Source organism: Vigna umbellata, chromosome 5 (genome assembly GCF_029865625.1).
Source record: "Vigna umbellata cultivar VRB3 chromosome 5, Vumbellata_1.0, whole genome shotgun sequence".
Taxonomy (NCBI): domain Eukaryota; kingdom Viridiplantae; phylum Streptophyta; class Magnoliopsida; order Fabales; family Fabaceae; genus Vigna; species Vigna umbellata.
Genome location: NC_142169.1, coordinates 53,172,575 through 53,244,663, shown reverse-complemented (window position 1 = coordinate 53,244,663; position 72,089 = coordinate 53,172,575). Strand labels below are relative to the sequence as shown.

At 34.4% G+C, this 72,089-nt stretch overlaps 5 protein-coding genes and 1 pseudogene across 11 annotated transcripts; 4 read left to right on the top strand and 2 right to left on the bottom strand.

Moving 5' to 3' along the window:
• The first annotated feature begins 8,989 nt into the window (after positions 1 to 8,989).
• LOC124824552 (uncharacterized) lies at positions 8,990 to 9,370 on the top strand. Its single transcript, XM_047296986.2, has one exon. It carries the CDS (start codon positions 8,990 to 8,992, stop codon positions 9,368 to 9,370), a length of 381 nt encoding a protein of 126 aa, XP_047152942.2.
• Positions 9,371 to 15,413: 6,043 nt separating this feature from the next.
• On the top strand, positions 15,414 to 21,201 carry LOC124837457 (ABC transporter C family member 3-like). The gene is made up of 10 exons (XM_088116203.1): positions 15,414 to 17,436; positions 17,747 to 17,833; positions 17,933 to 18,583; positions 18,758 to 18,922; positions 19,132 to 19,426; positions 19,529 to 19,743; positions 19,869 to 20,174; positions 20,260 to 20,323; positions 20,422 to 20,661; positions 20,832 to 21,201. Exons 1-10 carry the CDS (start codon positions 15,655 to 15,657, stop codon positions 20,942 to 20,944), a joined length of 3,918 nt encoding a protein of 1,305 aa, XP_087972329.1. The 5' UTR covers positions 15,414 to 15,654; the 3' UTR covers positions 20,945 to 21,201.
• A 5,812-nt stretch (positions 21,202 to 27,013) lies between these two features.
• LOC124837476 (ARM repeat superfamily protein) lies at positions 27,014 to 33,382 on the bottom strand. 7 transcript variants are annotated; one of them, XM_047312846.2, is made up of 5 exons: positions 33,266 to 33,382; positions 31,459 to 33,071; positions 28,177 to 28,244; positions 27,554 to 27,594; positions 27,014 to 27,299 (listed from the first exon to the last, which is right to left on the bottom strand). In XM_047312846.2, the coding sequence occupies exon 2, from the start codon at positions 33,023 to 33,025 to the stop codon at positions 31,640 to 31,642; it is 1,386 nt and encodes a 461-aa protein (XP_047168802.1). In that variant the 5' UTR covers positions 33,026 to 33,071; positions 33,266 to 33,382; the 3' UTR covers positions 27,014 to 27,299; positions 27,554 to 27,594; positions 28,177 to 28,244; positions 31,459 to 31,639. The 7 variants fall into 7 exon arrangements, with proteins under 7 accessions (XP_047168802.1, XP_047168810.1, XP_087947942.1 ...); XM_047312854.2 differs by having other exon boundaries at positions 31,459 to 33,119; positions 33,266 to 33,358; XM_088091816.1 differs by lacking the exon at positions 33,266 to 33,382 and adding an exon at positions 27,693 to 27,820 and having other exon boundaries at positions 31,459 to 33,259.
• On the top strand, positions 33,298 to 34,761 carry LOC124837448 (uncharacterized; annotated as a pseudogene).
• A 13,543-nt stretch (positions 34,762 to 48,304) lies between these two features.
• On the bottom strand, positions 48,305 to 57,486 carry LOC124837466 (uncharacterized). Its single transcript, XM_047312835.1, has 9 exons — positions 57,175 to 57,486; positions 56,756 to 56,941; positions 55,217 to 55,343; positions 54,973 to 55,059; positions 54,652 to 54,845; positions 49,654 to 49,749; positions 49,440 to 49,533; positions 49,160 to 49,279; positions 48,305 to 48,617 (listed from the first exon to the last, which is right to left on the bottom strand). The coding sequence occupies exons 1-9, from the start codon at positions 57,325 to 57,327 to the stop codon at positions 48,514 to 48,516; spliced, it is 1,161 nt and encodes a 386-aa protein (XP_047168791.1). The 5' UTR covers positions 57,328 to 57,486; the 3' UTR covers positions 48,305 to 48,513.
• Positions 57,487 to 61,910: 4,424 nt separating this feature from the next.
• LOC148198601 (uncharacterized protein P8A3.02c-like) lies at positions 61,911 to 62,252 on the top strand. The gene has a single exon (XM_088115873.1). The coding sequence runs from the start codon at positions 61,911 to 61,913 to the stop codon at positions 62,250 to 62,252; it is 342 nt and encodes a 113-aa protein (XP_087971999.1).
• Positions 62,253 to 72,089: the final 9,837 nt, after the last annotated feature.

The window sequence follows — 72,089 nt, the reverse complement described above, 5'->3', positions numbered from 1 at the left end:
TACAAAGAATTGGTTATTTTAGATTTTGAATCTTGAGGGCAAAATGATATAGGATTCATTACTAGAACTATTAATTCTTATATATGAATTTCCAATTTAAAATGTCTAATCTTCTTTAACAAGTAAATTTTATTTAATTATGATGTCAGTTAAAATGGATTAGAATTTCTTCAGTTCAGATCTGCTTCAGATTTTCTGAAAATTTTCAAAAACAATATTACTCGGAATTAATTGTTTATCACCAGAACCTGTCACATTATTTTTAAGAACTTATTACAATTTTAATTCCACAATAAAGTCTTATATAGACATTTTCATTGCAACGTCATGTATTCTTAAGAGTACTATAACGCAGAAAACCCACAAAAATTAAATTAGCCTACAACTCAGTTTAACAATTTTTTTTTAAATTTTCTATTTGATTGTCAGTATAAAAGAATACTTTTATGAGGAACGGTATTTTTTTAATTTATTTTTATTAATATAAGTTTTATTGGAGACCAAAGTCTTAGCCTAGGGGCTTTTCCTTGGCATAAGGTGAGTGATAACGGCCTAATCTTGTGTGGTAGCTTGGGATGGGCTAGTTGTTTCACCACGACAAGTGCACGAATTGTCGTAGCTACATATTCATACTAATCTGGATTGTCAAGTCAAGTGTGGGTTAAATGCAAAGTTACTTTGGTTTGATATGGTTGTGTTGATCTACTTGAAATTGTTAATTGTATTTATATATTATTACTTGTTTTTCTTCTAGCGTACCCTTCTACCTATGTTTGTGTTGTATGTTTTCTTAGTTTTCTCTCTTTGCGATGATCATCTTGTGGGTATGAGCAGAGGGAGATGAGGTGTCTTTGGAGCAGACTCTTGATGGAGGTGATATTGTAGAGTAATTATCTTCATAGTTGTAGTTTGTAAATAGTTTTGGTGTAGGATGTTTGCATAAAAAGTTTAAATTTTATAGTATATTTTGGGATGACTGTAGGGTTTTACTTTTCCATATAGTTAGTAATTGTTTTATCATATCCTTATTATGATGACTCTTTCATATAGTATTAATACTATATTTTGGGATGTTACATTAATGATATCAAAGCAGTTCTTTCCTTAAGAATCCTGTAGGATTATGAGTGTGCTATGTTTGTGCCTGTGTACTCATAGTTAGGTCTTGTTGGTATCCTTGTCTCTTTGAGTACGACTGATGGCTTTTCTCTCTGTGTAAGCAAAAGATGGCACCTAAGTCTCCTTCTCCCCTACCCACTAATCCTGAGAGATGATGCGGATGATGGAGTATGTGATCGCTGCAATGCAACAATAGAATGCGGCGTTAGTTCAACATAATAATGTGGCGTTGCAGCAACTGGATGCTACCAGAGTGTTAGCCGAGGCCTCTCAGAGGCAATATGTGGATCTTTTGAGTAGTGGTAGGGCTATAGTTGGACCTTCATCATCTTCTTCCGCTCAACCTCAAGTGTGGAGTCTTGAGAGTTTCTTGCAGCACCATCCAGCCAACTTCAATGGAAAGTGTAGTCCAGATAAAGTTTACTAGTGGTTCAGGGATATGGAAAGGATTTATAATGCCAAAAGGTGTCCAGATGTGAATAGGTTGGCTTTCTCAGAGTACTTATTATCTGGGGAAGCTAGCCATTGGTGGAGTAGTACCAGATCTTTGTTGGAGAGGAGTGGTACTCCGATTTCATGGGAGGTATTTAAGAAGAAGTTTTATACGAAATATTTTCCTGATAGTGTGCAGTTTGCAAAAGAGGTAGTATTCCTTCAGTTGGTGCAGGGAAATATTTTTGTATAGGAGTATGTTGACAAGTTCAAGCATTTGATCCGTTTTCACACTTTGGTCATGGGTGAGGAGTGGCAGTGGAGAAAATTTGAGAATGGTTTAAGGGGTGATGCGAAACAGACGGTAGATGGTCTTGGTATTAAGGATTTCCCAGTGTTGGTGGAAAGGACTAAAGTGTTGGAGAAGACTATTAAGATATCGGCAAGTGTACCGAATCATATCAAGTAATAATAAGTGGTAAGACCAAGTATCATTTCCCAAGAGACTCACGACACTAAACAGTTGTGTAATTTCTTAACTAATTAAGAAAAACAATTTTTGGGTTTTTGAATGCAAAACAAGAAAGTAAATATGAATGTAAATTGATCAATTGAGGCTAAACACTAGAATGAATGGATGAAGTTGAAAATATGAGATGAATATGTTGTTGGGGTTTAGAATTCACCTAATTTACTCCCATGCATATATGAATTCGTGTTCTTCATTCAATTGTAAACGTCACTCTCTAAATTACTTAAAACCCGATCCCTCGGCGAAGAAAGTCTATCCTTAATTACTAGACCACAATCCCTTGCATCCCTAATAATTAATTATGCATTACGATTAGGAGCTTAAGACGACCAAAACTCATATCCCCATCCCTGAGCAATACTACTTTTGGGAGGAATTCTCCAGAACATGAAATGTAAGATACCTCCCGATACTCATGGAAATCATACATCATGCCATGAATGAGTTAAACATAACAAGCATTGAGCGAAGAAGAAATACTCTAACAATTAATGAAAGAAGCATATGTAAATCATAATGAATTCAAAATACATGAGAGTTTAAGAGGTTACATCTTTCCCAACAACAAATAAGGTTTAGTTCTCCATTATCATGGAAAAACTAGATGAACAATGGAATGAAAGAATGGAAGAGAGAGAAAAACCCTAGAAAGAGAATAGGAGAGTTGTCACATCCCCAAATCTACCCCTAAGGGGTGAAATGTGTGTTTCTGTGGTCAAGCCATCAAAAGATACAATCCCTAGGATGTCCAAGTCCTTAAATAGAACATAAAAATAACAGAAAACAGGTCCAAGCCCACTTAGCTAGCGTTCAGTGCCCCACTTAGGGCGCCCAGGCGGTGTATCAGAAAAAGCTGGTGCTTAGGCGCCCTAGGTACAAAGCTGGTGCTTAGGTGCCCTGCACTACACAAACTGACGCTCATCCCCGCTCAAAGGCGCCCAACCCTGGCGGTAGCATTCCAAAACTCACTTTTTTCGCTGTTTTGCTTGCTTTTATGGTTGATTCAGCTCCATACAGCTCTATATATTGTTGGAGATTCTTCTAGGCACATTATTAGCTAAAAAATAAAGGGAATTTAGTGATAAAATCATAAAGTATATCACATTATTCACAAAACTAAAGTAAAAACATGAGTTCAAGCAAGTTTCTAAGTCAAAAAGGGTGTGTTTAGTATCAAAATTATATCACAGATAACGGTATTTTCAACCGTTATCACAACCCCAAACTTGAAATTTTCCTTGTCCTCAAGCAAAATGTAACTTGGCTTAAACAAAATAATCACACTACAATGGTCAAGAATATCAAAAAGCATTTTCTTTTTAGACAAGTAAATCACTCATGAATGCTCATCATAGAAAGATTAGTAAAGATATAATGATGCTTTAGCCAATCAAGCTTCAACTATGTGCTCACATAATCAAGACATACACAACATATGCAATATTATGAGTAATCAACAACCAAGAAAGAATGTCATCATAAAGTTCATGGAACAATTCCTCACCAAAGACAGTGTTTCACTCAAGCACTCAAAAGTGTTTCACTCAAACTCAAAGGTTTATAGTGAGGTGACACTCTTACAATCTACCATCACAATGCCACATGAATCAACTTTGCCTTTCATTTAACCACCTATCAAACACACTTACAAGCAAGTTAGCATCACAAGGACTTTTTCAAGGCTTGTAACATGGCCGGGCTAAGAAGAAAATTGGTTTTTCTAGACAACAAAATCCTTGAGTTAAGAGAGTGCACAATTCATTTATTCACATTAACAATCAACTCTCTTTCTTCTTTTATGTGAGAAACCAATCTTGAACTTATTCCCAACTTTACTTTCATTGAGCTTAACCTTTTCTTTACTTTCTTTTCTTATCTTTTCTTTTTCTTTTGCTCAATGCTCTTTAATGAACTTCACAAAGTTCTTTTCGGTTTCTCATCACCCCAAACTTGAACCATTCTCCATTACCACCAAAACATAGTCTACTTAACTCAAGGTAAGAATTTCAAAAAGGGTTTTTCCACTTTCAACTTTAAGCTCAAGGTTCAACAGGTTAAGAGAAACATTGTTCTTGGTTGGGTTCACCTATTGGCATTAGCTCTAAGGGAGAAGAAAACATGGCCTTGATCATATGTAACAAGCAAGAAAGTGGTTCAATCATAGAAAATTAGGCAAATTCAATCATGCTTCCAAAGCAATAGCATTCAATCAATCAAAGACTTTGGAGTCCAACCTGTCACAGGTTAAATCAAGTTCCACAATTTGATAAACATCCTGCCTAGCATATTAATCATAATTGATACTATGCATCTGTTTTTAACAATTATGAGCAACCACCATTCATTAACTCAACATGCATCATAGAACAATAGAGCAAACAAAAGAATAGTACTCATCACAAACAACAGTTTATCACATCATACCAAACCACTGCAGCACAATTCATTAAACCAAGTACATAAGCAAGCTAACATAAAAACAAAATAAACAAAATTCAAATAAGCATAAAAATAAATAAAAACATAAAAATCCTGATCCAGCAGAATCCATCAGTAGATGCTTTCATCTGAATCTTTCAGTATCCATCAGTAGATGCAAATCCTTCACATCAACATTCATCAGTAGATGCTCTCAGTAACATTCATCAGTAGATGTCTAGTCTTTCTGATCAGCATCCATTAGTAAATGCTGATCTTTCTCATCTTCATTGGCATCCATCAGTAGATGTCATCAATAGCATCCATCAGTAGACGCTTAATCACATAGCATCCATCAGTAGATGCTTAATCTAGTAGCATCCATCAGTAGATGCTCTCATTTGAATCTTCATCATCATAGCATCCATTAGTAGATGCTTTAATCTAGTAGCATCCATTAATAGATGTTCCTCTTCATAGCAGCATCCAGCAGTAGATGCTCTCATCTAAATCATCCTACCATCCATCAGTAGATGTTATCATCTGAGTCCTCCTAGCATCCTTCAATAGATGTTGTCCAGCATCCATTAGTAGATGTTATCATTACTGCAAAGCAAAATCCAATCCAAACCACACAAATAATCAATTAAACAGAAAAACTCAGAAATTGGGTTGCCTCCCAATAAGCGCTTGTTTAACATCACGAGCCTGACACCATTAACCACAATCCACATCTTTGATGTTGGTGTTCCTTTTGGTTTCATCACACCAACTTATTTGCAGCATCTTCCTGTTCACCATCTTTACCCTCCTTAAATAAGGAGCCTCAATCTCAATAACTCCATTCCCTTTGATATCTTTAACCACTTCACGCACTGAGTTTTGGTGAACTAGTTTCTCTTCATTATCTGCCTTCTTCATCTACAAAGATTTTGATGCTAGCGCTCAGCGCCCTTAATGGGGCGCCCAGGCGATGATGTGTGACATCCTGCGCTGAGGGCCCTTAAAGGGGCAGCCAGGCGTCCTGCGACCTTCTTCAACCTTCTTCTCTTGATGATCTTGTGCTCCTAGTAGAGATTTTCGGATTTTATCCTTGTTAACCCTCGGCAAGTGTACCGAATCGTATCAAGTAATCATAAAATGGTGAGACCAAGTATTGTTTCCCAAAAGACTCACGACCTAAACAGTTATGTGATTTGTTGATTATCTTAGACTTGTAACCGAAAATATTGTTGTTGAACTATGAAAAATAAACATGAATGCAAAGTTTTGATCAATGGACTTGAAAGATGCAAAAATGGTTGATGTATAATATGAATGATTATGTTGTTGGGGTTTCTGATTCATCTTATCCACTCTCATGTATTCAAGAATTCATCTTTCTTCATTAATGTTAATGCCACTTTCTAATTTACCTTAAACCCGATGTCTCGGTGAAGAAAGCCTACTCCTAATCACTAGTTTAAAATGTCTTGTCTCCCTTGCAATTATTCATGCATTACATTTGCACGAAAACTTAAAGGCAACCAATCCTCCTATCCCTATGTCTAGGCAATATTGCTCTTGGGAGAATTTCTTCAGTTCTAGATTTACTTATATGTGTCCATACAAATAACATCAATGATCATGCAATTGAATGAGTTAAACAAAGCATGCATAGAGTATAGAAGAAAAACCCTAACAATTAATGAAAGAAAGCATATAGCATATAGAACCAATTCAATACATGAGAGTTTCAAAGGATTACATCGGTTCCCCAACAACAATGAAGGTTTAGTGCACCATAGACATGGTGAAACTAGATGAAAAACAATGAAAGAGTGAAAGATAGAACCCTAGAAGTTTAAGAATACAGCTTGAGCATCCAAAATCCTCCTCCAAGGAGTGAAGAAAGTGCGATTTCGCCTCTTTTTGTCCAAAGATGATCACCCTAATTCGGCTAAAACCTTATATAGATTCCTAAAAATTACAGAAAATAGGCCTAAGCCCAAACTAAATGGCGTTCGGCGGTAATTAGCGTTCAGCGGTAAGTGTGGTTCTTCTATTTTGACGCTTAGCTGAAGTTTTGCCCCTCAGCGTTGACTACGAGACTTCAGAGTGCCTCTCAGTGGTAAAAGTGGCATTGAGCGGTGATTGCGACTCTTCTTTTGAGCACTTTCACTTCCTTTCTTATGTCCAGCTCCATACTACTTCAACTTCTTTCCTCTAATTCATCTCAATTCCTACAAAACAAGGAAAACCAAGCATAAAACCCATCCAACTCTCTTATTTCCAAAATATAAGCAAAAGCATGATTCCAAGCTAGTTTCTAAGTCATAAAGGTTGTTTTTGATGTCAAAATTAAGTATAAAAATAACAGTTTTTCAACTGTTATCAATCCTGCAGACACTAAAGAACACTGCACTAGAGCACCCAATTAGCACTAAAAGATAAAAAGATAAAAAGATAAAAAGATAAAAAGATAAAAAGATAAAAAGATAAAAAGATAAAAAGATAAAAAGATAAAAAGATAAAAAGATAAAAAGATAAAAAGATAAAAAGATAAAAAGATAAAAAGATAAAAAGATAAAAAGATAAAAAGATAAAAAGATAAAAATTAAAGATAAAGTCTAATCGGTTAAGAATCACACAAAAGTATAGTTTAAACCACAAGTCCCCGGCAACGGCGCCAAAAACTTGTTAAGATATCGACAAGTGTACCGAATCGTATCAAGTAATAATAAGTGGTAAGACCAAGTATCGTTTACCAAGAGACTCACGACACTAAACAATTCTATAATTGCTTAACTAATTAAGACTTAAGAAGAACAAATTTTGGGTTTTTGAATGCAAATTGATCAATTGAAGCTAAACACTAGAATGAATGGATGAAGTTGAAAATATGAGATGAATATCTTGTTGGGGTTTAGATTTCACCTAGTTTACTCCCATGCATATATGAATTCGTCTTCTTCATTCAATTATTAAGATCACTCTCTAAATTACTTAAAACCCGATCCCTCGGCGAAGAAAGCCTATTCTTAATTACTATACCATAATCCCTTGCATCCCTAATAATTAATTCTGCATTACGATTAGGAGCTTAAGACGACCAAAACTCATATCCCCATCCCTGAGCAATACTGCTTTTGGGAGCAATTCTCCAGAACATGAATTGTAAGATACCTCTTGGTACTCATACAAATCATACATCATGCCATGAATGAGTTAAACATAACAGGCATTGAGCGAAGAAGAATTACTCTAACAATTAATGAAAGAAGCATATGTAAATCATAATTAATTCAAAATACATGAGAGTTTAAGAGGTTACATCTTTCCCAACAACAAATAAGGTTTAGTTCTCCATTATCATGGAAAAACTAGATGAACAATGGAATGAAAGAATGGAAGAGATAGAAAAACCCTAGAAAGAGAAGAGGAGAGTTGTTACATCCTCAAATCTACCTCTAAGGGGTTAAAAGTGTGTTTTTGTGCTCAAGCCATCGAAAGACATAATCCCTAGGACGTCCAAATCCTTAAATAGAACATAAAAATTAGAGAAAGCAGGTCCAAGCCCACTTTGCTAGCGCTCAACGCCCCACTTAAGGCGCCCAGGCGGTGTACGGGAAAAAGATTGCTCCCAGGCGCCCTGCACTACACAAACTAGCGCTCAGCCCCGCTTAGGGGCGCTCAGCCATTGTGGTAGCATTCCAAAACTCACTTTTTTTTTGTTGTTTTGCTTGCTTTTATGGCTGATTCAGCTCTATAAAGCTCTATATATTGTTGGAGATTCTTCCAAGCACATTATTAGCTACAAAATAAAGGGAATTTAGTGATAAAATCATAAAGTATAACATCTACTCACTTATTCACAAAACTAAAGCAAAAACATGAGTTCAAGCAAGTTTCTAAGTCAAAAAGGGTGCGTTTAGTATCAAAATTATATCATAGATAACGATATTTTCAACCGTTATCAAAGACCAAGAGAAAAGTGGATAGCAATAAGAGTCAACCACTGAGTCCAAGGGCAATTTTGGTGTCAAGAGGACTCCTTATTCTAGACCCCGCTCTCATAGGCCTAGGAGTTTTTCTTCTCAATCATCTGGTTCCTCTGGTCATTTTTGGCAGAAGGAGTTTGTAAGTTGTTTTACCTGTGGAGGACCACACCTAAGGTCAGCTTGTCCTCAGATGGTGGGTTACAAGAGATGTAACAAATGTCATAGAGAAGGGCATTATGACAGGGACTACCCTATGGCTGTGAGAGTCGGTTCACAAGTATCTCAAGTAGGGAGATTTCAGCAGAGAGGTGGTGCTACACCTTAGGCAACGGGTCGTTTTTATGCTTTGACGGGATCAGAGGCGGCTAGCTCAGGTCATCATTGGTTCTTGCCAATTGTTTGGAGAATCTTGTTGTGTGTTATTAATTTGGGGGCAACACATTCCTTTATTTCTGAGGAGTGTGTTGGGAAGTTGGGGTTGACTGTGGGAGAACTACAATTTTACATGATGGTGTTTACACCAGCAGCCGAGTTGGTTAGAACATCTATGATAGGTGCTAGATGTCCAGTTGTGGTTGAGGGATGTCAGTTTAGAGTCAACCTGATTTGCTTACCTCTACAAGGGTTGGAGGTGATTTTAGGGATGAACTCACTATCTGCCGATCGCATTCTTATAGATTGTGGTGAGAAGAAGCTTTTGTTTCCTGAGGTTGAGGATATATCATTGTTGTCTTCGAGTCAGGTACGACAAGAGTTGTCAGAGGGGTCAGTTTGTTTTCTAGTGTTGACTCATATGGAAGTGGATCAGAGTGCTCGAGTCTTCGATCACTCCGTGGTGGGTGATTTTCTTGATGTGTTTCCTGAGAAAGTGTCGGGGTTGCCTCCTTAGAGGGAAGTTGAATTTTCTATTGATCTGGTACCAGGTGTAGGGCCAGTATCAATAGCTCCTTATAAGATGGCTCTAGTAGAGTTAGCGGAGCTTAAGAAGCAGGTTGAAGATTTGCTTGAGAAGCAGTTTATACGGCCGAGTGTTTCACGGTAGGGTGCTCTTGTTTTGCTTGTAAAGAAGAAGGATGGTAGCTTCAAGTTGTGTGTGGATTACAGGCAGTTGAACAAGTTAACCATCAATAATAATTATTTGTTGCCTAGGATTGATGATTTGAGATTAGTTGCATGGAGCTACAATGTTCTCAAAGATAGACCTGAGGTCAGGTTATCATCAGATTCTAGTTAAGACAGGTGATGTGCAGAAGACTGCCTTCAGGTCCAGATATGGCCACTATGAGTATGTAGTTATGCCTTTTGGTGTGACAAATGCTCCAACCATTTTCAAGGACTATATGAACAGAATCTTCAGGTCCTTTCTAGATAAGTTTGTTGTTGTCTTCACAGATGACATACTTATCTACTCCAAGACTCGAGAGGAACATGTGGATCATCTTAGGACAATGCTTAGGGTGTTGAGAGAGAAGAAGTTGTATGTCAAGTTGTCTAAGTGTGAGTTTTGGTTGGAAGAGGTGTAGTTTCTAGGGCATGTGATTTCAGCTAGTGGTATTTCTATGGATCGAGCTAAGGTGAAGGCAATGCTTCAGTGGGAGAGACCTAAGTCTGCCACTAAGATCAGGAGTTTTGTTGGGTTAGTGGGATACTATCGTTGCTTCATTGAGGGTTTTTCTAAGATTGTAGCGCCATTAACTTAGTTAACGAGGAAGGATCATCCTTTTGCTTGGACAAACAAGTGTGAGTCTAGCTTCCAAGAGCTAAAGCAAAGGTTGACTAGTGCTCCAGTGTTAGTGATCCTTGATACAAGTAAACCTTTTGAGGTTTTCTGTGATACTTATTATTAGGGATTGAGTTATGTATTGATGCAAGAGAGAAAGGTGGTTGCTTATGCTTCACAAAAACTGAAGGTTCATGAGAAGAATTATCCCACTCATGACTTGGAGTTAGCAGCAGTAGTGTTTACCTTGAAGATTTGGAGGCAGTATCTTTATGGTGCACAGTTCCAGGTGTTCAGTGATCATAAGAGTTTGAAGTATCTCTTTGATCAGAAAGAACTAAACATGAGGCAGAGGATGTGGATAGAGTTCCTGAAGGATTATGAGTTTGATCTACTTTACCATCCAGGGAAGGCTAATGTGGTAGCAGATGCACTGAGTAGGAAGACGGTGCATGTGTCTGCATTGATGGTCAGAGATTTGGAATTGGTGGAAAGCTTTAGAGATTTGAGGCTGAAGGTGGATTTGGATTCAGATAGTATTAGGTGCAGCAGTCTTGTGGTGTCGAGCGATCTGTTAGGGCGTATTAGAGAAAAACAGTTAGCAGACGTCGAGCTACAGAGATTAGTGGGTTTAATTGGTACTAAGCAGGGTATAGATTTTTTTTTTTGGGATGATGGTATATTGAGGTTCAGAGGCAGGATTTGTGTCCCTGGTGATTTGGAGCTGAGGAGATTGATCCTTGAGGAAGGTCAACAGAGTCATTTTAGCATGCATCCTAGAATGACTAAAATCTATTAGGACCTCAAAGAGTCTTTCTGGTGATCGAGGATGAAGGGAGATGTAGCATGATTTGTTGCTTCTTGTTTGACCTATCAAAAAGCTAAAGTAGAGCATCAGAAACCTGGTCGTTTGTTGTAGCAGTTGGAGATTCCTGAGTGGAAATGGGATAGCATAGCTATGAATTTTGTTACCCATTTGCCACAAACGGTTAGAGGTCATGATGCCATATGAGTTTTTGTAGACAGGTTGACTAACAGCGCTAATTTCCTTGCATTGAATTTGAGGATGTCAATGGCAAAGCTTGCTCAGTTGTACATCAGAGAAGTGGTGAGGCTGCATGGGGTGCCTTCTAGCATCATATCAAATAGAGATCCACGGTTCCCTTCTAGATTCTGGCATTCGTTGCAAAGTGAGTTAGGTAGTTGTCTAGAGATGAGTTCAGCTTATCATCCCCAGACTGATGGCCAGTCAGAGAGGACAATCCAATCACTCAAGGATTTGCTGAGGACGTGTATTGGATCACTTGGGAGTCTGGGATGAGGTGTTGTTGTTGGTGGAGTTTACCTACAACAACATTGGTATGGCGCCGTTTGAGGCATTGTATGGAAGACGTTGTAGGATGCCTCTATGTTGGTTTCAGGAGGGCGAGTCTATTTTGACCAGGCCAGATTTGATTTAGCAGAAGACTGAGAAAGTAAAGCAGATACAAGAGAGGATGAGAGCATCTCAAAGTAGGTAGAAGTCCTATACTGACCAGAGACGGAGACCCTTGGAGTTTGCGGTTGGGGACCATGTTTTCCTTATAGTGACTCCTACTACTAGTGTAGGAAGAGCCATTCGTGCTAGGAAGTTATCTCCTAGGTTCATTGGTCCTTACTAGATCTTGAGACGAGTAGGGCTAGTGGTGTATGAGATAGTCATGCCACCCCAGCTGGCGAATTTTCATTTAGTATTCCATGTCTCACAACTTAGGAGGTGCAGCCTATCAGGATTGTGGAGAGCCAGACGAAGCAACTTAGAGGAAAAATCATTAGTCTAGTCAAAGTTGTCTAGGATAGTAAAACAGGTGATTCTAGTTGGAAGTTAGAGGGACTCGAGAGAGTCATATCCTCACCTGTTTTCTAGTAAGTTTAATTTTTGAGGTCGAAAATTGTTGTTGTTGGGGACAATGTAAGAACCTAGAAAATAGAGTATTAGAGTAGATAGGTGTATTAAAATAATGAGACCGAGTATTTTATTTTAAAATAATCTTATAATATAAATAGAATTTTCTAAAACTCGGTTCATTATCTAAATCATCTCTATCTCTCTAGAACACTATTCTCCTTGAGTTCTCTCACTTCTCTCTACTCTTTCTCACTCCTTGATCCATTATTTGAAGATCAGGATGTACCTAGGGGATCACGACGTCAAAGTCTACATATCTGCCCAATCAATTTCTCGATTTGAGCAAGTAAGTTTCGTTCCTCTTTCCTAGGTTTCCCCTAATTATGTGATCACATAGAATTTATGCTCTTGCATGTGTTTGGATTCTCCTTCTCTTGATTCTTAATTCCATTTAAGTTTTAAAAGTAGTTTCCTATCACCAATTGGTGATTTGTATGTGCTTCTAGAAATTTGCTTGTGGTGCAAGGCAAGGTTGGACTAATTCTTCAGCAGTGCAAGTTTGATTGAGGTAAGGGAAGCTAGATTTACTTTAAATTGTTATTTTGTTTGTATGTGTGATGGATTTATGAGCATGGTGTTATTTGAATGGAAATTAGGTTTTGAGTAGACGTGTTATGATTAAATTGATTGTCTTTGAGTGTGGTTTAATGAATGATGTTTATGAATGGAATTGAATAATGTTTGTACTGTGATGGAATGTATTGTATGTTGGAAATATGTGATGAGAAGGTTTAGTGAAGAGAGGGCATTGTTCATATTTGACTTTTGGTGAGTTTTGAGGAAGTGGAGTAGTGAAATTTTGATTTAGAGGTTGGGCACTCAAATGGTCAGATATAATAGTTTAGATAAGTTATTTAGAGCTTTCTAGAGTCCCTAAGTTGTTCAAAACTGTGCCAAGAATAGTAGAATGAAATTTGGGTCCCTAGGTTGATGAATTGTGTGTTTTGAAGGGGTAATTGGTTAATGATTACTTTAGAATGAGGTTAGAAAGGTTGAGACACACTTAAGTAAAATTGGGTACATAACACAATTTATGAGGGTTAGAAGTTGGGGGAAATAGTTGGAATTGGTAAATTTGGAGTAAGTTGCATAATTCTGCAGACGTTGTGCTACAGATTATGCAGACTCGCTGAGCGAGTGAAGTAGCTCAGCAAGTGGTTGTAGAGGTTGGCTCACTGTCTAAGGATTCGTACAGCGAGAAGGTGCGCTGAGCGAATGGTTGAAGTCTGGAAGCATTGTGAGTTTTATTTGATCAGTGAATGGGGGCTCTCAACGAGAGAGTTGGGTGTCTGGACCACTGTTTGGACTTTCGCATAACGAGTTGGGGCGCTAAGCAAAGGGGTTGGGGCCTGGTACCACTGGTAGTCTAATTCGCACAGCGAGTTGGGTCGTTGAGCGAGTGTTGCAGAGGTTGGCTCACTGTCGGTGGATTTCCATAGCGAACTGGGTCGTTGTGCGAGTAAAGTTTGTGGTCACTCAGCGAGTGCATGCGCTGAGCGATTGTCGGAGGTTATCACGCATTCTTCTCTCCTTTGTTCTTTATTGGTTGGAGTAATGAAATTGATTTATTTGTGGATAATGTATGATTATGTATGAGTATTATATGAGTATGAAAGCAAGGTTTATGGTTTCAAATGGTGTTGAAGAGAATTCCAAGGAGGAATTTCTCAGTGGTGAATTTCAAGTTTGTAAGTATGAATATGGGAAGCTCAGTGTTGGAGTTCATCCTGACTTTCTAATGGTCACCTATTCTCAAGTAGAGAAGGGTGAGGCATGTCGTGAGAATAGCAGGAGGTTTTAGCCTAGGGGATTTTCCTTGGCCTAAGGTGAGTGATAACGAACTAACCATGTGTGGTAGCTTGGGGTGGGCCAGCTGTTTCACCACGACAAGTGCACGAACTGTCATAGCTACATGTTCATACTAATCCGGATTGTCAAGTGGGTTAAATGCAAAGTTACTTTGGGTTGATATAGTTGTGTTGATCTACTTGAAATTGTTAATTGTATTTATATATTATTACTTGGTTTTCTTCTAGCTTACCCTTCTACCTGTGTCTGTGTTGTATGTTTTCTTAGTTTTCTCTCTTTGCGATGATCATCCTGTGGGTGTGAGCAGAGGAAGATGAGGTGTCTTTGGAGCAGACTTTTGATGGAGGTGATACCGCAGAGTAATTATCTTCATAGCTGTAGTTTGTAAATAGTTTTGGTGTAGGATGTTTGCATAAAAAGTTTAAATTTTATAGTATATTTTGGGATGACGATAAGGTTTTACTTTTCATATAGTTAATAATTGTTTTATCATATCCTTATTGTGATGACTCTTTGATGTAATATTAATACTATATTTTGGGATATTACATATTTAATATTTTTACTCTTTTATAATATTTGACATTCTAATATGATATTTATGTAATTATAATTTATTTATTGATATTTAATATTAAAAAATTATATCATTTTAATATTGAATCTATATAATATCATTTTTATTTTATTACCAGAGGTGTACTCTTTTATAAAAATAAATTATGAAATTATTACATAAAAAAAGGAATAGTATATATGAAAATAAAATAAAATTTTGATAACATTTGAATACTACATTTTAAATAAGAATGAATTTTTTTATTAATGGAAATCTAGAATGTTTTGTAATCCATGTAAGGAAGTGGTCCTATTTTTTCAAAACAAAATAAATTAGCTTGAGTACTGAATGCCCTGGGAATAGTTTCGCTCATGCATAGATTTTATATTGCTTTTCATGATATCCCCAAATGTATCTTGGCACAACATTCTCGACTACTTTAAAAAGAAATGTTGACTTTAAATAACAAGTCTCTACCTTCTTTTAACTTTAAATAACAAATTCGCCATAATTTAATATCAATCTTTCCTTTAAATACTTTTTAAATGATAAAATGATGTAAATAGTCTTCGTAAGTGTTGAAATTTTATTTTCAAACTAGTCTGTCATGATTTAATAAAATACAATCCAGCAGCTAAATTGATAAATAATTAAATCTTTAAAAATTAATTTGTATAAAGTTTTCTCAATGAGGGAAGCTTCTTGCTTGCTTGGTTCTGTTTCTTAAATGGAAAAAGCTATTTTGTGATGCACCATCCAACTCAATTTTTCCTCTGCTTCACTCTACCCAGTCTAGTTATTCGTGTTTCGCGACCACAGAGAAAAGACTGCAAGAAGTTGAATTCAAAGTTCTGGTCTTTTCTATACAAAAACACTCTTGTTTGAATCTTTGTTATTTTTGTGTTCAACCTTTTGTTATGCTTACTTAGGGAGTTTTACTTGTATAAACATGATGATTCAGAGGAGTTCGCCACACTTTCTGATTTGACCTTGAAAATACATCAGAACGCCCATGTTTGTTCAGAATTTTGTGCTGCTTGTGTTTACTTCTTCTTGTCTTTTTATTGCCTTGTTTCTGACGTAGGTTCCACTATTACGGCTTTATTTCTATGTTATATTGGATGTTCTGTTAGCAATATGGCCAAGCTTGCCCCTCTTGAAGACCCTCTTTTGGATGGTGACTCTACTTCAATCAACAATTCTGATCCTATTAAGACCAGAGGAAATGAAAATTTGACCCGATATTCAAATGCTGGATTTTTCAGTATTCTTTCTTTCTCATGGATCACTCCATTAATAACACTGGGAAATGACAAGACTTTAAACCATGAAGACCTCCCACTTCTTGCTACTGCTGACAGTGCCTATGGGGTTTATCCAACTTTTAGAAGAAAACTCGAGTCAGAGTGTGGTAGTGTTAAAAATGTGACCACACTTAAGCTGGTGAAGGTATTATTCTTGTCGACATGGCAAGGGATCTTTTTATCAGGTTTATTTGCATTCCTCTATGCCTGTGCTTCTTACGTTGGACCCTTTCTTATTGACATCCTTGTTCGATACCTCAACGGAGAATACATGTTTAAAAATGAAGGCTATGTTTTGGCTGCGACTTTTGTTGCTGCAAAGCTTGTGGAGTGTCTTTCACAGAGGCACTGGATGTTTAGGTTTCAGCAGGTTGGGGTTAGAATGCAATCCATGTTGGTGGAAATGATCTATGCTAAAGGTTTGACTCTTTCGTGTCAATCAAAGGACCTTCGTAGTACTGGGGAAATCATCAACTTAATGACTGTCGATGCTGAAAGAATTGGCGAATTCTGTTGGTACATGCATGATCCATGGATGTGTGTTTTGCAGCTTGCTTTGGCCCTGTTAATTCTCTATAAAAGTGTGGGTGTTGCTTCGTTAGCTGCTCTTGCTGCCACTGTAATTGTGATGTTGCTAAACCATCCTGTTGCATCATTGCAAGAAAAGTTCCAAGGCAAGATAATGGAATTCAAAGATAAAAGAATGAAGGCTACGTCTGAGATACTTAAGAATATGAGGATTCTAAAACTGCAAGCATGGGAGATGAAGTTCTTATCAAAGATTATTCAGATTAGAAAGAGTGAAGAGACATGGCTAAGGAAATTTCTTGCTGGCACAGCAACTATTCGATTCTTCTTCCACAACGCCCCAACTTTTATTGCAGTTGTTACGTTTGGTGCTTGTGTTCTTGTGGGGATACCACTTGAATCAGGGAAGGTCTTGTCTGCACTTGCAACATTCAGAATTCTTCAAATGCCCATCTACAGTCTTCCTGACACAATTTCTACGATTGCACAAACTAAAGTTTCTCTGGATAGGATTGCATCATTTCTTAGACTAGATGAGTTGCAGACTGATATAGTACAGAAGCTTCCGTGGGGTAGTTCTGACAAGGCAATTGAATTAGTGGATGGAAACTTCTCGTGGGATTTATGTTCTCCTAATGCAACATTGAAAAACATAAATCTCAATGTTTATCATGGTATGAGAGTAGCTGTATGTGGTACTGTTGGATCAGGCAAGTCTAGTTTACTTTCTTGTATTATAGGGGAAGTACCAAAGATATCTGGGACATTGAAAATATGTGGAACAAAGGCTTATGTTTCTCAATCGCCATGGATACAGAGTGGAAAGATAGAAGACAACATACTATTTGGTAAAGAGATGGACATTGAAAAGTATGAGAAGGTGCTAGAAGCATGTTCCTTGACAAAAGACCTTGAGGTTCTACCATTCGGTGATCACACCATTATTGGGGAGAAAGGAATCAATTTGAGTGGTGGTCAGAAGCAAAGAGTGCAAATAGCTCGTGCTCTATATCAAGATGCTGATATATATCTTTTTGATGATCCCTTCAGTGCCGTTGATGCTCATACAGGATCCCATCTCTTTAAGGTTCTATATTTTTCTAAACTAATATTTTCTGTGTAATCTATTTTTTTTTTCTTGGTAATGTAATTTTAAACTTCCAAATACTCGTTACAGTCGTTCAATCTTTTTTAACACTTTACATCTATTCAGTTCCTTACATACGTGTTTCAAATAGTCTATGAGTTTAGAGTTCTCCAGATGTGAGTATAAAAATTCGCAGTGGAGTTTTCTGTATCTAATCTCTGCAATGTCGAGCAGCATGTGAGTTCATGGATACACCAACATATGTCAAACATAATTTGGCTTGATTTTTCATTACACTACACTGTTTCAGGAATGCTTGCTTGGCCTTTTAAAATCAAAAACTGTGATATACGTAACACATCAAGTAGAGTTCTTACCTGATGCTGATCTAATATTGGTGAGTGATTGAATCATACATATTCAAGAATTGAAACATCTGCATTTGGTCAATTGACTATTTTCTCTGAATTTTTGTCTTGGTCACAACTTTATCTAGGTCATGAGAGAAGGAAGGATAACTCAATCAGGAAAATACAATGACATTCTCAAGACAGGCACAGATTTTATGGAACTTGTAGGTGCACACAGAGCAGCTTTGTCTTCAATTAAGTCTTTAGAGAGAAGACCAACATTTAAAGCATCAAGTACCACCGATGAGAAAACAAATTCGTTAAGTGATTTTGAACTTGAGCAAAATGTGGAAGACATACGTGTTGAAAATGATAAGCCAAACGGCACAGTTGAGCCCAAAGGACAACTCGTTCAAGAAGAAGAACGAGAAAAGGGTAGAGTTGGGTTTAAAGTGTACTGGAAATACATCACAACAGCTTATGGAGGAGCTCTTGTGCCCTTCATATTACTTTCGCAGATACTCACTGTGGGTTTTCAGATTGCAAGCAATTATTGGATGACTGTAGCAACTCCTGTTACAGCAACAGCAGAAACTGATATTGGAAGCTTTACACTCATGGTTGTCTATGTCGCTTTGGCAATTGGAAGTTCCATTTTCACCTTTGCCAGATCATTTCTTGCTGTGATAGCTGGATACAAGACAGCCACTGTACTCTTCGATAAAATGCATTTGTGTATTTTTCGAGCACCAATATCATTTTTTGATTCCACCCCAAGTGGTCGAATACTCAACAGAGTATGTCAGTTTGTGTTGATATTCTTCATTCGCTTAATTTGAAGAGACTTTTTTAGCTGAAGTAAATGGCTGATTGCATTGTTTTCGAAAGTTAGACTTCCTTTGATTTTCCTTTTCAAATTACCATATTGAATGTAATCGTTGACTAAATCATAGTTTTTCTATTTGTTGCAGGCTTCAATAGACCAAAGCTCGCTAGATATGTATATTGCAAACATATTATGGGCAATTACCCTCAATCTGGTTCAACTATTGGGAAATGTTATTGTGATGTCTCAAGCTGCATGGCAGGTGTTCATAGTATTGATACCTGTCATGGCAGCTAGCATATGGTACCAGGTAGTTTTGGATAATATCCAACCTTTATAATTTGAAGACTCTTAACTCCAGCTGTCAGAAAAGTTTTCCTTCTAATTGATTTAGTATTTGAAATGCACTTAATTTTTCACATTTCTAAGAAGTTAAGGGAAGAAAAATATGAATCTGATTGATATCATTGTGCAAAGATTACCAATGTAAATGCTAACAAAGAGATTCGATGAATGTAGCGGTACTATTCTGCATCTGCAAGAGAATTGGCACGATTGGTTGGTACATGCCAAGCTCCGGTTATACAACATTTTTCTGAAACAATTTCTGGATCAACAACCATAAGAAGTTTTGAACAAGAATCAAGATTTAATGACATAAACATGAAGTTGATAGACAGATATTCCCAACCCAAACTTTACAGCGCCACTGCAATTGAATGGCTAAATTTCCGATTGGATATTTTATCCACTGTCATATTTGCCTTCTGTTTGGTATTCTTGGTATCTTTCCCAAATTCAATGACTGCTCCTGGTGAGTACTTCAAAGGACATAAATTCTCTGAATATGTTACTCTTTAATGACACTGAGCAAACCACTTCATTCATCTTTCATTCCAATTTTGTTTTTTCCAAGGCATTGCGGGATTGGCTGTGACATATGGACTTAATCTAAATACTGTGCAAACTAAAGTAATCTGGTTTCTTTGCGACTTGGAGAACAAAATTATATCTGTTGAGAGAATACTCCAGTACACATCCCTCCCAAGTGAAGCTCCTCTTGTGAGTAAAGATAACCAACCGGATTGTTCTTGGCCATCATTTGGAGAGGTTCATATCTGGAATTTGCAGGTACATTTCAAAAGATTATTCATTTGTTATATTCTGAATTGAAGGCTTCGGTAACATTTTCTTGGTTAAAGCCAATTCCGGTTTTTGTATGGAATATACCCTTATTGAGAATGTCTGTGATGCAGGTTCGATATGCTCCTCATTTGCCTATTGTTTTACGAGGTCTTACTTGCACTTTTACTGCTGGATCAAAAACTGGTATTGTGGGAAGAACAGGAAGTGGAAAATCAACTCTTGTGCAAACACTTCTCCGCCTTATTGAACCTATGGATGGAAAAATATTAATAGATAACATTAACATATCTTTGATTGGAATTCATGATTTGCGGTCTAGACTCAGCATTATTCCTCAAGATCCAACGATGTTTGAAGGGACTATAAGAACCAACCTGGATCCACTGGAAGAGTACACAGATGAACAGATTTGGGAGGTAATTTGGTTTTGTTTGAAACTATGAGAAACTTGTCTATTTAGTGCAGGTGATACATGTTAAATTCTAATAAGAATCATTCCAGGCTCTAGATATGTGCCAACTTGGAGATGATGTAAGGAAAAAAGAAGGGAAGCTGGACTCCATAGGTTTGACTTCTCAAAACTTTGAATAATGATTTAGCATGTTTCAATTATATGTCTAAATGTAGTAAGGAAGTGTTACTTATCGCTATGAGTTTTTGCAGTGACTGAGAATGGAGAAAATTGGAGTATGGGTCAAAGGCAGTTGGTCTGCCTAGGCCGTGTTCTCCTGAAGAAAAGCAAGATCTTGGTGCTTGATGAAGCTACTGCATCTGTTGACACAGCCACAGATAATATTATTCAGCAAACAGTTAAGCAACATTTTTCAGAATGCACAGTCATTACCATTGCTCATAGGATAACTTCTATCATCGACAGTGACATGGTTCTATTCTTAAATCAAGGTGTGCATCACTTTGTGTCTTTCCTCATGCTAATTTAGTCTTTATCCAAGGAATAATCACTTTTGTCGTGAAATGCAGCATCATTTAGCTTCCTTCTTGATTTGTCAATATTTTTCCTTTTCTTCTCATGATAAATGTGAATATGATTTCTCTTCATATTGATCCTGCAGGGTTGATAGAAGAATATGATTCGCCTAAGAAACTTCTTAAGGACAAATCTTCATCTCTAGCGCAACTAGTTGCAGAATACACTAGGAGGTCAAACTCTGGTTTTGGAAATTAAATTGAAATTAGCCACCAACCAGATATGTTCTTAATGACGATACAAATTTTATGGTGTCTGGTCACCGTTGCATTTCATCTAGTGTACCCTACCTTACTGGACTTAGGTCAAGGTTTCAGTTGTTACACTTCCTATTACTCTAAGACTAGTATGAGACTCACCCTATAAATAATATTAATTTTGCTCACAGATAATTTATGCTTATTTTGTGAACTGTTATGCAGTTTATTGTTCAAGCTTTTTGCTAATTAAGAGTTCATTGGGTTTTCAAATCGACGATTACTATACCAAACAGAACAGCAGAGCCACGCATTCAAGGCATTACACAAAACTAACATTCAAATCAGTCACTAAGAAAACAAGTAGATGATTTACAGAAACAAGTGTCGTTAAACATGAAAAATAAAATGTTATTTTACCCCCCTACGCTCAGAAATAGTAAAGGTCACTGCATTTTCATAATGATGAATCCGTCCCCCAAATTTTAGTGAATTATTATCTCCTTTCTAAAATTTCATCACAGTTATTTAAACTTAAAAGTGGCTAAATCCAGTCTGAAGTCTGAAGATCATATTGATCTATAAGAAAGTTCAGAGACATGACATTTTTTTTGGTATCATTAGCCTAAAACACTTCTATAAAGAATAATGGATTATCCAAACGTTCTATACTCCATATAGGGAATAAAAAACAATTTTTTTTCATGAACAATCGAATGAAAAATAAACAACATTACCTGGCGCTTAGTTAACTTTTTTGATGGCGTTGCTCTTTTCTGCTTCTTAAATCTCACACATTAAGCATACACACAACCGCACTAAAGAGAATGGAGGAGAAAGAAGCAACGAGAAAATACTACTGATTTTTACAAGTTCGAATTTGAATCCCAATTTATTGGCTTCATTTTTTTTGTATGAAATGATGATTTGGGGATTTGATCACACGAAGGAAAGCGTGACTATACTTCTTCCAAACAAGCCTTCATTGGGTAACTTTCACATCGTTCTTAAATGCTGAAACTCCTTTCTTAAGTGTATTAACTTTTTTTGAATAATAAAAATTAATAAAATTATAATTATAAATGAAACTAATGATATAGATTAAGAAAAACTTGATTTTTTTCATTTATGTATAATGACATTTTTCTTTTGTTTTCTGAATTTTGAAATGAATGAAGGCTAAATAATTTAGATATTCTTTTTTATGAAAATTTATAAAAAAAAAAAGTTTAACCTAATTTATATAATTCAAATTTTATTCCGCTTGTTTAAAAAAGTTGCTTTCTAAAGAATTGATTGTTTTTACAAGGAAATGTATTAGTACTGTCTTCCTTGATAAATTTCCTTAAAATGGTTTACATCTATTGAGACACTTTTATGTCTTGAATTACTGCAATGTATTTGTATTTACTTTAGTCAAACACTTGTAATGTCACACTCTTCTATGGCATTTTTTTAAGGATAACATTGCTTCCTCTTTTACTCTTTATTTTTCATAAAAAAACATTTTTAACAAATACACTATATGACTTTTGGGTTCCATATTTTCATTTTAAACAAGTTAAAATAGATAGTACAGAAAGAAACAATAAGGGTTATAATGTTAAGGGTTCATGTGTGTGTATGGATAATGACAAAACAAAGGTTATATTACCAAAAGTTTCATTATGTTAACGTCTTTGTTCATCCTTTCTATATCGTCTTAGAAAATGAATGGTTTGTCTACAGCAAAAGTTATCAATACTATTCCAATAATTTGTGAAATCTTAGTTTTGAGAGTGGCTAATTAATTGCTTTTGACTTGTTTGCTTGTGAAATCAAGGATATGTTTCCCTTAGTTGTCCTTGGAAAGGGATTGCAAAAGATTTTTAGTGGATTACCTAATGTCATAGATAATGAAATAAGCAGAGTCCCAATGTTGAGTTATCAATGTGTGTAGCTTTGTAATCTCTAATAAAAGAAGTGGAAAATAAAATGAGGGTTTAGATATCGAATTTGAAGACTCGGTTTTTTTAGAATTTAAATTTTTTTACGGAACTTAACATAAAAAGTAAAACATCCAAAAATTTTCTATTACCAAATTTAATTTATTTTCCTCTTATTATTTCTTTAGCTCGATTTTGATTGTAATTATTATTATGATTAAGATTAAAATATTGTTAGAATGACAAATTAGGAATTTTTCCTGATTTTGATAGAAGTTAAGTTTTTAGTTAAGTTGTTGGGATTATTTTTATTATAGTGTTGTAACGATTATTATTTCTCTCTCTTAATATTTGTAGAATGTTTTGGCTAATGTCTTAGAAACTTCTCTTATCATTGGTTTTTGAGGCAAATTAGCTTATCTACGAAGCTTTCTTATCCGAGAAGAAATTTACTTGTAAGATTCGACACTCAATTCAGTAGATGATATTATAGAATGAGTATTGAGTTGAAATACTCTTTGTGGTATAGTGTTAATAACAAATTAAAAAATATAATAGTTGTGTTCAATTTATTATAACAAAAATTATGGTGTTTATATATTTCACATAAGTATCTCTTTTAGATCTTTTGATTTTCGGTCATTTTGAACTTAACAATAATATTATACTTTTGAGTCGAGTAGATACATAAATATTCTGAATTCGAAAGTTAATAATTTTTGTAATAAGACCAATTTATTAAGTGATGAACGAGTTTATTTGTCATTTTTAAGTTGTGGTCAAATTGTTTTTTACCCTTTCTGTTGTTTTCAGCACAAGATCGGCTTAAACATCACTGACAATCTCTCCCAGCTTAATATCGGTTAGAATTTTCTTTTAATATGGTTTGTCATGACCGATGTAATGTGTGATGCTCGTGTGTTGAGCTTGAAATTAGCGTGCCATTGTTATGTTTTATGGATAATGATATTTTGACAACATATTTTTTGACAACATTTTAACATCATTTACGTGTCATTTTGTTATTGGTTCATGTTGGTGTTTATGATTATTATTATTGATTGTGGAGTAATTTTTGATCAAAATGACACGTAAATGATGTTAAAATGTTGTCAGAAAAATGTTGTAAAATATCATTTTCCATGTTTTATTAACCTATCAATAACTCGAAAAGCTTTTCTGCAGAGTTAATCTCTCTCTTCATTAATGAGGGTTTTGAATTTATGCATATTCAATTTTGTGTTTCTGATCTTGTTTTCCAACTTTCACTATCGCCATTCAAGTTAATTCTTCATTTGTCATCCTCTAGGTACCTGTCTATGTCTTCCTCATCTCTCTTTTATTCTTTTGGTGAGCTATAACTTTTGGTTCAACTAAAGGTTGTTGCCGCCAGAGATGATAACTCTTCGAGTCGTACTGACTCTATTTTCAGAGGTTCTTCCGATGAATCTCCCTTTCTTCCTCCTCCCCTACGAAAAGGGAAACAGAAAATGGGTGGTTCTTCCACCTCTAAGTAACCTTTTAAGAAGTGGTGTAAATGCTTCTAACTTCCTTTCTGACGAGTCTGTAGAAGACTTTGTATCTAGTTTTGATATTTGTGACGAGGAGTTTGTAGAATATATACCGGTTGAGCCTTGATCTTCGAGTCATAGGATATATATGAAACTTTTATTGAATTGTGCCGACTTTACCTCTGTATACAAGTATATGTTTAAGGACTTAGATATTACATTTCCTTTGTCTATCTTTGAGTGTCACATGTTATCCAAAATGCGGAGGCACCGAGCCAGTTACATCTGAAGAATTGGTCGTTCTTGAAGGCGTTCCAAATTTTGTATGAACAATTTGGCATGACCTTACAACAAATTTATGTATTTCTATCAACTAGAGCATGGTGTTGATATTTTTTGTGGTCACTTCCACTGTCCCTCTGTCACACCAATTCTTGTGTGGCAACTCCTCAAACGCAAAGATCCTGGTCTCCTCCTCCCACATATCTTACCAACTTTATTTATTGGGGTACTCGGGATGGAAGTATGCATCCTAACTTGGGTAGATCATGTCTCCATGCCACGTATGAACTCCTTATGGCATATCAACATGCAAGGCGGTGTGAAAACATAGGAAAACATTAAAGGTGTAAATAGTATTTTTGAAATCCTTTTGCAAAGCATTCTTTCAATGTTTTATAAAGAAGATATATAATTTGTAAAATATTCAGACATTACTTTTTATGACAGGATAGGAGTAAATAGAAAATGTTTTAAATAACAAGACAATACAACAAATTTAATATTGGTTCACTTAACTTAAGCCAAAACCAATTCTTCTTTAAAAACTACAAGGTTTCACTGATCTTTAATAAGATTACACGAGTTTTACCTTTCCAGATTTATAATAAATATCCTTACCACTTCTAGTTAATCTAGTCAACACGATTATTCCGAGTTTAATCACACTTAGTTTACAAGTATTTTAACCACCTTTGATCATTCTAACTACTTCTGGTTTTAACCTTGGACAACATGTCTAAATACTTTTGGTTTTAACTTTTAGAACTTATAACACAAACAATGTTAAGAATAAAGGTACAAATGATAACTCTCAAAAAGATTATAGAAGCAATACAAAAAGTTTTTTTATTTGCTAAGATTTTTCTCTCAAAAGAAATATATCTTTAGACGATATATATGAGCGATGTAAGTTTAAGTTCACTATTCTATTCTTTTTATATTATCATTCTTGTCTTATTTTCTAACTTTCGTCTATATATAGCTTTTCTTGAAAGATGACCATTAGACAAAAAAGTTGACTTCAGTAGAGCATGTAGCCTTTAGGTAAAAAGTTAGATTTTAGTTTTCCTTGTAAGGCTAGAGCTTTATTATAGCCTTAAGCAAACTGAGCTTATACGATGTAACAGAGTAGAAGGTTTCAAGGAAAATATTCCCATAATGTTCTTCTTCTCTCACGTCTTTTTTTAGTGATTTTTATCTTCTTCTCTCACAATGTATTTTTTAGTGATTTTTATCATATCTTTGTGTTTTAGTAATATGCACAAATATAATAAAATATACAAAATCTTTTTTCAAAACACTCAAGACTTTCTTACCCTCGTTGTCGTTTGAATGCTTTATTCTCTTAACATAATTATTGTATTCTTTCATCTCAGATTTAACTTGAGAATTAGCACATCTTCTACTAACTTACAAAAAACATTTCATTAGTATGACCAACTTTCATTTTAGATACACAATAAAGGTCAATGTTTTATGCTTTATTAAGATAATTTTATATTTCACTACAAAAATAACAAATTTTACCAGGGTTTTTCTTTTTTGCATTACCGACGATTTTAACCCTTGGTAAATAAGTATCTCGCGGTTGGAAAAATCACTGTCGACAAAGATTTTCAACGGTTTTGTTCGTAACAGCCACTATTTGCGAGGGTTTTTCAAAAACCGTGCAACTTAGAGGAGTTTATTTAACCGCGGTCATTTGCGAGGGTTTTCACAAAAACTGTCGGTACTTGCAAGGGGTTCGCAAAAATCGTTGGTAGTTGCTGGAGTTAATAGAAACAGTCGAGACTTGTGTGGATTAGTCAAAAGCCATAGCTATTTTCTAGTTTATGTAGTTGAAGTTTTGAAAACCGTCGGTAATGGAAGTAGTTTAATTTTTTTTATGATTCAAATGATTTTATTAATGTGATTAACATGGAATATGTTTAATATTAAACCAGAATAATATGAACCGAAAGTAATTATTATTATATAAAATAAGCGGTAAAATTAAAAGTACAATTAATTTGTCAACTTAAGAAATAACATATGTTTTGTCCTAAAAATTAAAGTAAAGATGTTCTTTTGCATAATAAATCATAAAGTGTTTTGAATAACAATTATCATTGTTGTTCTTCAATTTTTTTCATCATTTGTCACGCTTCCTTGATTAGATACTTACCGTATAAAATGATATTTAGTCGACTATTGGCATGTCCACTTTGGGTCATGTAATTCCCAAAAAGAAAACAATTATTGACAGAGGTCAATCATGACAATGCATTAAAAATGTAAATCAAGAACTAATAGTAAGCCCAATACCAAACAAGATATAAATCTTGCAAGAAAAGTAAAAGAAAACAGTAACAGTAAAGACCAAAGAACAAATAAAAATTGAAACTGAAATCAAAGAAAAAGAACATTTCCCATGAGCTATTATTGTGAAAGCAAGGCAATATAAAATACATCTTAAATAAAAGCTGATATAAAATGCATCCTAAAAGTTGGATACAACAGCTGACATAAAAAAGCATACCTTTGTATAGGCATAAACTCCAGCTTCAGAAGGTCTTATGGGACCTCCCCTCCTAATGAATCTTCACTGTTTGAAAATGTCAAGCATGGGAATTCCAGTTGACAGTTCCAAACTAATGACCTGGTCATGAAAGAAAAAAAAAATGAGTATGTACTGTCATATGCAAACTTAAGAGAATAATTTTGAATACTCAAACTAAAGATTTTATCACCAAACCCATTAAGCATGCACACATCCCATCATTTGGACCTATAATGTCTTAGGAGAAACTATAGAATGTAACTTTACAATCAAATTGAGTCCAATTACAGTAAGTCAGCGAGTAAACAAAATAAAACCAAAGGCAACAACACAATATTAATATATATATATACCTTGCCTTTTTGAAACACCCGCATGCATCCACGGAGATACCCTGTATAAATAGAAAATTAATGAGATATATAAACCTACATGATGATAGTAAAACTTCTTGTTTTAGTTCTGAAAAACAAAGTGGCTATATATGGTTACTTGATCCTTAGACTAAAAGCAAACTGATATCCGAACAAACTTAGTTAATAGCAACAATTAACTGCGCTGTCATGCCACAAATTTGAATCATATATCCATCTCAGCAAAGTTCCTTGTACGAATGATGGCTAGCAAGAAAAGGAAGATGCAGACAACATTAAAATCCTAACTAGGTCAGCACCTCAGCTTATATCAATCACATGCAGCACACCAAGAACTCTATAAAGATATAATAAAACAAAATACATGATAGTGGGAGGCCCAACCAAACCAAACCCAGTATGTAAACCGAAAGTTTTATTTCTAATGCAAAAGTTAGATAGAAAGAAAGAAATTCACAATAGAGTAAATTAAAGAAATTGGCAAATTGCAACAACCAAAATTTATTGCATTAAAATTTTCTAATAGAGAAAGGGAGGGTTATATTTCCCATCCACTAACTCTCATGCCATTTCTTTTGACAAAAGTCCCTATATCATCTTACCTTGTATGACCACCGGTCAGCCAAGAATCAGACAGGTCGATTCTCCAACAAGAAAACGATCAAGCGATCTGGAATAGTCAATAATGACAATTAATCAGAGCAATAATAGCTATTAATGGGCGGTTAATGAGAATGATAGTCACTGATTGACAAGAATAATGATATTTATTGGTAGTAAATGATTTCAACCTAAAGGTAAGCTCAATATGATATATGTCTGATAAAACAGGCAGGTAAGAGGAAACAGGCAGGTAAGAGGACTCTAATTACTCATTCTTATTAGGTTTAATCCTTTCAAGCATCCCTATTTGTGTAGGTTTGTTTCAAATAGATCCTCGTATTCTAAATGGTCTCAATTAGGTCCCTTATTGTGTAAAATTGAATCAATTTGGGTCTCGCCGTTAATTACGTTGGACGGCGTTAAAAATTATGGTTCGTTGCTTGGTGACTCAACAAATTTTATTCACGTGGCAGCATTTGGACACCTGAGCTGGATTTTATTTATTTATAATTTTAAAAATCTTTATTTTAATAAAAACACAACATTTTACTTAGGGAAAACTGATTAAAAGTTAGGGATTAGTAGTTTGATTGTTGAGTACGTAGATTAGGGAAATTCGAAAAAAAATAGTTTTTTGGCTTGGTTGTTGTGGTTGGAAATTGAGGGTTTCTTCTTGCAAGTTCGGGTTGTTGATGGTTGAGAAGCACGAAGACGAAGGTTGATGGAGGCAGGTTGCGCGACGGCGGCAAGGAAGGTCGCGCTAGGGTTCGAACCCTTGCCTCTCTTTGCGATAGGGTTTCGCCTCTTCTCCTCCGCGGCGTTGCTGATGCTCTGTGGTGGCGAGATGAAGGTTCAAATGGTTGGCTGGGTTCGCGTTAGTGCTGGTGGCGGCGAGGAGCGAGAATGTAGAGGTTGTCATGGTGGTGATTTAGGTTTTTAGGGTTCTTTTAGTTTGGGATTTTTCTGTGGGTTTCAGGGGTGGAATCATGGTGGTTCTGTTGGAGAAGATGAAGATTCATGGTGGTGATGTAGGTGGCGGGTAAAGGTGATTAGAGAATGACGAAGACGCAATTTGCTTCATTTGGGTTTCGAACAGGTTTCATGTGCAGTGGTTGTAGGTTCTTGCGTTGAGTGGTGCAATTCTTACAGCAGCAGCAGCCTGAAAAGGGCTTTGCAGCACGACAACGGTGGTGGCGGCCTTGTTGCGACATGTGCGTGGTGGTGGTGTAAGGCAGTGGCGACGATGGAGGATGACGATGTTGTGGTTTTTTCGAGGCTTGGTTGTTGTGGTTTTCCAAATTTCCCCAACTGGCACGCACTCAACAATCAAACCACTAATCCTAACTTTTAATCAGTTTTCCTTAACTAAACGTTGTTTTGATTAAAATAATGTTTTTTAAAACTTTAAATAAATAAAATCCAGCTCAGGCGCTGAAATGGTGGCACATGAATAAAATTTGCTTGATCACAAGCCACCAACAACAATTTTTAACGCCATTCAACGTAATTAAAGGAGAGATCCAAATTGATTCAATTTTACTCGTTAAGGGACCTAATTGAGACCATTTAGAATACGAGGACCTATTTGAGACAACCTATACAAATAGGGATGTCCAAAAGGATTAGACCTTCTTATTATAAGATTTATTTGAGTAAATCATTGACTTAAGTGTGGGAGTGTCCTCTGCAGGCACCTTCCCCCACAGCTAGGACAAGGAGAAGAGAGAGAATTTAGATTTCTATCATTTTCCAATGAATAGGTTTTGGTGGCATCCAAAAAGTCTTGTTTTTCACCAAAATACGTCTCCAATTTCCATTTAAAATCAACTATACTTTCCGACATAGAAAAAGTCATGAACTTCCTATAACCCTCTTCCTCATTATGTTCTTCATCATTATGTGCTACACTAAGTAATTCTTCAGAGTATCAGTCATCATCCGACAAACCTCTCTCATTTCCACAACTTATATCATCATCGAAATTGTTGTCAAACATCTCAATCCATGATGGTCTTTCATATTCATGTGAAAGACTTTCCACTTCAACTTCCATATTACTAAAGCAATCTCCATCTCCTAACTCACATTCTATATCACACCCAACATTTATATCAACTAGCCCCTCGATACACGTACTTCAACTGATGTAGGTTCATAGTCATGCACCTCTTGGTTTATGTCATTCTAACCTTCAACATCACCATGATAATCACCTCTCTTATGTTACATCACCATCTCTTTCACAGTCAAGCACCTCAACCTTTGTTTCAATTTAACCCTTAACATGATCATCACATTCACCCCTCTCTTATGACACAATAACATCTACTTCACAGTGAGCTACCTCAGCCTGTGTTTCAGTCTGACCTTCAACATCAACATCACATTGACCCCTCTCTTGTGACATAGCAACATCATTTTCACAGTGAGTCACCTCAGTCTGCATTTCAATCTAACCTTCAATATCAACATCACATTGACCTCTCTCTTGTGACACAAGAGCATCTTCATAGTGACACACCTCAGATTGTGGGTCACTTTGACCTTCACATTCACCATCGCCTATAAGTACACACTGACCACTCTCATGCAACAAAGGTGCAACTTCTCCTTCAATTGTATCATCAACAACATATTCTAGCATGTGTATCACCTGAGGTTCAAACACTATGTGAACCACAAGTGCATTGAAGAAGTTATATGATGGAACTTTTGAAAATAGTTCTTGAGTGAGTTAATTCTATCTTGAGCAAGAAGTTTAGTATATTTTATTTCTTCTCAGACACGAGTATGTGGAAATATTTGTTCAAACTGGCTCATAATTTGTAGTATGTATATCAAAATAAGCATAAACATTAAGTATAAAAAAGGTGAGTGTTTTGTCCATGTTCTCCTTTTTCAAGATCTCTTAATTAAAAAGAAATTGGACGATCTTGTACTTCTAGAGGGTGTAAACTCAGTAACGAAGTTAATGAGAATTCAAAATGAATGGCTAACACAAACTATTTAGGTGAGTGCCAAATGCTAGTAGCCTAGGATATTATGGAATGGTTGTTTCTGATTCATAATGAATAACATTAATAATGACAGTACCAGAAAGTTATGCAAATTCGGGTATTTTGCAACAAGTAGAACTCTATCTACTCACTAATTTATATTTGTCTTTAAAATTCAACAAATATACACCACAAATATCAAGATCTCTGTCTAGTTTCTCCCAATTCTCATCACAACATACATCTATTCTAGGGTGTAAAACTGATAAAAACTTAGGTACTGACCATTGGAGGTGTTCTGTAATGAGAGTTACACCTCACTAGCATGCGATGACAATTAATGAAACTCCAATTCTGATTTGACAACCGCACAAACAGCATTCGCATCAAAGTTTTGTCCTAAAACTTAAGAGAGAGAAGCCTATTCTGCACAGGCTTTGAGATGAAAAAGATACCCTCAAACTGATTAGACAAGATCTGGGTTCCATGTGAGCTGCTCAACACTCATTCTTCTCAAGGATCTAGCCATGTGCTCATTCGATGCCCGAATATGAACTAACCTATTCTGCATATTTCTGAAGGAAGAAACATTAATTGCATCCGACACTCTATCATGATACAATGGATCTTCATAAAAATTTACAAGAGCCTCCGTAGCATTATCCCTTAGTTCCTCAACCTCATCAACATCATTCATCAAGTCTATGAGAATTGGAATCGCCCCTGCTTCAGCAAGTGACATTCTATCAGTTCCATCATAGCTCAGTTGAGCAAATGCCCCAGAAACATTCACCTTCACATCTTCACTCCCAGTCTCCAAAAGCTCAACAAGAAGAGGAATCGCACCTGAATCCCGTACTACAGACATTGAATGCTTGTAACCCGACAGATCCCACATCACATCCGCCGCAGAAGCCTTCGCCTCATCATTACCTTCTCTCAGAATCCTCACCAAGTGCCCAGCAATTTCAACAGCATTAGCCTCAGCAACAGCCAATATACAAAAAACATCCTCAGCTATCTCTTTCCCAGAGGGATCAGGTCCTTCAAGAAGCTCAGCATAAAGGGGAATAGCCCCAGCTTGAGCAACCGGCCTTATGTAATCAACATGAGCAGATATCACACCAAGAGAATTGCCAGCAACAAGCTTTGTGGAGTGTTCTCCTTCACGAAACAAGGACACAAGCACTGGAATTGCTCCCAATTCAACAAGCATACGCCGAGTCTGTCTGGTGACTCCAAGCAACCCAATTGCTTGACAAGCCCTTTCCCTAGACACCATGCTCCCAAAACTAGCAGCCTCCACAACATAATGTAGAGCTCTTAGTCTAGTGAGAGCCTTCCTAACATCCCTCCTCAATGCTAACACGCTCAAAATCTCCAACAAATACCTCTTAGTATCATTGGTGCAAGAACTCAACAAACCAATGATCAATTCCACCCCACCATTGGTGGCAACAACTGTCCTAGTTGCATTACAAAAACAAACAATGACGAGCAAACACTTTATCAGAACCTTCTGCATCCTTTCATCAGAGTGAGGCAACAACCTCATCAAAGAATGAGGGGCACCGTGTCCACCAATTTCAACGGCCAACGCACCCTCACCCCTGCAAGCAATGCACTTCAAGCAATAAGCAGCAGCCTCTTGAAGTGTAGGACCAGAATCATTTGAAACATTGTGACCAAGAATCTCAGTGAGAATGGGTATGGTGCGAGCTAAAACATACTCAGGGGCATCCTTAGAAAAACGTGCCAGCATCATCATGGCCTTTATTTTCATACTCTTGGTACCTGAAGCTATTACATCTTGATACTTTCTCAGTTCTTGATCCCAATCAGCAGTGTTCATATCTCCAATTCAATCTATTGAGTGACTTATTTCAGGTAATACAAGTCTAATTCAATGAGCAAAAATTAAAAATCAAAACTATTACCCAAATGCCCTACAAAAATAAAATTATCACTGAGCGTAGATAAAATACTGGAATATTAGAAATCAATAAACAGACATGAAAAACACGGGATGGGAAACACCCTTTTGGAAAAAGTGGCTGAATTTGAAGAAAAGGGAGTGAATCTTGAATGATACCTCTGAAAAATCAAAACTTTGGCACCAAACGAATGGCAGCGAAAACCAACAAGTGGAGCACCGCGTCAGGCAGTGGTAGTCGATGGTTTTGATTCAACTTCGCATCGTCAATTTTAAACCATTGATCTTTATACACATTAAAAGGAAAAAGGGAAAATCAACGGTGCCTATAATTTAATGTAAACAACTTATTTTTCATTAAACCAGCTAAAATAATTTTCCGAACGTCTTCTAACTTGTAAACTACAAATTAAGTTGCTATTAAAATAATGTGTTACGCAATAAAAAAAAAGAAAATATATATATATATATATATATTATAAATAAAAAGAGGAAAAAATAAGAAAGTAAATTGAATAGAATACAAAAGTAAGTCACTTATTTAATTTTTACTGGTTAATGAAAATTAACCGTAAAAGTATCAGAAAAAGGTGTATGTATTAAGATGAAATATATTTATTATAATAATCATTAAGTAATTTAGACGTGGTGTCTGTATTTCAGCTTAATGCTATAATTTAACAATGTAAATGTTAAATAAACAAGCATAATAATATAGTTAAATATGTTTTTAGTCCCTTAAGTATCACACGATTTTGGATTTAGTCCCTATTCGAAACTTTGATGGTTTTTAGTCCTCATAATTTTGAAACTATTATAAATAGTTCTTAATTTTGGATGGCGTTAACTTTTGTTTGACGTGGCTAACGGCCAACCCACATCTGATGCCATGTATGAGTTTATTCTCTGCCACATTTTCTTTTCTTTTTATTCCAAATTTGCACACAAGTCCCTAATTTCTTTAATGTTTACACTTCAAAAGGAACACTAAAATTAGGGTTGAGAAGGAACACCGCAATGAGGTCCAAGAAGGCGAAACCCAAATCAAAGGGGCTCCAATGAAGAATTTTGAGGTTGAACAGAATAATTTTGAGGTTTCACTTTCAAAACTTCATCATCATCACCTTGTGGGAATGCTACAAATCATAATAATAACCCTGTTGGGCATTCTTATGATCCCAGAATAAGGACTTCTGCAGCTTCTAGCTCCTCATCAGGGATGAGTGATGAACCAAATATTGATCTTCCACTAGTTTATGCAAATTTCCTCAACCAAAACCCCAATTTTGAATCTGGGATTGAGAGCAGTAATCCAGATCAAGTTCGAACAGCTTTTGATCCTTCTCTGGAGAATAATTCAAGGCTATCAAAAACAGATGTTTCTGATCCAGGTACTTTGCCTGAAGAAATTGCTCTTACTGGGTGTTTGAATCTTCCAGAACAACCATCCACACATTCTACTGAGGCTAATAATGGTGGCCAAGGGTGACTTCAACTTTATGCAGACTATTCAAAAAGGTGGAATTCAGCAGTGTAGTAGTCATGGTGGTGCTGTGAATTTTGAGCTGCCGCCATTACCTAGTGAAGTGGAAGCGCCACCGACATCTCCTTCAAATCGCACCGTCATCGTCGAGAGAGAAAACCAGAGCCACTAGATGGTGGTTTCATCTTCACCAGACCACCTCGTGCAAGCCAACGCGTCAACCTCCAAAAACCAGCAGGAATCAAACCAAGAAGCCAGAGACACAAAATACCCATCATGAAGCCTGTAAGATCCTTGAAAATATTTGTATGTTAAAATGTAAGATCCATGAAAAAAAAAATATTTATAATAGTAAATTTTAACATTTTATTAGTAATAATAATTTTAATGGATAGAAAAATGTAAATTTTTGGATATAAAGTTATAGTAATTTTAGAGGGAGAGCTTCAAATTTTTGATAACTTATTTAGGATTTTTTTTTTTTTTAGAAATGTGAATAGTGAATAGTAAATAGTAAATAGTAAATAGTGAATAGTGAATAGTGAATAGTTAAAAAAAAAATATTAAAATAAATTATGGAAGAGAACACTCCACGTAGAAGTAATCATTTAGAGATAAGAATGGTGAATAAAAAAATAATTTTTGAATAGTAAAAATGAATAGTAAAAGTGAATAGTAAAAATGAATAGTAAAAATGAATAGTAAAATTTTTGGCTATAAATAGCCAAGGGGGGGAGGCTGAAGATTTACACCAAAATTCTAGAGAAATTGTGAGAGAAGAGAGTTAGAGGAAATTCTAGTTAAAGAGGGGAAATTCTGGAAGTTTCCGGAGAACGGTTTGAGAAGAGGAAACTAAGTCTGGAATAGAGGTAAGGGAAGCTAACTTTGAGTATTTCTTTTTGTATTATCTTGAGTCTTGAATATGCTATATTTTTCTTTTGTCTGATTTTAAATCTTAAATATGGAGTATTTTGTTTCTGTATGATTTTGAATTTTAAATGAGAATATGTTTTTTTTGTGTGTTAATATCCAAGTGTGAAAATTTTAAAATGTGATATTGATTATGTTATGTCAATTGTATGTTATTAGTGGTTTATTTTTTTATTTGGAAGGATTAGAAATTGTCTAACCGGCTCTGCCAGATTCAATTTCTTGTTTCCCCAAACATTTTATTGTTTTCCTTATTTATTTTTATTGTATTTTGGAAGGATTAGAAATTGTCTAACCGGCTCTGCCAGATTCAATTTCTTGATTCCCCAAATTTTTTTATTTCCTTCCGTATTTATTTTATTACATTTTTGGAAGGATTAGAAGTTGTCTAACCGGCTCTGCCAGATTCAACTTCTTGTTTCCCCAAACTATTTATTTCTTTACTTATTTATTTTATTGCATTTTTGGAAGGATTAGAAGTTGTCTAACCGGCTCTGCCAGATTCAACTTCTTATTTCCCCAGACATGTATTGTTCTTGTTATTTAATTATATTGTATTGATGGATGGATTAGAAGTTGTCTAACCGGCTCTGCCAGATTCAACTTCTTGTTTCCCCATGAATTTTATATTAAGATTATTGTTATGATAGTCAAATATTGTATTCTTCTATGACCATTTATAGTAATGTTTTATTATTGTTAATTGTTTATAATTATCTTGTATGAATTCTATTATGGATGTTTATTGTAATGATTTTATTGAATGAGTTTGTTGGCTGAAATTAATCTTGTTGGAAGGTTTGGAATAAGGGTTCTGTAATAGCTTGTATATTGGTATTAAATATATATACAGTGTTTGAGGTTGTTGTGAGAGGAAGTAAAATTAGGCATTTTAAGATTTAGAGCATAAGAAAACAAGGTAGATAAATTAAATAAATAAATTGTTAATTATTGAAGGCCTCCCTTTGTTGGTAGGATAGAGGAACCTTAAAAACCTGAGTTGGCACATCCCTGATCATAGAGCAGCCCTGGCCTGGTCCAGTCAGTTGTGACTAGTCATATGTGCTGGCGTCGAAGGTGAGTTTGATGCGTTCAGACATCTGGGTCCTCTCCGGTGACCAATTGGGGTAAAGAAAAATCTCTACTAGGATGAAAATAAAATAAAACAAGTTGATTGTAGATGCATAATATTATCATGGTAAAAATTTCATATATATTTTATTTATCATTACATTGAGCCCAGACATTAATATGTAGTTCCTAAGATATGTTGATGTATTTTGGTTGATCCATGATCTTTGTTCGGTGAAAATATGTTGAGTTATACTCGTTATGGGCAAAATGAGTTTATAATATGAAGCATGATATCTGGCAATGTGTTTAATTTATCGATACCAAAACGGGTTATTATGAATTCATGATTAAAGAATGAACATGATTGAGTTAGGTGGATAAGAGGGTATGAATTGTTGGTTTTTATGAAATGTTGGAGTGAATATGAGAAATCATTACTTATGAAATGATGTTTACTACCGGGAGTAGTATGTTCGAGTTATACCATGAGAGTTTGGTATGAGCAAAGTAACACCTGAGATTTTTGGAAGCAGGCAGAGAGGGGTCTGACCATAAGGCTTCAGAAAGTAAGACATAGTATGTAAGTGAGGCTTAAGGAAGCAGGCAGAGAGCGGTCTGACCATAAGGCTTCATGAGTAAGCATGGTACACTTGTAAGATTTATGGAAATGAGAAAGATGATTTTGATAATGATGAATTAATGACATCGGAATAATGATATTTTATCAATTGCAGAAATACCTGATTTTAATATTTTTGTTACAAGTTTAATGATTTTATGATATGGTTGGCTTACCCTTATTTGTTTGTACTATGATCATATAACTCATGTTATATGTGATTAGATAATGTTGCAGATGCGGTTGAAAAAGCTTAGAGATGAGAGAGATGCGGGGAAAAACTTTCAGGGATTTTTGTAAAAAGAATAAATTTGTATTGGGAAGATTATGTTGTGTAAAATTTATAAGTTGAAATTTCAATGGTGAAGACTATATTGTTTAAAGTTTGTAAGTTTGGTATTGTACTTTGAAGTAATTGAAATAAAGTTTGATTGTTTATATGAGATATCAAATTAATTTAGTCTCTACTATCAGTAATACCCTTTAAAATATTCGGGTGTTACATTATGGTATCAGAGCAATGGTTTTCGAAAGTATTTTGGGACTATGGGGAGTGAAATTATTATTCTTAGTAAAACTATTAATGGTTATGATGAAAATGACTATTTGGAGGAAATTGATATCATATGCTAAATTGTATTGTTATCTTTTTTGAAGAAATCATTTAAACTCGACAAAGATGCAGCAACAACAAGTTGATCAAGTACCTCAAAATCATTCTAGCTTGAATGACTTCTTAAGGCATGATCCAACTAAATTTAATGGGGAGGCTACTCCTGATGAGGCTGACTCTTGGCTAAGGCAGAACGAGAAGATTTTTCGGGTAATAACTTGCTCAGAAGAACAAAAATTAACTTATGCATCATTTCTTTTGGTGGGTGAGGCTGAATATTGGTGGGAAAGTATGCAACAGTTGATGACGGTTCGTGGTGAGACTGTGAATTGGGAGAACTTTAAGATAAGGTTCTTGGAAAAATATTTTCCAAACAGTGCAAAATTTGCAAGGGAGGCGGAGTTTCTGACCTTACAACAAAGAAGGTTATCAGTACAAGAGTACGTAGTAAAATTTAATTATCTCTCGAGGTTTTATACTCAGAATATCACAGAAGAATGGAGATGTCGAAAATTCGAGGGAGGACTAAGGCATGAACTGAAGAAGGTACTTATGCCATTGGAAATACAAGAGTTTCCAGCATTGGTAGAGAAAGCCAGAATGATAGAATTGTTGGAGTTTGATCCAAGTAGAGTTTCCAGACTTGCAAAGGGAGAATCTTCAATGAAATTCAACAAGAAACCTTATGAAAAACCACAATTATCATATCGAGGAACAGTGAAGTGTTTTGAGTGTGGAGGGGCACATTTCAGACGTGACTGCCCTAAACTTACTGGGGAAAGAGTTGAAGGGAAGAGATGTTTCATCTGCAATGATCCGGGACACTTTGCTAATGTCTGTCCAAAGAAAAAGAAGGTGGGAGAACCACAACAACAAGATTCTGCTGAAGTAAAGCCCCGGGCAACAGGAAGAGTATTCGCAATGTCTGCAGAAGAGGCTACTAAGCCAGGTACATTAATCTTACACACCTGTATGCTGTTAGGAGAATGCGTATATGTTTTGTTTGACTCTGGAGCCACACACTCCTTTATATCCCTAGCATGTCTAGAAAGACTCGGATTACCGATGCTTGATCTAGGGTGTGAATTAGTAGTTTCTACACCAGCATCGGGACCAGTTACGACCAGTTCAGTCTGTGTCGGATGCCCGATCCAAATTGCAGGACGCAAGTTCAAAGTGAACTTGATCTGCTTACCCCTTCAAAATCTAGACATTATTTTAGGAATGGATTGGTTGACTGCCAATCACGTTCTTATTGATTGTGGGAAACAAAAGATAGAGTTTCTAAATTTGAACAATTTAGAACTAAGCTCAACTCGAGTCGCTGCGAAGGATATCAAAGATGGAGCTACCTGCTATGTGGTGTTAGCTCAGGAGAAAAGAGAGAATACTGAAGAACAAATCATCGGAATACCTGTGGTAGAAGAATATGTTGATGTTTTTCCAGAAGAAGTGCCAGGTTTACCACCTAGTCGAGAGATCGATTTCACAATAGATCTAGTGCCCGGAGCTGGCCCGGTTTCTATGGCTCCATACAGAATGGCTCCTGCCGAACTAGCAGAGTTGAAAAAGCAAATCGAAGATCTGTTGGAGAAGAAGTTTATCCGTCCAAGTGTGTCTCCATGGGGAGCTCCTGTATTGCTGGTGAAGAAGAAGGATGGAAGTTCAAGGTTGTGCGTGGATTATCGACAGTTGAACAAGGTTACAATAAAGAACAAGTACCCTTTGCCAAGAATCGATGATCTATTAGATCAGTTGAGAGGAGCAGAGGTGTTTTCAAAAATTGATCTCAGATCTGGTTACCATCAGATTCTTGTCAAGACGGAAGATGTACAAAAGACGGCTTTCAGATCTCGTTATGGACACTTTGAGTACGTGGTAATGCCGTTTGGTGTGACGAATGCTCCAGCGATTTTTATGGACTACATGAACAGAATATTTCGGTCATGTTTAGATAAGTTCGTGGTAGTATTTATCGACGATATTCTTATCTATTCAGAGAATAAGGAAAAGCATGCAGAACACTTGAGGGTGGCGTTGGAAATTTTAAGAAAACATCAACTGTATGGGAAACTATCAAAGTGTGAATTCTGGATAGAGAAAGTACAATTTTTGGGTCATGTGATTTCTGCTCAAGGAATCTCAGTGGATCCAGCAAAAGTGGAAGCTGTGCTAAAGTGGGAGCGGCCGAAAACTGTAACTGAAGTACGAAGTTTTGTAGGATTAGCCGGTTATTACCGACGTTTTGTCGAAGGGTTTTCCAAGATTGTAGGTCCTGTAACTCAGTTAACTCGTAAAGATCAACCATTTCTGTGGACTGACAAGTGCGAAGCCAGTTTTGAAAATATGAAGCAACGACTAACGTCAGCACCAGTATTAATCATTCCAGACTCTAGCAAATCTTTTGAGGTGTACTGCGATGCATCATATCAAGGATTGGGGTGCGTTCTAATGCAAGGAAGGAGACCTGTAGCTTATGCATCTAGGCAGTTAAAAGCGCATGAGAAGAACTACCCAACGCATGACATCGAACTTGCAGCAGTAGTATTTGCATTAAAGACATGGAGACACTACCTCTATGGGGCAAGTTTCCAAGTTTTTAGTGACCATAAGAGTCTAAAGTATTTGTTCGATCAAAAGGAATTGAACATGCGACAAAGAAGATGGATGGAATATATGAAGGACTATGACTTCGAGCTTTTATATCACCCAGGAAAAGCCAATGTGGTGGCAGATGCATTGAGTAGGAGACAAGCTCAGATAACAACGATGATGGTGAAGGAATTAGAACTGTTAGAAAAGTTACGTGATATGAACTTGGGGTTGCAGTTAAACCCAGATCACATATGGTGTAGTCATTTAGTAATCACTAGTGACTTCTTAGAACAAGTGAAGGTTGAGCAGTCGATGGATCAAGAGTTGCAGCAAAAGATCAGGTTGTTGGACACCGATCAAGTTAAGGAGTTCGTTCTAAGTAAAGATGGCATACTTCGATTTAAAAACAGAGTGTGTATCCCTGCAAAGAGTGAATTAAAACATTTAATTTTAGACGAAGGCCATAAAAGTCGTCTTAGCATACATCCAGGTATGACTAAGATGTATAAGGACCTGAAAGAGTCATTTTGGTGGAATGGAATGAAGAGGGATGTGGCCGAGTTTGTAGCAGCCTGCTTGGTGTGTCAAAAAGCAAAAGTGGAGCATCAAAAACCGGGAGGGATGTTACGACAGTTAGACATTCCTCAATGGAAGTGGGACAGTATCTCGATGGACTTTGTAACACATTTACCAAAATCATCAAAAGGTCACGATTCTATCTGGGTTATCGTTGATAGACTAACCAAGAGCGCTCACTTTTTGCCTATTAATCAACGTATGTCACTAGAAAAGCTGACGGAGTTATACATCGGGGAAGTAGTGAGGTTGCATGGCATACCTACAAGCATTGTGTCAGACAGAGATCCAAGGTTTACTTCAAGGTTTTGGCAGACGCTACAGAAGGCTCTGGGAACACAGTTGAAGATGAGTTCGGCTTATCACCCTCAGACTGATGGTCAAACAGAAAGGACTATTCAATCTTTGGAGGATTTGCTGAGAACTTGTGTATTAGATCATCTTGGAAGTTGGAATGAGATACTACCATTAGTAGAATTTACTTACAACAACAGTTATCATTCCAGTATTGGTATGCCACCATATGAAGCTTTATATGGAAGAAGATGTAGAACACCGTTGTGTTGGTTTCAAGATGGGGAAGCACTGACAGTGGGACCCGAGCTATTACAACAAACCACAGAAAAAATAAAATTAGTCCAAGATCGGATGAAAGCAACTCAAAGTAGACAAAAGTCATATGCCGACAAAAGAAGAAGACCGTTAGAATTTGAAGAAGGAGATCATGTATTCTTACGAGTAACGCCAACTACAGGAGTCGGGAGAGCTATCAAGATGAGGAAACTGACACCAAAATTTCTCGGACCGTATCAAATTCTCAAAAAGATTGGGCCAGTGGCTTATGAGATAGCACTACCACCTCGATTGACATATTTGCATAACGTTTTTCATGTATCCCAACTGAGGAAGTATATTCCAGATCCAAAGCATGTGTTAGAAGTTGATGAAATTCAGGTCAAGGAAAATTTAACAATGGAAGTTGGCCCAGTGCGTATACTAGATGTTCAAATGAAAAAGTTAAGAGGGAAGGATATTCGCACGGTAAAGGTACTTTGGAATGAAGACACACAGGAAATGACTTGGGAATTGGAAGAATTTATGATAAAGGAATATCCATATCTCTTTTGTAAGTAATTTTTTTTTTGTTAAATAGTCTTTGTTTAAATAAATAATTTTCGAGGGCGAAAATAATTGTTGTTGGGGAGATTGTAAGATCCTTGAAAATATTTGTATGTTAAAATGTAAGATCCATGAAAAAAAAAATATTTATAATAGTAAATTTTAACATTTTATTAGTAATAATAATTTTAATGGATAGAAAAATGTAAATTTTTGGATATAAAGTTATAGTAATTTTAGAGGGAGAGCTTCAAATTTTTGATAACTTATTTAGGATTTTTTTTTTTTTTAGAAATGTGAATAGTGAATAGTAAATAGTAAATAGTAAATAGTGAATAGTGAATAGTGAATAGTTAAAAAAAAATATTAAAATAAATTATGGAAGAGAACACTCCACGTAGAAGTAATCATTTAGAGATAAGAATGGTGAATAAAAAAATAATTTTTGAATAGTAAAAATGAATAGTAAAAGTGAATAGTAAAAATGAATAGTAAAAATGAATAGTAAAATTTTTGGCTATAAATAGCCAAGGGGGGGAGGCTGAAGATTTACACCAAAATTCTAGAGAAATTGTGAGAGAAGAGAGTTAGAGGAAATTCTAGTTAAAGAGGGGAAATTCTGGAAGTTTCCGGAGAACGGTTTGAGAAGAGGAAACTAAGTCTGGAATAGAGGTAAGGGAAGCTAACTTTGAGTATTTCTTTTTGTATTATCTTGAGTCTTGAATATGCTATATTTTTCTTTTGTCTGATTTTAAATCTTAAATATGGAGTATTTTGTTTCTGTATGATTTTGAATTTTAAATGAGAATATGTTTTTTTTGTGTGTTAATATCCAAGTGTGAAAATTTTAAAATGTGATATTGATTATGTTATGTCAATTGTATGTTATTAGTGGTTTATTTTTTTATTTTGGAAGGATTAGAAATTGTCTAACCGGCTCTGCCAGATTCAATTTCTTGTTTCCCCAAACATTTTATTGTTTTCCTTATTTATTTTTATTGTATTTTGGAAGGATTAGAAATTGTCTAACCGACTCTGCCAGATTCAATTTCTTGATTCCCCAAATTTTTTTATTTCCTTCCGTATTTATTTTATTACATTTTTGGAAGGATTAGAAGTTGTCTAACCGGCTCTGCCAGATTCAACTTCTTGTTTCCCCAAACTATTTATTTCTTTACTTATTTATTTTATTGCATTTTTGGAAGGATTAGAAGTTGTCTAACCGGCTCTGCCAGATTCAACTTCTTATTTCCCCAGACATGTATTGTTCTTGTTATTTAATTATATTGTATTGATGGATGGATTAGAAGTTGTCTAACCGGCTCTGCCAGATTCAACTTCTTGTTTCCCCATGAATTTTTATATTAAGATTATTGTTATGATAGTCAAATATTGTATTCTTCTATGACCATTTATAGTAATGTTTTATTATTGTTAATTGTTTATAATTATCTTGTATGAATTCTATTATGGATGTTTATTGTAATGATTTTATTGAATGAGTTTGTTGGCTGAAATTAATCTTGTTGGAAGGTTTGGAATAAGGGTTCTGTAATAGCTTGTATATTGGTATTAAATATATATACAGTGTTTGAGGTTGTTGTGAGAGGAAGTAAAATTAGGCATTTTAAGATTTAGAGCATAAGAAAACAAGGTAGATAAATTAAATAAATAAATTGTTAATTATTGAAGGCCTCCCTTTGTTGGTAGGATAGAGGAACCTTAAAAACCTGAGTTGGCACATCCCTGATCATAGAGCAGCCCTGGCCTGGTCCAGTCAGTTGTGACTAGTCATATGTGCTGGCGTCGAAGGTGAGTTTGATGCGTTCAGACATCTGGGTCCTCTCCGGTGACCAATTGGGGTAAAGAAAAATCTCTACTAGGATGAAAATAAAATAAAACAAGTTGATTGTAGATGCATAATATTATCATGGTAAAAATTTCATATATATTTTATTTATCATTACATTGAGCCCAGACATTAATATGTAGTTCCTAAGATATGTTGATGTATTTTGGTTGATCCATGATCTTTGTTCGGTGAAAATATGTTGAGTTATACTCGTTATGGGCAAAATGAGTTTATAATATGAAGCATGATATCTGGCAATGTGTTTAATTTATCGATACCAAAACGGGTTATTATGAATTCATGATTAAAGAATGAACATGATTGAGTTAGGTGGATAAGAGGGTATGAATTGTTGGTTTTTATGAAATGTTGGAGTGGATATGAGAAATCATTACTTATGAAATGATGTTTACTACCGGGAGTAGTATGTTCGAGTTATACCATGAGAGTTTGGTATGAGCAAAGTAACACCTGAGATTTTTGGAAGCAGGCAGAGAGGGGTCTGACCATAAGGCTTCAGAAAGTAAGACATAGTATGTAAGTGAGGCTTAAGGAAGCAGGCAGAGAGCGGTCTGACCATAAGGCTTCATGAGTAAGCATGGTACACTTGTAAGATTTATGGAAATGAGAAAGATGATTTTGATAATGATGAATTAATGACATCGGAATAATGATATTTTATCAATTGCAGAAATACCTGATTTTAATATTTTTGTTACAAGTTTAATGATTTTATGATATGGTTGGCTTACCCTTATTTGTTTGTACTATGATCATATAACTCATGTTATATGTGATTAGATAATGTTGCAGATGCGGTTGAAAAAGCTTAGAGATGAGAGAGATGCGGGGAAAAACTTTCAGGGATTTTTGTAAAAAGAATAAATTTGTATTGGGAAGATTATGTTGTGTAAAATTTATAAGTTGAAATTTCAATGGTGAAGACTATATTGTTTAAAGTTTGTAAGTTTGGTATTGTACTTTGAAGTAATTGAAATAAAGTTTGATTGTTTATATGAGATATCAAATTAATTTAGTCTCTACTATCAGTAATACCCTTTAAAATATTCGGGTGTTACAAAGCCACTATCCCCATTCTCGCAAGTCATCAACCTCCAGACCTAAGAGAGATTTGCGCAGCAACTCGCGCCATCTAAGCAACCCTAATTTCAGCGTTCCTTCTGAAATGTAAACATTGAAGAAATTAGGGGCTTGTGTGCAAATTTGGAATAAAAAGAAAAGAAAACGTGGCAGAGAATAAACTCATACCTGGTATCAGAAGTGGGTTGGCCGTTAGTCACGTCAAACAAAAGTTAACGCCATCCAAAATTAGGGACTATTTATAATAGTTTCAAAACTACGAGGACTAAAAGCCATCAAAGTTTCGAATAGGAACTAAATCCAAAATCGTGTAATACTTAAGGGACTAAAAACATATTTAACCCATAATATTATGATCACAGGAACATTCGGGAAGAGCAATCAAGTTCTCTTAATTTGTGTTTAGATAAAAAAATTAAACGGTAATTTATTTCTATAATTAATTTAAAATATTTTAAGATAAAATAGATTATTTAAATAGAGAAGTTTAATTTATTTCTATAAATAATTTAAAATAGTTTAAGATAAAATATATTATTTAAATAGAGAATTTTGAAAATTTAAATTTTAAGAATTTATATAAATAATTTAATCATTTAAATTATAAAATTTTACATTGCATTTTAAAAAATAAAATGTGAACGATGTTATCTCATTCTATTTTTTTTATTTTATTGTGTCACATTCATTATTCGTAATAAAATATGAATATTTTATTATTTAAATATAAAATTTATAAATAAACAATTGAATATTTAAACATTTAAAAGAAATACCATTTTTACAACTTTTTCTAATTTCTTTACTTTTTTTATATTTTTGAAAGTTTTATTTTTACTTTTGTACATCATAATTCATAGTAGAGATAATAGAATAAGTTTGTTTGCTCAAAATGTGTTTAAGAGTGATTTTTTATTTGATATTTTTATTTAGTTGATTTTGGAAAGTTGTATATACACATAAGGACTAAAGATATTTCGTGTGATCTTTCTAATATAAAGATAAATCTTTAATAGTCTTATAAAAGTATGGTTAGATCATTGATTAGAGCATACATGTATATATAATTTTCTTATGTGAGAGTAGAAATTGAAAGTTTAACTTTAAATGTAACAAGTTTTAACATATAAGAGAAGTTAGTTAAGTTTTTATAATACTTTAAGGTAAATAATATAAATGAGAAGTTATTTGATTACAATATTTGACTTTATATACAAGGATTACATGTTTAAATATATACAAATTGTTTGAATCTTAAGACAAATGTTTTTGTGATATGTTCAAGATTTTATTGTGTGTTATGATTAAATGTTTATTATATTTTATTAGCTATATGGTATGCTTGAGATATTAAAGAGTTAGAATTGTTTAAGATAAAATTTGTATAGATTGAGTGAAGAGATATAAAATGAATTATGTTGTATATTTTAGTAGTGAAAAGTTAAAATATTTCAATTGAGTCAAATTGTTTCAAGTTGTTGTTTTGTAACAAAATTTATATGTTAAACATAAGAAATGAAGAAAAATATCACTTTAAATCTATTGGATCACTTATTATATTTTGTGAAATTTCTTAATTATGCTGGCGAGTCAAATTCATTGAACAAACTATTTAAATAAAATTTTTTGGTGATTTGTCGATGAACTAGACAACTTTCATCGAACAAAATTCAATTAATTGAAAATTTAAGAGTGTTGGTTGTTAGATAAGTAAATTTTTGTTCAACAAGTGTTGATTTTGTAATAACTTCAAATGGTTTAATAGTTCAGCTAATACTTTGACTTTTGTTGAACAGAATTCTTGTTGGAGATATTAATACCTTTGGTTGGGTGAATTGTAAAATGTGAGTATTTTCTAAACATAACAAAAAAATCGTGTTTTAAGTGTTTCTAAATGTTAAACTTTGTTTATCTTTCTCTATACTACTATATTTGATCAATATATATATATATATATATATAGATGAATAATTGTAATTTGTTAACATTTAAATTAAGTTTGTTGTATATGTATGAATGAAAATACGGTATGGTTCTGATATGAAATGTGGTGTGTGATGAATATAGTTATATTTAGAAAAATACTATGTTGACATATAGATATGTTTATATTAGATATTGAGTTTGATATTCTAAGAGAGATGATTTTGATTCTATTGGAATTGGACTCACATAGAGAAAATTATTGGGTGGTATGAATCGAACGAAGAAGGTCCCTATTACTTAGTTTGCAGGGTAAAAAATAATTATTTATGGTAGGTCAAATATTTTACCATGTCATATGAGTAGACTGATTATATAGTTTTGTTGAAGTGACATCTGATGATAATTTGATAAGTATAAATATCTGAATTTAATTCAATAACACAAATTTCTTAAAATAGAGTTAAGAATCTGTAACATATTATAAGCTCATAACATAAAATGTAGCATTTTGACTAAGAGATAGACACTTGATTTATGATAGATGTTTAATGAATGTATTGAAACTGTGTCCATTAAAGAATATGAAAGAGATGTAAATATAATATGTGAATAATGACTTGTGATGATCATGTAGAGATGATGTTCCTAACGACAATCTCAAAAGAGATGAACTAAGGATAGGAAAAAAAAGTATAGTTCTTATGTGGTTTGCCTTGTAGTAAATATGCAGATTCTTTACTCTTTACATGTATACCATAAAATCTTGTACTTAAACTAATACAACCACATATATTATATTTCTTTTTCATTATGTTATTTTATTTTTTATAAGTTAAAATATAATCTATACTAATTTTAATTTTATATATTTCTTTTACATTTTAAAAGATGAACTGAAAATATTAGCATTATACACTAACATGGCAATGAGCTCCATAAACTATTATCGCATTCCTACTTGGTCCAATTTAACTAATACAATTGGATCCATTCTCTGTATCACCAAATTTAAGTTGTGTCATATTTGCTCTAGTTCACTTAACACTGTTAAATCTCCAGCAAAATATAACTAAAAATAAAATATAAAAAGTATACCAACAGAAAGAATAAAAATATGTACACCATATAAATATTCCAACTAAAACCGAAACACTCTTTAGGTTATTTGTGCAGCAAATAAGAGGTCAAATTCATTTTTAATTGTATAAGTTCACGTTTTTCAAAAAGGAATAATTATTACCACTAATGTGTCAACATTTTTTAATGTATCATCACTCATTAAACAGTTAAATTTTGAAGATTAAAAAGAATAAGACAAACTAAAATCCATTATATTAAGTTAAACTACCACTGGATATAAAACATCGTGGCAATGCAGACATCCAAAGCTTAACTATGAGTAAGGAAAGGGAATTAATTTATAAGGAGTCCTAAAAAAAATGAATCATATCAGAACTGGGCATAGAATACCCTTATCCATTTCATTGATTATAAGATTAAGACATAACAAAAAGAAGAATCAAGAAAACTCAGTAATCACACGTTCACATTTATCTTCCAAAATCTTCACAGCTTCGGTAAATAGCACTTCAGGTGGTAATGCTCCGGTTGATTCAATGCAAACTACACACACAAGTAAAAAAATATACATGTAAGATCTTTTTGCAACCTTTCAAACACTCATCCTTTACAGAACCATGTAAAACCAGCCAAGATATATTTGGTATGTTTGGCCGAAGTTTATTTTATTGGATCAGCTTCTCATTTAATGATTCTCTTTATTTAAATGTGAGATCCATCAAATTTTGCGGTTTCCAATATTCAGTCAATCCTAATGAGGTGTTGCCAGCATTCTTCTTTATATTTGCCACAGCCATTGGCTATAATCTAATATACCAACATTCTTGAGAATATTTCATTAAGAAAATAACATTACGTAAGGACATTTTTCTTCGTAAATGAGAATTAATATATAAGAGAATTTTAGCACCAGTCATGTAAAAAAAAGTAATAACCTGCTCAATAATTTTCTAAGCTGAACCACTACATGAACCAGTTACCTTGAGACTAGACTATTAAAAATTATGTAAATTTTTGTATGTTAAGATTTCAGATAGCTTTGAAATGTTTAGCCCTGTTAAATCAGTAGGCTATATAATACTTACAAATGAAATGATGTTTAACGCGACGTATTGATATCCGATCTTCCCATTCTTTGCCTCCTCTGATGCATTCCCTACACAAAGTACAGTTCCGTGGTCTGGCTACTGTTGCCCTTCTTTTACCTACACTCAATAATCAAATCAATAAACTAAGAAAGTACCAAAGAGAACAGATATTGAGATTACATGTTATTAATCATTAACAATGTGCAGCACATGGCAGAAATAGATGCAAAACAATATAATGTGGTACACGACAGCACTGAAACAAAAACTGAACTACCTTTTCCAATGTCTTCAATATCAAACACATTAGGTTGACATTTATTTACTAATTCTTCAGCCTGCTCATCCACAATATCTTCCAAGAGTACAACCTAGATTAAAAATAAAAAAAAAAAAAAAAAACAAAACATTCTTACACATGGCAGAATTTGCAAGTTTTTGGCAGCGTTCAAAGTGAATATGACTAGATAAGATACATCGTATTGCCTTACCTCCGGAAGCATCCGATACCAAGCAGTGGCAACTGGGGACCATTTTGCATGTGTCCTACCAATGCCTTTAACTGCATGTGCTTCAAGTTCAATTTCCTACAATAGAACATGTATGCCATTCAGTATTCTATACGAAGACAAGTAAACAGAAACAAGATTGAAAAAACAGATAACTCAGTATCTTGCATTGCATGGTAAGAGAAATGACAGATAGAAACAGAGGTAAATGAACCTCGTGTGGTAACAAATAGACCATTAATGAGCAACAATGTTACAATTATCCAGTCTATGAGAAAAGAGGGAAGTTGTCCAGGAGTGGATAGGCATTGAAAATTAGGGATGACAAACACACACATCTCCGCATGGATTGTCCAAATCCATCCTAATTTCGACTGAAAATCTCCATATTGACTGTACATTCAGATGGGTATGGGCAATATCCAGTTTCTAAGGGTATTGTCCAATATCCTAAACTTATATGTACTGTTCTTGCTATTTTGTTTCATTTCATTTTAAGGGTCTTCTTTTTGCTATACAATTTTTCATTTTCACTCTTAATTATTAAATTCATTCAATATCCACCAAGTTCACTCATTCCCAAGGTATTTTCTCTTTCATCACAACCTCTGTTGAAATGTATTAAGTTTATGTTGTTTTGTGAGTGTGTACCCAACTTAAGAGGTGGGTTGTATTCTGTCATGGTATTCTATATATATAGAATACCATAACCTTGTTAGGAATATACGAATGAATAAAATGTCTCAGTTAGTTCTCTAACATGGTATCAGAGCCAGACCCAGTGTGCCACTGCTATTGCCGCCACTTTCCGCCGTCGTCGCTGCTATCGCCGCCATCCGCCGTTTGTCAGGCAAAGTTAAGGGTTAGGTTCGCCCCGAGAAGCGCGACCCAACCCTGGTGGTCGCTTCCTCAGAAACCTCCGCACGCTCCTCCACACGCCGCTTCTCTCCGGCAAGTCTCCGGCGCGTGTTCCTCACGCGCCGCCTTCTCGGTGTCAGATCGACACTGTGCCACTGCAGACAGTTTCGCCGTTGCTTCCTGAGCGTGTTTTGGCCCTTGCTTTGCTGTTTTGGTGGCTGTTGTTTGCACCTAGGGTTTTCTCCCTCAAGCTGAGTTTCTCCCTCAACGTTGTTACGCTTCATTACTTCTGGAACCAGATTCAGTTTTCCATATTGAGCCTCCTTCCTCATTAATACCAGATTTCACAGTCTACTGTTGATGAGCTTCATTTCTTAGTATGATTGGAAAGGGATTCTGATTTCCCATAGTCATAAGACCTTGTCTCTGTTTTGGATCCTACTCAAAGATTTAGAATGGCATCCTTTACTAAAATTAATTTCTCCTTATCTGCCACTTCAAGGAGAGGAGCTAATCGAGGAGGCCATGGTAGTCGAAGTGGGTATGTGCAATGCTCATACGAATCAAGAATCTAAATGAAGAGTATCAAGAATTTTTGAGATACAAGTCTGACAAATCCACTGGCCTTTGTCAGTTTCCTTCAGTGCCAAGTGTGTCAACTGCATGTATCTCACAATCTGTGAAATGTCAAGGTTCATGGATTCTTGATTCAGGTGCCTCAAACCATTTTTCTGGTAACACTCATTTATTTTCCTCCATTACCTCTCAAAAAGTTCCTCAGTTAGTTATTGTTGCCAATGGATCCAAATTAACATCTCAAGGAATTGGCAAAGTGTCCTTATCTCCTTCACTAAACTTAAATTTTGTTTTGTATATTCCTCATTGTCCTTATAATTTAATCTCCTTGAGTCAATTGACACATTCATTAAATTGTTCTATAACCTTTTCTGCTACTTCCTTTGTCATACAAGAACATGGTACGGGTCGTCGAATTGGAGAAGGATATGAGTCAGGAGGACTGTATTTCCTAAAACCTACCTCTTTTGTTTCTTGCATTTCAACTTCATCTCCTAAAATTTTACATGATCGTTTGGGTCACCCAAATTTGTCTAAGCTGAAGTTGATGGTTCCAAGTCTTAAACACATTCCTGTCTTAGATTGTGAGTCTTGTCAGTTAGGAAAACATGTTAGATCTTCTTATCCAAAGAAATCTGAGACACGATGTAAGTTACTTCCTTTGGTTTTAACTATTTTGTAACCTTCATTGATGAATTTTCTCGGTGTACGTGGATTTATCTTATGAAAGAGAGATCTGAACTTTTAGTCATTTTTATGTCCTTTGTTAATGAAATTAAGAATCAATTTGGAAAGACAATTAAAATTCTCAGAAGTGATAATGCTAAGGAATATTTTTCTGCTGCATTTTCTTCATTTTTATCTTCCAAAGGAATTTTACATTAGTCAACATGTCCTCACACTCCACAACAAAATGACATAGCTGAGAGAAAGAATAGACATCTCATTGAAACAGCACGTTCCCTGATGTTAAATACTAATGTTCCTGTTCATCATTGGGGGGATGCAATCCTCACTTCTTGTTTTTTGATCAATAGGATGCCTTCTTCATCTCTTGACAATAAAGTTCCCCACTCCGTAATTTTTCCAAATGATCCTCTTTACCATGTCTCTCCACGTGTTTTTGGGAGCACTTGTTTTGTTCCAAATAACTTTCTCCCAAGTCTATTAAATGTGTCTTTTTGGGATATTCTCGCATTCAAAAAGGATATAGATGTTATTCTCCCTCCACAAGAAGGTATTATATGTCTTCTGATGTCACCTTTTTTGAGGATACACCCTTCTTCTTGTCTTCCAAGGAGAATCGTTCATCTGTTGAAGGGATGCTTCCTATACCATCATGTGATCCCTTGGTCATTCCCGCTTCTCCATCTTCAGCTCAAACTCAGAATGCACAAGATATTGTTCAACCACTTTACTCCTTGCCTGGAGATCCTCGAGACTCAGCTCCTTCTCCATCAGATTCCCAGACCATGGATCCTTCATCCTCCTTGTCCTCTCTTGACTCAAATCAGGCTTGGCCTATTGCTCTTCGAAAAGGTATTCGATCTACACGTAATCCTTATCCTGTTTATAATTTTTTAAGTTACCATCGTCTGTCTCCTACATATTTCTCCTTTGTTTCCTCCCTTTCTAACATCAAAGTTCCTAATAATGTTTGTGAGGCACTTGATCACCCTGGATGGCGACAAGCCATGATTGATGAAATGCAGGCACTTGACAATAGTGGCACTTGGGAACTTGTACCTCTTCCTCCTGATAAGAAACCCGTGGGATGCAGATGGGTATATGCTATTAAAGTTGGTCCTACTGGTGCCATTGATCGTCTTAAAGCTCGTCTAGTCGCAAAGGGATATACTCAGGTTTATGGTCTCGACTATTGTGATACTTTTTCTCCTGTGGCCAAAATCAGTAGTGTTCGTCTATTTCTTGCCATGGTTGTCATTAGACAGTGGCCACTTCACCAATTGGACATTAAAAATGCCTTTCTTCATGGTGATCTGGAAGAGGAGATATACATGGAGCAACCTCCTGGATTTAGTCGTGTTGCTCAGGGGGAGTCTAAGTTAGTTTGTAAATTATGCCGTTCACTCTATGGCTTGAAACAATGGTGAACCTTTCTCAGATCCAGAAAGATACAGAAGGTTGGTTGGAAAACTAATCTATCTCACCATAACAAGACCTGATCTTTCTTATCCAGTGGGAGTTGTGAGCCAATTTATGCAAAATCCTCATATTGATCATTGGAATGTCGTGGTACGCATCCTTAGATATGTAAAAGGGAATCCAGGTCATGGACTGTTGTATGAGAACAAGGGAAGTACTGAGTTAGAAGGATATTGTGATGCAGATTGGGCTGGTTGTCCGAATGATAGAAGATCTACCACAGGATATTGTGTACTCCTTGGAGGGAACCTTGTATCATGGAAAAGCAAGAAACAAAGTGTTGTTGCTCGATCTAGTGCAGAAGCTGAATACCGATCTATGGCCATAGCTACATGTGAACTTATATGGATCAAACAACTCCTTCAAGAATTAAAATTCTGTGAAAATAAGCCTATGAAGTTGTATTGTGATAACCAAGAAGCTCTTCACATTGATTGTCATTTCATGAGAGAGAAGTTGTTGTCCAAGGATCTCATTACAGAATTTGTCAATTCTAATGAACAATTTGCAGATATTTTGACTAAGTCTTTAAGAGGGCCTAGGATTCAGTTTATATGTTCCAAGCTTGGTGCATATGATTTATATGCTCCAACTTGAGGGGGAGTGTTGAAATGTATTAAGTTTATGTTGTTTTGTGAGTGTGTACCCAACTTAAGAGGTGGGTTGTATTCTGTCATGGTATTCTATATATATAGAATACCATAACCTTGTTAGGAATATATGAATGAATAAAATGTCTCATTTAGTTCTCTAACAATCTCAATTACAAATTTTTTTCCTTTGTTAAGTTTTTAAAAAAGTGATAGGTACCCAGATTTTATTAACACTGTAAAGAACTCCAAGACAGGTTCTTGGATGATCTTCCTATGAAGAACTCTTCTCTCACTACATTACATTTTGTTCTCTATTTCAATCATTCAACTAGTTTTATATCCAATGAGTTCACTCAAATTCCCGAGATACTTTCTCTTTCACATTTGCAAAATATAATAGATGTTACCATTATCATAAAATTTCAACGTATAATTATTATAATATCATGCCTTCTTTGCTTTGATTTTTATTTTTTTAAAATATTATGTAATTAATATTTGGGGCATTGTGAAAGTGGGTATGGATGCAAGTACAAATATATTCATTACTCAAGAAGGATGGAGATGAGACACAAATCTGATACCCAATAAAAATAGAGACTAGGATTGGTACAAATTTCTAGTTCCGGAAGGGAGATGGGTACAGTCACAATGTCACGTATAAAAAAGTCCAAAAGGCAATCCTTTTGGGGAAGAGAATTATCCATGAGAAATAATTTACCTCTCTAAAGCTTAAATCATAAAATCTAGGGAAAAAAAAAGTGATTATACTCCTTTTAGAGGTTACCTGACCAGGTCCAAGTTTAGCTAATATAATATCTGAATCTGTAAGATCAATTGAATTGCTGGGAAATCCAGGAAGTGAATTTTGGCTGCAAGTAAAAGATGTAAACGTCTTTGGCTTTGAAGATGTATTTGGTTTGACATCTTCACAGGGAAGCTCGCTCCCATTAGGTAACCACTTTAGTTTATCGGATTTCACTGCAATAATATCCCAATATCATCAGTCAAAACAGATTGCTGCAAGGGTAAAGGATAGAGTTAAATAGATAAATAAGAAAATTAGAGTAACATATATGTTAGAAAGCAGGAGCTTCATGTCATGTACCAGTAATTCGAGGTTGACCGACTTGACATCGTACATGTAGCCCAAAGACAATGGTGTTCCTTTCATTATTGTCATCTACTGCATTATCTATTCAAAAGAAAGACAAAAATAACACATTTAACTGCGTCCATACAAGGGCAATATGAAAAGCCTACATACATAGTTCAAATTTTCAAACTACATATGAGAAAGTCATAAAATTAATGAGAAATACAACTATGCATAGGTTAGGGCAGATATAGACCTGGATATTCAAATAGCCTGGGATCAACACGAATTGGAATAAGACCCAATCTATGGGAAAGAACTTCATCTTGTACAACTGATGTATTGTTTGCGATATATACTCTTTCAATAGCCATTGTTGGAACCTAAAATATATAGCCACAAAAAAATATTATTTCCACTGGTACTTTACAACAACACCACTACTAAAGTACTCAAATCTATCATCCAAACAGCAAAGAAAAACCAAAATAAGACTATTGTAAAATGCTATATGTAATCGGAGCTAATAAAATAAAATTCTATTCAGAAAAAAAACATCAGAGCAAGTGAATTAACCCCCCCTCTCATTCAATATGTCTCCTAATTCAATAGCTCCTGATGTAAGATTCTTGAATATGTTAATACAAAACATACATCTTTTAGTGGATAACTAAATTTAGAGGTGTGAAAAATTTAGTTTTATTAAAAACCAAACGCTTTAAAAGGTTCAGTTCTTAATCCAGCCAGAGATAAGAATTGTAGTAGAGACATTTGGAAACCAAACCACTTTTCAAGAACCATTATGAATTGAACTGATTTCAAACCATTTAAAATATTGAATCAGTTTAGAACTGGTTTCTAACCAGATTTTACTACCCCAGGCAATGCATAGCAGCGATGGGTATCTGCAACAACTTTAATCAAGAATCTTACTGTGTAACTATAAATCTGCAGCATACCTCAGTATAGTCAGCGAAGAATTTGTAGAACCAAAAGGAAAATGAAAAATCCAAGGAGCACATGTCAATAACCTACTTTTATTGCTCAAAAATTGCAATTACCATTACCTATCCACCCAACACTCATCTTATTAGAAGATGATCGTTTTCTCTCTTTTCCCTCGTACTGATATTTACTCTTATTTCAAAGCTGATTGAATAACAGAAAATATTGGGCAGCTTGAATCACAGTGTTTCCGGCCATACAAAACGATTCACACAATTCAATGCCTTTAATTGACTAGTAATAGACACTAAATCTATTTGGGTCAATCCAAAGTAACTTGAGGCTTTATAAAGGTAGAAATAGATCTCTTTGTTTCCTTTTCACAGTTTAAGACTTTGCAAAAAAAAATCAATGTCTGCATTTAAGTAATTTCTCAAATTATTATTAGAAGTCTGTCAAACCCTACAATAAAACATTATTGTCTACAAGGACAGAAACGCGTACATCCCATGCAAATATAGCAGCTTGTACAACATAGGTTTAAAACAAGCTAATTTAATTTCAGAGAATCTGACAAATCATTCTAGATACTACACAGACACATTAACATGGTGTAAACCCATCAGTTTTAAAATAAAAACGTTCAAAACTATAAACTAGTAAGGGCTCATGACTGAGCATCATTCTCTAGCCTACTTAGTATTAAAAAACAAAATTTAAGAAGAACGAACAAGTGTTGTAGATTATGGCAAGATATCTAACCTTGAAAAATAGCTATAACAAATGCATCAAAATATTAAAAAAAATCTCATCAACGTGGAACGCAATAAGGAGAGCAAGAATATATCACCTCTGATATAAGAATTCTTCGAAATGCGTTGGCAATTGCTGGATCAATACCAATCATATCAAACTCCATGTCACTATCAGTAAGCCGCTTCACTTCAACTTTGAAGTTTTTACGGAAGCTATCAAACTGCTGACTATTATCAACTCCCAAAACCGCATAAGCGCCAGAATAATGTATAGTATCCGTCTGCAAACACCAACATAGAAAAATATAAATAAGAAAACAAACCCCTTCTAAGATAAATAACAAGTGCAATATTTGAAATCCTAATTCTAACAATTCCAGACCCGATTTGAGAAGATAGAAACTTTATCAAAACATGAATGAGTGCTAAAAAATTAATATAATGTAGCATAAAAAGGGTAAAATTAAAACAACTTGAAGAGAATAAAAAAGAGGTCAAGAGCATGAGAGTTTACATGTATAGGAGCATCGTTGTTACACATAACACGCGTTTTGAAAAGCTCAAGGTGTGGAGGGATCTTTGATGGAACATCTTCTAAACTCAGTATAAAATCAAGTCCTGATTCATTGTCATTCTGTTCCCCCATTGATTCGTCTTCCTCCGACATCTTTGTTGTGCTTCTTTATCTTCCTTCTTAGCTTTCCAGTGGTCTGTCGGGTTAGCACTTGAAAGGAATTGAAAGGAGTAGCAGAGCGGTTATGTGAATTGCGAAGGAACTGAGATATTTAGGGTTTAGGGTTTACAGGACGAACCTCTGCATCTTATGTTTTTCAAAGGAAATAATATTCTATTTATTTAAGTTTTTTCTTCCTACACCTCATTATTGCTAACTGGAATTCTATTATTTTTAATTGCATCTACCTTCATAATAAAAAAAGATTAAAATATTCTTTTTCACCGAGAAAAAATATACATTAGAAAAATATTGTTCCAAAAAAAACGTATTTTAGAAAATTCATTCTAGAAATTTCATTATAAAAGATATCACATATAGTGAAAAGTTTCTTTCAAAAATTATATTTTAAAAAGCTAATTCCAAAACGGATGTGATGTGTGAGTATCTTATTTTAAAAATTCTATACTAGAAATTTTAAAGAGCTTGTTCCGAAATAAATCAAGAACAGCCAGACATCACTTTTATGAAGAATAAAAAAGTCATTTTAAAAATTAAGGGGTAAAACTTACAGGGTTGTAGCTATAAATTATGTGTTGAAAAAAAAAACACTATTGATATCATGAATTAAGGCTTTTTTACTGGATTTGTAGGAAAGTAATTATAAGAATTTAAGAAGATTTGAAAGTAGATTATTTTTTTTTGTTATGGGTGTTACTCCCTCCACTATCACAACTTGCTTCCTCCACCACTCATTCCCCTTTTACCCTTTTTTTTATTTTTTCATTCCTATTTTACTCTTACTAAAATTTTAAAATCTCACGTGGACATTCATTTTTTTTATCAATTTTTTCTCTTTCTCTTTATTATTTTTTACAGGTTGTCTCTTACGTTCTATTATCCTTGGGTTGTCTCTCATGTTCCACTTCTTCTTCTTTTTTTATAGAATTGTGACGTGAGAGTGTGGTGGACTTTGTGTTTAGTAAAATTGAAAGTGGGGAAAGCAATTCATCTTCAGCCGTGAGTGTGGGAGGTGCTGGTTCAGAGGCATGAGAGGTTCAGAGACGTGAAGGTGCGTAATAAAACCCTAAAATATAAACCGTATAATCTTTAAACGGATGTTGACATCCGTTGACGGATGTTCACATCCGTTTAAAGATTATAAGGTTTATATTTTACAATTTTTTTATATTAATTTTGAAGATATTTAAATAATATAATTTATATTTTTTGATATATTATTTTTTAATATATTTTGATGTATTTTAATAATGTATTTTTGAGGAGGAAGCATATCAGGCCTATGGAAGAAAAATGGAAGATGAGAAATAGATGTGATGGAGTTTGGGTGAGAATCTGAGAAGGTTGGAAGGTGGGTGAGAAGGGGTAGAAAGATAGGGTTAAAGTAAATAATTAGGATTAAAAAATAAAAAGATTATTTTTGTAATTATAAAAGGTTAGTTTTGTAACTCAAAAAATATGTAATAGAATTGGGGAGGTGGAGGGAGAAAATGTGGTGGTGGAGGGAGTAACACCCTTTTGTTATTTATTCTTACAAATTTTATTTTTAAATTTACTTTCATTTACCTTCAAAATTCACTCAAATAAACAATAAAAAATTTACTTTTAAAATTTTTCAAATTTATTCAATTACTCTGGTTCAAATTCATTCAAGTGAACAAAGTATAAGTGTGGGCTTCAAAATTTTGTCTTTTGATAACAATTTATAATATATATATATATATATATATATATATATATATATATATATAATCAAAATTTATTTATTGTTCCTCCATATTTCTTGAACTCTGGATCGGCAAGTCTTCATGCATTTTTTTTTTCTTCTTAAATTTTTCTTTGTATTTTTTCTTCTTTAGTTTTTTAAAGGATTTTGCAATCCAATTTAAGAAATCCGATTTAAGAAATCAATAAATTTTAAATTTCGACTAAAAGAATTCATCAAATTTTGAAATTCATATTCATTGTTCTCGAATTTTGAAATATTCTAAATTTCAAAATATAATATTTATTTCTCTTAAATTTCAAAATTTAATATTTATTTTTTTGGATTTCAAAATTAATATTTATTTTTCTAAATTCCAAAATCTGATAAACATGTTACAGGATTTCAAAATCTATTAATCATAAATGATATATCTACAGATTTTAATTTATAAATAATTTATTTTTAGGCTTATTTAATGATATTATAACTTATATAATACTCTTAATAATATTATAATGGATAGTATAATAATATTAATGATATAATTTTTTATCATTAATTATTATAGTATTAATATATTAATTTTTACTGTTTTTATTTATTATAAATGAATTAATAAGCAAAACCAAATAAAAAATTTTAAATGATTAATTTAATTTATGATATTTTTTCGTTTTTATTTATTAATAATAATTTATCTGCTTTCATATTAATAATAACATTTAATCACATAGTAATCCGATTTTAAAATTCAATTAATAACTTTAATCGGACTTTGAAATCTAATAAAAGTTTTAACTAGATTTTAAAATCTTGTATTTATCTATTAGTCTTTTAATTTTATTTAAAAGCTTATCTATCATGTTTCATTTTTGAAAGAATCAAATTACAAATATTTATACGACCAAAGAAGTAAGAAATGAAGGTACCACTAAGTGTAGATTAAAAAAAAAGTGAGAATAAAATTGGACAGTGAATGAATGAAGTAATTATAAGAAGAAGAAAAATCTTTATAAAAAAAAAAAAAAGTAGTTTTGACATTAAAAAATGTTTAGAAATACATAGAAAATCCTGAAGATGCATAGGATCCCCTTAAGCTTGGCCTTTGAGTCAATAATCCCAACATAATTTACTTTCATATATTTAGTTAATATGTTGTTGTTTTATTTAAATTATATTTCATACAGAAAATAACTAAAGACTTAAATAAAAATAAATATTTAATAGGTAGTAGAAATTTAGTAAATTAACATGTTGGATAATTGTTTTATATAATAATCCTTTAAATTAACATGTTTTTAATGATGGTATATATTAACAAAATATATTTAATATATTTTTAATTTTGGTTTAATTAATTTCACAGTCTTGAAATGTTTATTCATATATTAATTATTTTAAATTAAATAAAAACACTATAATAGTTTAGCCTTTTAAAATATTTCACGTCATCGATGAAAATGGCCTTATTATCCTTGTTGACTGATTTCGTATGATGAACCTTTTACTTCACATATATTTTTCCTGTTTCACTTTTCTATAATTTTTTTCTGGAATTTTGCTTTATACAAATGATTTAGTATTATTTACTACCTTCCCTCTTTTTGTAATTTTCTCTGTTGCATTGTTTGTAAGTATCTTTGAAAGTATTTATTACAAAACTAAATAAGGTATATTTCTTGATATGAAATTAAGTTTAAACATTTGTAAGAAAATATAGATATTTTTTATTTTTATTATTAGAATATAAATTGTGTTTCTTTAACAGAATATATTTATTGTTCATTACTAATTTATGAGTTTGTTACTTTATAAACTATTATATTTACTAGTCGTTTTCTTTTTACATATTTTTTCAATTTTATCTTTTAAATATCCGTAATTTTAAATTAAAATAACTACATTTCTACTTTAACCCCTTAAATAATTTTTAATCTAAATTTATTTATTTATAAATTAAAATAATTATTTTACAATTTTATCTTTGTAAAAAATACTTCTTCACATTCAAATAATTATTTATAATAAAAAATTATTTAATAATAAAAATTATACAAATTATTGATTTTATATCTATACTCATATATAAAGAAGAAAAAATTTATGTACACATTTTTCTCAAATTTTAAACTTTAAATATTTGCGATTTTAAATTAAAGGCTTAATAGATTATTTCGTCCACAAGTTAAGAGCTGAATTTCCGTTTAGTATCTAGTTTTAAAAATGCTTCTATTTCATCCCAAAGTAGTATAAATTGTATCAATTATGTCCCTTCCGTTAAATTCACATAAACGGAGTTAACTCAGGTGACGAATTTGCACTTTTTCTTCTCTGTCCTCTGGATTTCCTGTAATATTCCATCTTTCTCTCTCTCTCTTCTTCCTCACTTTTTCTGTACTCCTCTGCACTCACAAACTCATCTCCAACCTTCTGATTCATGCCAACAACACCTTCATCTCTCCCATCATCACCTCCATGTTCACGTGCTACTCTACATACAGTGGCCATGCAACCATTGACACCCCCGCCACCACCCCTTCCAACATTCATATAACAAATAAGTTGAAACCACATTTGATGAGGGAGAATGGGGGATCAAATCTATAGCTGATTCCATCATTTGATATAAAGCAGCAAGCAAGAAACTAGGAAGAGAAGAGAAGAGAAGAAAAGAGAAGAGAAGTGGAAGCAAGAAAGATGAGGGAAGAGGAGGAGGAGAAGGCAGTGTTGGAAGAAATCTTCAGGTCTATGGCTGTGTCCCAATTTCCTCTCTCCACGCCACCAATCCCGCATACTCGCATCCCTCCAATCCCAAAATTGGTTCCCCTCTCCCTCCATCAACCAGGCCATGCGCTTCGGCCTCCAACACCTCCCTTCTTGGGACCCTCCTCTGGCCCACTTCATTTGCCGCTCCATCCGCCTCCAGGCCCATAACCCACCTCCCTTCCTGCCCCACATCCTTCACAGAGAACCCCTCTTTGACCAGATGATCGCATACATCTACCAGTCCAGCCAAGGCATCTGCGCCCACGTCGACCTCCTCCGCTTCGACGACGGCATCGCCATCCTCTCCCTCGAGTCAGATTGCGTCATGCACTTCACCAACGCCTCCCTCTCTGTCCCCATTATCCTCACCCCTGGCTCATTCATTCTCATGTCCAGAGAAGCACTCTACCAGTGGATTGGTTAAAACCATAATAATCGCCACCGGAAAAATCTTCACCGGCCACCAAGACGGTAAGATCAGAGTGTGGAAGGTTTCCTCCAAGAATCCAAGCAAGCATAAACGCATTGGGAGCTTGCCAACGTTCAAAGATTACATGAAGTGTTCCATGAACCCCAAGAATTACGTGGAGGTTCGCCGGAACCGGAACGCGGTGATGGTGGGAGAGATGAAGGTGGTTGTTAGCGTGAATCAGAGAGGGTTGGAGATGGGTTTGTGAGTGCAGAGGGGTACAGAAAAAGTAAGGAAGAAGAGAGAGAGAAAGTTGGAATATTGCAAGAAATCCAGAGGAGAGAGAAGAAAAAAATGCAGATTCGTCACCTGGAATTAACTCTGATTATGTGAATTTAACGGAAGGGGCCTAATTGATACAATTTATACTACTTTGGGATGAAATAGAAGCATTTTAAAAATCGGGTACTAAACAAAAATTCAAATCTTAACTTAGGGACGAAATAACCTATTAAGCCTAAATTAAAATAAATATATTTTTATTTTCACCCCTTAAATAACCGTTAATCTAAATATAATTATTTTATAAATTAAAATAATTATTTTACAATTTTATCTTTTTAGTAAAAAATTATTTAATTATTTATTAAAAAAATATTTATTTCTATAATTTTTTAATAAAAAATATTTTATAATTGAAAAAACTTTTTCAAGAATGAAAAAAAAGTGGAAGCAACTAGTAATAATAAAATAGAAACTAATATGTGCTTATGTTGGTTTAAATCATAATCTAATACTGTATTTAAATTATATATATATATATATTTTTTTAAGAATTGAACCGTTTAGAAATATAATTTCAATTGATAAATAATGAAAAAGTTTACAATTTCATGCTTTATTTGATAACAATTTTATCTTGCTATTAACTATTCCTCTACATTAAAAGATGTCGTAGTTACCTTTTCTTTTTTTATAACAAAAATTATATATTTGAGGAGGTTGAAACACTAGTTCAGAAAAGGCCTTTGACCTCACCGTTTAGACGTCCGACCCCAAATATCAAACGTAAAAAATGATTGGTGGCATTTTTATAATTAAAAAGAGTAAATAGACGTCTGATATTGGGATTCTGACGTCTATAGTCTATTTAGACGTCAGACAACTCCATTGGACGCCAAAAAGATACGTAAAAGTAAAAAAAAATTAAGTTTTTTTTATTATTAGACGTTTGGGTTGGGGAATCTGACGTTTATAGTATATTTTAGATGTCTGTTATGAGGGAACAAACTTCTAAATACTCAGCCCAAAAATTTAAAAAGTCACTTTTTGACTCCATTTAGACGTCTGATCCCGCAACTCCGACTTCTAAAGTCATTTAGATGTCTGTTATGGGGGGACAAACTTCTAAAGCGATTTAGACGTCTGTTATGGGGGAACAGACTTCTAAATACTCAGCCCAATAATTTAAAAAGTCACTTTTTGACTCCATTTTTAGACGTCTGATCTCGCCACTCTGACTTTTAAGTCTGTTATGGGGCAAACTGACTTCTAAAGTTCTGCATTAAAACACCGCGAACGCGAGGCAGCCGTTATGCGCACTCACTGTTCATTATCTTCTTCGCGTTTTTTCTCCACGAGCTATGTTTTTCAGGTTCGTTTTTTCACTTTTGCACCGTTTTAAATTAATTTTACTCTGATTACATTACTCATTGATGAATTATCTTTCATTTGAACCGATTAAAATGCGTTTTCGTTGGGTTTTGGTGCAGTTTTGCTCGTGTCCTTGGACGGTGTTCTTGGGCGGCGATTTCTTGCGTTTTGCACTCCTTCAATTCCTTCCACTACGTTTTTAAAACCATCCAATACAAAATAAAATACTTACAATCCATTCTCTTCAACTAAAATATAAAGTTGTAAACTCGAATCACTTTGAGCCATAAGCAACCCGAGAGGCCTCAAGTGAAGAAAGATCCAATTAAATACAACAACGTTTTAGACGTCTGATCTGTTCAGGTCAGACATTTATATAGACATCTGATCTGTACAGGTCAGACATCTATATAGACGTCTGACTGGGTCCAACATCCCATCAACGTCACCCGAATAGACGTCAGGTTGGGATCAGACGTAAAAAGCCCAAAATAACAGAAGTCTAAAGCATTTTCTGCACTAGTGAAACATTATAATTGTTTTTTCATTAAAATGCGTCAAAAAAATTTACAATCAAAAATAATTTCTCAAATACCTTGAATCCAATTAATAATTACAATTCAAATATTCGAGTTTAAATATTTTCAAATACATAAATTCCATAAAAACTTTTTCAGAGTAAAAGATTACTTTTATAAAAGTCCAACAATAGTTTTTTTCATCTCTCAACGTCTATACAATTCCTAAAATATATGTTCTCGTATAACATAAATGTTATATGATAATCACCACACACAAAAACAAATTTAGGTTAGTTAATAGAAAAAAAAACATCAAAACATCAATATAATATATTGATCCTAATAACCCTGTCAAAACATCAAATCATCAATATAAACATCAAATCATCAAGTCAATATTATAAACCTATCACATTAACCCAAGTCTAACACATAGTTCAACTACAACAAGCAATAAAATAATAACCCATATACTCTCTTCAAATGGAATCATAATCAACCCATTATCTCTACACCACATGTCAATTAAAGGTCATTTGTGCTAATAGTTACCATCTTTATAAACATATGTCATCTTTCATATTTCATCGCATTCTTCTTGTTTACCAAAACAAGACGATTCGAGTGGTCATTTACCGCAGCTTTGGACCTATATTTCCTGCTTCTCAAGGGTTATGAGCAAAAACTCCAAAAGTGTTCCCCTCAACACTAAACTCAGCATACGCCAGAATCTTACAGGCGAGACATTCATCCCTTTCTACCCCCTCGAAAGAGGAAAAGACAACACTCCAATCCTAGTCCCTTGTACCATCCATCATGGGCGAAGATACACATCTCTTCCACTGTCTCTTTAAAAGAGATCCACATTTCTACCCATCGTAAGAGGAAAGGTTACTACCTTTCTCCCCTCGCAAGTGGAAGCAACTACCTTTATATGCTCTTCTTAGTTTGACTGTCATTATATGGAAGTATAATGTGATTTGAATATTTGAGTACTGGAAAGTAAACTTGAACATGAACATAAGATAGAGCAATCGAAAGGAGTGATACTAGGAATGGTGTCAATTCTTCTTGGTCATTCTTGAACATCTTTTTTTAATGCAAATTATATGTTAAATGGATTAAGGAATTAATAATTTAACATATATATTTAGAATTCGATCTTAAGGAATTAAATTAAGTATACCTTGATGTCAATGTGTGAATGACAGTGTGATATGTTTACAGAGTTTTATTCTTATGTGATTCATGAAATCCAATTCCAATGAAGCTTTTTTTTCAATTTCAATTGTAATATTTAAATTCTTGTTATTACAATTCAATTCATAATTATGAATTCAATGATCATCATATTTAAGTTGACTTTGGTAAATAATTAAGATTAGACAAACAAAACACAGGTCCCTTAGGAAAATGATACTTGGAAACTTACATTTATTACTTGTAACGATTTGGTTCACTTGTCATGCAGTTATCAAGTTTTTGGCTCTGTTGGCGATGATTTGTTTGTTATTGTTAGTTCAATTGTGTGATTGTTTACCAATTTCAACTTTGTCATTTATTTGTACATCCATTTTCTTTTAGTTTTTGCAGATAGATTGTGTATTTTGTTTCTTGTTTTACTTCCTCGGGTTGCTTAGTCGAGCTTTGTTTATTCTACATGAGAAGTAAAAAAAAAGCTGAAAATTTGTTGTTTGATTATGAAATAAAGATAACAGCCCGTAGGAATAACAATAGGTGTAGAAGGCAAAATAGGAAAAAAGAAGTGAGGGAAGCTAGTTTTAGTTCAAATCCAAATCCCCTCTCTTCTTCTGAATTGGAGGAGAAAGAAATGGCAAGACATCGAGATGATGGACAGGATCGAGGTCGCCAGACCTTGGAGGATTATGCTTTAATCTCAACACTGTTGATCTTTAATAGCATAGCCCGTCCAGTGGTGAATACATCTAATATGGAAATGAAACCGACCTTGATTCATCTTCCCCAAAGTAATCAATTTCATGGTCTGTGACATGAAAATTTGTATACTCATCTGGAAACTTCTTTGGAAAAATGTAACACTATTAAAATTCATCAAGTGTCAGATGAGGCAATAAGGCTTAGTCTTTTTCCCTTCTTTGGCTGGTAATGCCATACTTTGGTTAAATTCTTTTCCATAAGGGAGTTTAACTGTTTGGAAGGATGTAGTTGTCAAATTCATGCATAAGTATTTTTCCCAATCTAAAACCAATAAAGGAAAACAAGAAATATCTTCCTTTTAACAAGATGTTGATGAGTCATTGAGCCAAACTTGAGATAGATTTAAAAACTTGTTAAGAAAGATCATGCATAAGTATTTTTCCCAATCTAAAACCAATAAAGGAAAACAAGAAATATCTTCCTTTTAACAAGATGTTGATGAGTCATTGAGCCAAACTTGAGATAGATTTAAAAACTTGTTAAGAAAGACCCCTACACATGGATTTGATGCTTGATGATGTTGTGGATTCATAGACTCTAATTTTTTTCTACATTGAATGTTTAATAAAAAAACTAGTCAAATTGTCTAAATATTTTTAGCAGTTGTAATAAAATAAAGATAAAAAAGAGAAAATAAGTGTACAAATCCAAAATAGGTTTATTTATTATTATAAACTCATATAATCTCATATAATGTAACATTGACTTTTTGAGTAGCAAGGATGAGCATATGTCAAAGCTTGTTTGTGGCGAGACAACTTTTATTGATAAGAAATTTATTTTGTGAGTAAACTAATTCATCTATATTTTTTTTGTGTTGTGTTATTCATGTAAGTACCAATGCAATTTATAAATTCACATCTTTTTTATATGTTGTATTTAAAAGAGACAAAAACAACTAAAGACAATTAATTCATTATCTACTCATAATACCCTAAGGATTAAAAACTTCAAATTTACCCATTAAATAGAAAAAAAGTGACAAAAACGGTGAGATAGTTTAAAAAAGGTTAAACCCCTTCGAAAGTCCCTATTTATGTGGGGTTTTCCTAGTTAGATCTCCGTCTTATAAGTTTTGCCAATTTGGTCCTTTATATTAAAAAATTGACTCAATTGGGCCCCTGCCATTAAATCAACTTAACAGGGTTTAGTTTTCGATGACTTGTGCAGTTGACGTAGACATTTTTTGAGACGTGGCTTGCACAGACCATTATACGTGGCTTTTTATTAATGAAACCCTTGTACATGGCATTTTCTAAAAGAAACATTTTAAAAATTAGGGTTTCTAAAAGATTTTAAAAGTTGGCATCACTCATTTTCTAAAACATTGTAAAAATTAGGGTTCATTGTTGTTGAAGATTGGAAAGCAGTTAAAGGTTCGAAAGAGGGAAGTGGGAAAGTGCAAGACGCAACAATGTCTACGAGGCATTCGTGTTCATCTTGCACTTGCAGCGAGTGTCGAAAGCAATTCCGCTTTGTGAGCTCTTGTGGAGATGGAGGCTGGAATAGAAATAACGAATCACTGATTTGCCATTGCAGAGAGAAGTCTGTGTTGAGGATTGCGAAAACCAATAAGAATCGAGGCAAACAATTCTGGGGTTGCCCTAGGTATAAGCTTGGAAGTGAAAATGTTGGATGCAATTACTTCAGATGGTGCAATGATTAGGTAATTGAAGAAAGTGTTAACCGTGAGGTGTTTGAAGCAAATGATGAGAGGTTATTGAAGAGTTTTGAAAATGAAAGTGATAAGAAAATAGTTGTTGTGCAGAAAGTCGTGATAGGTCTTGAAAGGTGGACGAAATTTTTGGTTGGGGTTGTTAGTATTGTATGTGTAATGAACATCATTGTAGTTGCAATGTTAATGGGAAGGGCATGATAATCTGTTTCTATGTGTAGGTGTAATGTAGGGCAGTTTAATGTATTTTTCTTTAATGTAATGAAGATGTATTAGTTTCAATGTGGTTCTTTTTTGTACTGTAATGAAGATGTATTAATTAGTTGTAGATGTTTAATGTTTAATGAAATGAAGATGTTCAATGTTTAATGAAATGAAGATTTGTAGTGAACATTATTCATGATTGTACTTGTTCACATGTCACATAAGCCTATAATGAACCAATGTAACATGTAATGTTGTTGATGTAGTTTATTCATGTTTGACATATCTGATGTAGTTTATTTAGATTTGACATATCACATTTCTAACAAATAAAATGTTCCAATCAAATTTGCATAAAATGTGCATATCACCTGCCATTGATATCCCAGAATAATAACAATAACATATCACATATCCCATAATAACTCTATCATACAATAATATTGTATAATAATACCAAAATTTAGTCATCCATTGTTGATACAAATACCAATATATAAAATACTGAAAGATAAAACATTGTTTATAAAAGAGTGTTGTGATGTATTACATCAAACTTTGATCTATCTGTTACATTTTCTTTTCATAAAACTTAAAACATTATTCAACTCTACTGTGGTTCTTCTCCATGTAGTTCTTCTCCATGTGCTTGAGCCTCAGCCAATGAAGTGGGTTCTTCTCCCTGTGCCTGCACAACAGGTTCTTCTCTCTGTGCCTACACAACATGTTCTTTGTTTCTCTTGGGACAGCGTGTTTTGTTGTGACCCACTTCCCTACACTTGCTACATCTCTTCTGGTGCTATTTTTCTTCAACTCCCACTACTCTAACCTCCTTTTCTTCTTAGGACGACCAGACAACTTTCTTTTTGATGGAGGCCTGACATTTGAATATTCGGTTACCTCCTACAGGTTGTTTCTATTAATAGGATAGATAATAGAGGAGTACATTTCTTCATACGTTGAAGTGAGAAAGCATACATGTATGTAGTCCTCTCCATCTAGGTTGAGAAACCTCATTACTGTCAATGCATGAACACAAGGTATTCCACTGATGCTCCATTTTCTGCAGGAGCATGAATATTCATCTATGTTCACCACAAACTTGTCCCCACTTTAGGACACATGTCTGACTTCAAATAGCTTTTGTGCAGACCAACTGTGAACATTAGACAACATTAGTAATTACAATGTTCAAACAATTACTTTACAAATAAAGAAAGAAATAAATATATGAATACCTAGGAATCCAATACTTTGTTAGTATCTAAAATAATCAGAAAGTAAAAGAAATCTAAAGTGAGACTGGTTAACCTTGGAAGAATAACTATCAAGTGCCGAAACGCGTCTTCGTTGACTTCCCTTATACTTCTCATCTCATTCTCCCATTTATGTGGGTGGGTTGTTGTTGCTGCCCTCCACATAAGCTTCTTAAGATTCTTTCTAGGGAATTTCTTCCTAAAATTGGCATATAAATGTCTTACACAAAATCTGTGTGCAATGATTAACAGCTCACTACGATGTCTACCTTTCAAAAAGGCTCCATCTAGGCCAATGATTGGCCTGCATGAGACAAAGCTATCTTTGCATGCCTTGAGGCATGCGTAAAACCTAAAAAATATTGGCTTTCCATCATTTTCCTCAACTTTGACCTTGATAGTGGACCCTGGGTTTCTTGCTAATAGCTCATGAGCGTAATCATAAATTCTATATTGCATAGTGAAGGATCCTTCCACTTCGTCTGAAGCATGTGCTTTCGCCCTATAAGCCATATTTGTAGATATTGCTATGTTCTATTTCCTACTTATTTTATCTCTAATGTCAACTCCCTTAACATTAGGATTCTCTCTGACTATTTTTTCCAATTTTTTACTTAGCCATTTTGCATTGAATACGCCCAACTTGTTCTTCCTACTACATGTGTGTCTGTCTACCACAGTCCTCAATTGTCATGTATCTACTGCCAACATGTAACCAAAATAAGCCATCCAAGGACATTCTCCTTTTGCTCCCACACACTTAAGCCTTATTCTTTTCTTATCATTTTTAATCAATTTGAGATTATTTCCATTCTCTAGTGCATAGGTTTTGATGGCATCCAAGATGTCTTTTTTCTGCCCAAAAATGTTGCCACCTCCCAATTGAAATCAACCATATTTTTTGGCATAGTGAATATAATAAAATTCCCATATCCCTCTTCAACACCACTTTCTTCATCACTGATGTTAGGAGAAGTTAAGTCCTCAGATTCCCATTCATCATTGAATAAACTGGTATCACTAATATTATCTTCTTCCAAATCTGACTCAGAAAGAGCACTACAATCAACCTCTATATTACCATAATTGTCACTTTCTCTGAAGTCACACTGGATATTTATGTCTATTAACCCGTCCATACTATTCACCTCACCATTATCATCATCTGATGTACTCCATTCACAGACTTGTACTTCTATGTCCTCCAACTCTTCTACTTTTGTTTTGTTAGCCTCACCGTCATTTACTTTTGTCCTCTCATCATGTGCTTCATCAACTTCCATTGTCTCACCCTCAACATCATTTACTTTTGTCCTCTCTTCATGTGCTTCATCAACTACTATTGTCTCCTCAACATCATTTGCTTCTGTACTCTCATCATGTGCTTCATCAACTTCTATTGTGTCCTCAACATCATTTGCTTCTGTCATGTGATTCATCATCTTCTATTCTCTTACCCTCAACATCATCTCCTTCATCAACTTCTACTATGTCACCCTCAACATTACCTTCATCAACTTCTATTCTGTCACCCTCACCAACATCAACTTCTATTCTGTCACCCTCACCAACATCAACTTCTATTCTATCACCCTCGCCAACATCAACTTTTATCCTCTCACCATCACCACCTACCCCCTCATCCAACCTGTCACACCACCATCTCCCAAGGATTGCCTAAGACATACACCATCATCTGTGGCCTCACCAAACTGTGAAGTTACACCACCATCATCTTCTTCTGTCCTTTCATCCAACACTGCACACTCACCACCCTCATGCATCTCATGTGCAACTTCCTCACCTCCTTCATCAACATTATATTCAATCATGTGAATGACTTCAGGTTCAAACACATTGTGCACAACATATAAATGAACCTGACATTTAACCTAGCTAAATTGACCATATGCATGGCTCCTATGTCATCACACAAGGCTTCTAGCTTATCATCCAATACATGACCACACCCAACAGAATACCACAAATCCTTAAATCCATCATACCCAAGCCCTTTTACTACACTCACTACAACAAAATAACTCCATAAGTCCGGGTCAAAATACATAGTATCACTTTCCCCTTCATACTTGAGGCACCCTTCGTTCACCAACTTCCCCCCATGGTGAATAACAACCTCTATATCATCCTCCATCACATACAACACAATAAAGAATATTCTACACCTATAAATAAATGTAAAATGATAAAAAACACCAAAATATTAAAACATTCATCAATTGATAATGACAAGAGACAAGGAACTTTAACTATGGGGGACATGCGCGACCACAACCGCAATATGCATACAATCTATTTTTGGACAACCCCAACTCCACATTCAAAAAAGCATGGCCAGATAACAACAAAAAACACCGAATATTAAATTGATATTTATCTATAGTATAGAGACTAACCTTCCACGAAAATCCACACCAACCGTTGGTGATACACGTTGAAGGACTTCGCGATTCACGTCCAACCTCCATATAGCAACCTCCAATGCCCTAATTTACTAAATTCCCTCTCCATTAAGGACTTCGCGTGTGCTGCTGATACACTCCGCTTCAAATTTCCTCTTCCC

Bases quoted from the DNA above. Each gene is read 5' to 3' on its own strand.
- LOC124824552 (XM_047296986.2), top strand. From the start codon at position 8,990: ATGGTGTTTACACCAGCAGCCGAGTTGGTTAGAACATCTATGATAGGT.
- LOC124837457 (XM_088116203.1), top strand. From the start codon at position 15,655: ATGGCCAAGCTTGCCCCTCTTGAAGACCCTCTTTTGGATGGTGACTCT. The intron at 17,437-17,746 runs GTTCTATATTTT...ACACTGTTTCAG, and splicing joins CAGGATCCCATCTCTTTAAG to GAATGCTTGCTTGGCCTTTT. The intron at 19,427-19,528 runs GTGAGTACTTCA...GTTTTTTCCAAG, and splicing joins AAATTCAATGACTGCTCCTG to GCATTGCGGGATTGGCTGTG.
- LOC124837476 (XM_047312846.2), bottom strand. From the start codon at position 33,025: ATGAACACTGCTGATTGGGATCAAGAACTGAGAAAGTATCAAGATGTA.
- LOC124837466 (XM_047312835.1), bottom strand. From the start codon at position 57,327: ATGTCGGAGGAAGACGAATCAATGGGGGAACAGAATGACAATGAATCA. The intron at 55,060-55,216 runs GTCTATATCTGC...TCTTTTGAATAG, and splicing joins CAGGCTATTTGAATATCCAG to ATAATGCAGTAGATGACAAT. The intron at 49,750-54,651 runs GTAACCTCTAAA...GTTCTATTGTAG, and splicing joins CTAAACTTGGACCTGGTCAG to GAAATTGAACTTGAAGCACA.
- LOC148198601 (XM_088115873.1), top strand. From the start codon at position 61,911: ATGCGCTTCGGCCTCCAACACCTCCCTTCTTGGGACCCTCCTCTGGCC.